Source organism: Pocillopora verrucosa, chromosome 5 (genome assembly GCF_036669915.1).
Source record: "Pocillopora verrucosa isolate sample1 chromosome 5, ASM3666991v2, whole genome shotgun sequence".
Classification (NCBI taxonomy): Eukaryota; Metazoa; Cnidaria; class Anthozoa; order Scleractinia; family Pocilloporidae; genus Pocillopora; species Pocillopora verrucosa.
Window position 1 is genome coordinate 8,318,399 of NC_089316.1, and position 70,990 is coordinate 8,389,388.

The following is a 70,990-nucleotide window of genomic DNA, read 5'->3' on the forward strand; positions in this document are numbered from 1 at the left end:
CGTCTTGTGATAGAGCTGGGCTGAATTTCTAAGTTTTGGCGTGACACGCTAATAAAATGGCGGCCGAAAGTGCTGTCGCGTGGGTTAAAGAGATGACCAATCCGTTAAGATTTCGCAATCTGAATAGTTCTCATATGACGATAAGTACTCATATACATTATTTTTATATAAAAAAAAAACTCGATGAGACATGTTTTTTTTGAGATTTTTGTGGTGGCGTGACAGTGAAAACCAGCAAAAGTTAAATGAATACATTTATTCGAGAAATCTTTTTAAATAAGCAATTCTTAAACTAAGCGACCTACAAAAATTTCGACGGTTATGCTGGGTTCAAGGCAAAATGATGACAATAAAGAAGTGAGTGATGCGTCATCCCCGTTTAGAAATTTGGGTTCCTGCGGTAAAACCCAGTTAGACGAGCTCCAATGGATCCACGCACGTGCCGCGAAGAAATTTTACCGTTTACACTGATGTACACTCAGCGATAAGGAGTTTGCTCAGGCATATCGGTTCTCGTTAAATGATTTGTATATGCTAGGGCTATTACAGCTGGCTCAAAGATGTTTGCAGGGTATTTCTCCGTTTTGAATCCAATAATAGTCCCAGAAGTATATGCCGGCATAAACAACGTACGTTAGAAAATGACCCAAGATGTACAGCTATTGAAAATGGACCTCTGCCGTAAACTTATCTGCTACCAATCAATAATGGGATACGCAAACACTGGGGAACTATAGAAAAATTATTGTTCCAGAAATAAACTGAGAAGTAATCTTATGTAAATTTCAATTTCTCTGTTTTTAAAGTCAACACCAATAGGTTAATTGTTTTAGGATCATTGTAAATAGCTTACGTTCTAGCTTTTCAAGCATTTAAATGAAACGAGAAATATTATTTTTGAAAAAATGTTTACGGGATGCTATTTTTGCCTTTTTCATCCGTATATGCTTCAACACGACCACAAAAGCTGTTACGTAATAGTGCAGCGCGCAATGTTAAAAGCGATCAAGAAAGGTAAGGTAGGTGAATTTAGCAATCAAGCCAAGTAGCTTAAGAATGAGGCGAACAAAATACCCTTAGCATGCTATTTGAGTTTTACTAAGTTTTAGAAAAAGATAAAAAGGAGAACTAAAGACAAAGGTCCTCGTAACACGAAAAGTGACTGAAAGATTCTGGCACGTGCGTGACAAAAAGCAATCCACTGGAAATTTACACTTAACGATGCAAACGAAACATCTACTATTTGCTCCCATAGGCGCTGTTAACCATTATTGCTGATCATTGTAGCTGTATCCAGTTATCTCAATATGTGCATTTCTGTTGAAGAGTAGAAAAAACAATCGAAAACTTACTGAAAACCAAGATCCCTGTTCGCTGGATAATTGGACATCGTTCGGTTTATCGGCATTTTGTAAATCCTCCAGTGCAGGCGATGAGTATCCCATACAAAAACCGAAGCTGAGAGGACCGAGGGCTGCGATGAAAGTTGCAAGAATTGTTCGGCCAACTCTGTCTTTCTCAGCGTGTTCATGGTACTGACAAGAACTCTGACGGTTGTATTTGATGAGAACGTCGGTCATTTCGAATAATTCGTTTTCGTTCAGCTGCTTGGTGTTTGTTAGACAAGAACCTTCCACCTGTTAAGGTTCGAAATTTAATAGGTGTGCGTACGAAGTGGATACCATCCGAGGTTAAATACTCCTAGGATAACGCGAACTGGACGACCTATTATGTAACTCGATTGCATAACAAGTCACTCTGTGTTTGCTTACATGAAGAAATTGGGAGATTGATGTTATGCTTAGTCACGACCCCCTACCGATAGCGTTCTCTATTGTGGGGTCAATAAACAGCCGATTTTCGGGAAATGAACTCATAAAAAGAACGCGAGCCTTGCTTTAAGTGGTGAAAATCAAGTATAATCTTTCACTAGTGTCCAAAACAGAGCCTTCCTCGCGGACAAAGCTTCTTTCCTGCGTGCGTTGCGTGACATCTTGGCCAAGAATCGACTGTCAATCCCTCATACACTTTATTTGTGACATGATGTCATTGTTTCTTTTTTTAAATATCCACCTTCACGAGTGCGACGAATTGTTTAATATTATTTTTTTCCCACCACCCCCTATGGAGAAAAGTGGGAGAAAGGTGCCCTTTCTGGAACGTTTTCCCATGCGAATCTATTTTATTGAGACCAAATCGGAAAAACAAAACCGTCAAACAGGAACTTGAGGAACTTTGTTCAGAACAGAATTTGAACCCGGAATTTTGGGTTTTCAGTCGTGTAGGAGCACAGGCAGCCCAAGCTCACGTCTCGAGAAAAAGCCAACGATTAATTCATGAACGCGTCACGCGTTGTGTGACTCGGTGCTAAGTTACGAGGGGAACCGTTGAAAATTTAAACACGTTATAAGGAATAGTATGGGGAACAAAATATAGTCGATTTACAACGATAAATATTTCGAAATGTGAATATTTTACACGTAAAATCAATAACACTTACTCACATCCTGTGTGTTCGTTGTAGTTTCTGGCGATTTCTGTCGTTTCAAGTTTGCTTTACCATCACTTATTTCTTTTCTAAAATATTCATATTTCGAAATATTTATCGTTGTAAATCGACCATATTTCGTTCCCCATACTATTCCTTATAGCATGTTAAAATTTTCAACGGTTCTTCTCGTAACTTAACACCGAGTCACATAACATGTGACGCGTTCATGAATAAATCGTTGGCTTTTTCTCAAGACGTGAGCTAGATTCTCTTTGAAATCTGATGTTCAACGATAGTGAATAAATTAAATTTTTCTGTCACGCAACATCTTACTTTGGCGGGTTGTTACCGAAAAGGAAGCGAAAAAAAAAAAAAAAAAAAGAAACAATCCGAGCATTTGAAGTATAGGCGAATTTCCATAGCTCGAACCTTCCAGGGAAATTAAGAAAGGTTCGAGTTATCCGTGTTTAAGTTCTTTGTAGTTGAAAACAAAGAACCGGAAATGAGGGAAGAACAGTGTTCACTGTTTTTTCCTATTTTCAAAGTTTATATTTTAATCCAATTTGATTAAAGAGAAGTCGAGTGGAAAAATAACACTAAGCCATTGCAGAAATATCACAACGTTACGTGAGTGATTTGAGTCACGTTTTGACAGACGTGGTTCGACTTTGTACGAGTCACCAGGCGTGGGTAAAAATATACAAGGAATGAAGGAAAGGGAAATGGAAATTGCTTCGAGTCAGAGGGAGGTTTGAGATATCGAGGGTTCGAATCGAGTGTAATACTGCAGCAAAAGTAAACGTATGGCGGAAATCTAGGGGAAACCGAGTTTGGTTGGAGTTAGCGCGAGGTTTGAGTTAGCGAGGGTTCGAGTCATGATCGGGAATCGACCGCAAGTCCAACAGTCTCTCTAGCTTATATCTCTCTTTATTCTCACTGCATGTCCTCTTGGCGGTATGTTTATGTTACAAGGAGGAATTATTTATTGCTGAGCCATTACTAGGAGCTCGTATGATATTGATGGGTGACAAAGGGGTAAGTTCTATATAGTACAACGATTGAGATCAAAGGTTAAAGAAAGACGTGACTCAACAAAAAGATTACTGCTTAGTTTGATCAGTGAGAGGTGGAAACCAACAGTGCAGTTGTGTGTGAAGTGTTGGAGATGAAGTTCTGAGTATGGCTGCGTCGAGCCATACAAGGAAATTTTAATTGACCCTACCGACAAGAAGGTAAAAATTCTTCTAGCCCCCGGTTCTCGATTTTCTCAGCGCTAGCTATTTGGTTTGTCGCGCAAGAAATTCTGCGCTACGTTAACTTCGTGATTCAAGCAGAAAGAAGTGGCAGGCATATAACGTAAAACACGCGCGTCTTTATTTGAAATCACATTCCTTCATTAGAATTCCTTGATCATTGTGCAAGAATATCTCACTTAAGAATAATGAATGACTTTGGCTCACCTGTGATAACTTAAGTCCGATACACCAGACTTTGTCAGTATAAGAAATGTTCAAATTCATAAATTTTACACAGTATAAATAGCCAACAATAGCAGTCTTCAACCCGCCAGAAATTTGCTTTTGGGATAGCTATAGACAATATGCGCTTCCTTAGGACTCTTAAAAATTTCAGTCGAATTCTTTACTAATTTTCAGGAAAATATGTAAGTTGTTGAAGCAAAATGTACACTCTTAACGACACAAGGGTTTACGAATACAGCACATTTCGGCCAGGTGTCGCAAACCCAAACCTCATTTGAACTTAAAGGTAATGACAAAGACCTCGTACAGGCGCTTTAAGCTCTCATCTCAATTTGATCGAAAATTAAATTATTGATTTATTCATGAAAGCGTTTTGCGTTGTAACAATTCAGAGAGCGACGTGCTTCGTTAGACGCAGTACAAGGAAAGAAATATCATCGACTGAGAACGCCATATATTATGAAATATGAACATTTCCATCTAAGACGAACAAAATTTCACTGGCTTGGACTTTCTCTGCCACCAATGTCAGGCAAAGTTTACCACAATCCAAAAGCACACTCCAAAGTGAATCTACCGTATTTATCTCAAGAGTAAAATGCAAATTGCTTGCATTACTCTAATTTCTAAGTCGACGATCTTTCATTCCTCGAACGTCTTCTGAAGCACTAAAATGTTCAACGTTTCCTCCGCTTAACTAACAGCGAGTTCATTTCCCGTTAAATAACATTATATACACTGACTTATACTAAATTTTTCCCGTTCAACGTATCAAAATGTATTTCATTTTTTCGATCGTTTCTTTTTTTTTTGCATTATGTTTCGAAGAAGTTGCAATGTCGACCTTTTCACTACCAGAAGTGACCGAAATGAAATTTCACGCCTAGTAAAATCATACATTTTTCAAACAGAAAGGTGATGACGAAAGAGATACATCAATTGAAGAATATTGTTTGATTTAACACTAATCGAAAATTTTAAGAAATATAAGCCAGACACAGTGGAGGACTAGAATTAATATCGAAGGAATGAAATAGTTTAGTATAGTAAGTAAAAGGGACATGAGTCCCCCCTCTAGCATAGCAAATGAAATCTCAAATTTATCACTCGGAAAAATTATCCCCGTGGGGGAGGGGCTACCCTGACGGCTTTCTCCCTTCTGCGATTCTCTGTTTTTTTAAACTAAAATTAGGGGGAGGGGGCCCGGGCCCCTCCCCTAGATCCGCCACTGCCTTAATTCTGGGCGGAAATGAAAACCTGAAGTCGCTTAATTACAGACGTTTATGTGACTGGGAATGGAGCGTGAAGCCTCATGTAGCTCCAATTTTTTTCCTAAAATTCTTTGCCGCTATTTTGAAAAGGATCTACTGAATGTCCATGTCCAAATCAAATTAATTTTAACTTTCAAGCAGCTGTCCGTTGCATAGGTTTTATGAAAAGTACCACGTTGATGCTTTGACAGTCAGTATTTTGGTTCTCACACGTAGCCTACAGTTTAGTTTCTGTTACGGAAATTTCGTCCAAATCTTTTCCTTCTTGCTCTTCGCCTTCAAAGTACATTTGAATCTCCTCAAGCGATTTTCCTTTCGTTTCCGGGACATAGAAGTAGACGAAAAGCACAGCGAGAAACGCGAGACTTCCAAAGAACCAGAACGTCCCCGCGATGGTGAGTCCGTCGATGAGCACGTCAAATGAAAGAGTGACAAGGAAGGAGCAAAACCAGTTGAAGAAAGTGGCAATACCACTGGCAACTCCTTTGGCTTTCACGGGGAATATCTCACTCATTATGAGCCAAGTACAGGGACCCCAAGCCATCGCAAATCCAACGATATACACGGCGATGCTTGTTACAGCCACCCACGAAATGTCAGGGCCACCATAGGCTATGTCGGTATCTGGTACGGAATTGATTGTAACGAAGAAGTAGAAACCCATACTGAAGCAGCTGACACACATTCCGACGCCACCGATTAAAAGCAAGAAGCGCCTACCACCGCGATCGATCAAGAGGATGGACACGACAGCAGCGACAAGTTGGATGATACCTATCAAGATCGATACCATGGTACTGTTGTCTTGGAAACCAGCGTTTTCGAAAATCGTGGCACAGTAGAACATGACTGCGTTGATCCCAGTACTTTGTTGGAAGAAGTGGAGGGTCATGCTGATCATAAAAGGCCGGAGAAAACTGGGTTTGGTGAATTCTTTGATTGACATCTTCTCCTTAATATCTGTTGGAATAAATTAGAATTAACTGCTGTCTTTAAACCAATATCAAAGCAACTCTACTGTTTGTAATATGCGATATCTTCACCAAGCATATAGAATTCGTCATGGCGGAAGGCTCTATCAACTTGGCAATTTTACCTTCTTGAATAAAATCTCTTTACTAACATTAATGAAATTAGTCTACTTTTAAGGGAGCAAGCTTTATCCACTCTGTTAAAATTTGAAATGCCTCTTACATGTACCAAGTACAGCACTAAAACATTCTCACTATGGGCAGTTTTCATAAGTAATCTTTCCCAGGAGACTTAATACCTCGGGTTTATAAAACAACTTTGAAGGGGTAAACTTGGATTGCGCCCATGAAGAGTTTTTTCATGCTTTCTCAAGATGAAATGAATTACAGTGTATTGGTAAAATGTACATCACGAAGATAACAAAGTAACCAGATAAAATAATTTTACGTACTCAAACTATCCTTGATTTCGACAATCTCGTTCTCAATCTCAGCATATTTTCCACGAAGCCATCTTAGAGTCTTATAAGCGCGCTCTTCCTTAAGGTGAGCCAGCAACCAGCGAGCTGTTTCTGGCATAAAGAACATCAAAACAAACATACAGGCAGGAGGTCCCACTCCTGCGATGGCGGACCAACGCCAGGAGAGGGCATGCCCGATTATGTAGGATGACAAGATACCAACGACAATTCCAATTTGGTTGAATGCACCAAATGCACCCCGAAGACGACCTGGGGAAGTCTCGGAAATGTAGTTCTAAGAAGGAAAATATGATGCCGTCAGATATCAATTAGACATAAAACATTGCTGCCAAAATGGATTGAAAATTTAACCCCTGAAGCGCCAAGGGTTTGAATGAGTGAACGAACAGATTTTGAGTCAGTTGAAGAATTGAAGAGATTGATGGATCTTACGGAATGAATGGATGAACGACTGAACTAATGAATAAATCATGATGAATTAATGACTAGGAGTATGATCGCATGAATGGATAAGTAATGGGATAGAGCGGAATTAAATCAGTCATATCCCTTCATAAGTAATAGAAACTCTCCAAGACTGTATACAGCTTAACTAGAGAGACAAAAATTCGTCAATGACTGTTTTCACGTTTGCACATATTTACTTACTGGTACTATGAGTGACGCCATGCCTACTCCAAGACCTGAAAGGAATCTTCCAGCATGAAGCAAAACTTCATTTGAGCCAAAACCTATCATCAGCCATCCAGCGCTGAAAGGGAGCGCGGTGATCATTAGCGCCAGCTTACGGCCAAAGAAATCGATTACCCATCCACCAAGGGGACCTCCTATCATGGCACCAATGTTCAAAATAGACTGGTGGTAAAAATAACACAAAAAATGAATGATATTTCAGTAATGATATCATTTACAAATAGTCTGCAAGGAAGGCTCTCGTGGCAACGAGCCACAAAGAAGGCATGCGAAAATTGGCGCGGCCAGGCAAGGAAAAAGAAAATAAAGAGAAAAATGGAAATTTCTCTGATCACCACAATCTACGTTTGTCGTTCGCTTGCTCTTTCCAGACTGAAAACAGGCAAATTCACCGAAAATCAGTTTTCAAGTGTTCAAGCCGGGAGAATTTGACAACGGTTTCAGACGATCATAAAACAAAGAACTTGAAAAAGTAACCAATCCAATTGAAAAAGAAATTTTGATTCAGTCCATTATTCACCCGATAATATTATAATTTCATGTAATATCTATTCAAAAACATGAATATGTTATCTAACTAACAAGTCACGAGCATAAGATCTCAAGCTGCAAAGTTGAACAAAAGAAAGAATTTCATATCTACGGCTGCAGCTCGGCCAACACCATTAAGTTTGTAAAGAGGCCAAAGAAAATGGTGATAAGTGAAAATCAAAAATTAAACAAACTTGATTGGCTTAGATGTACGTGAATGTAATTCGTGTTTTGAAAAAATTAAGGTAGCAGCGTGATCGAATGTACACGTATCTCTCTCTCCTTAGCAAGACGCATTGGTACATTTCAATAACGTTTATATCTGTACATTCTTTTAGCATACTGGCCTTACTGTTATTATGTAGCAGAATACTGCCATCCGTAAGACAAAACCAAGCTTAAAATCAAAAGTTCTTCATGTAGCTGCAATCCCTTTACACTCCTGAAGTTTCAATGTCTGTGGGCCATGTTTGGCGAGAAAACTTCATAAATTTGTCCAAATAAGTGTTCATTTTCTGTTCTTGTTTTGTTGTGGTCTTTCTAAATAACACGCTCATTTAAGAAATAAGAAATCAAAGGAATCAGAACCAAAATCCACAAAGGATGTTCCAAACTCATTTTTCCTCCTAATTTAAAATGGAATTTTACACCAAAACATCTAGAACAGTATTGAGAACAAATTCCTTATATATCAGTAGGAGTGTTTGGTGCAATTTGATCACCAATTTTAAAATCAACTCCGCCTCGAGCTAATGACCCCAATTTAGTCTGCGAAAACAAATTTTTGGATTTTAGATCGGTTTACTTTTGGTTTTACAATGATATCCTCGATTTTTTTTAAAAATACGTTTCTGGTTACGATCTTTTAAGAAACCAGAGCAAAGGACCAATGCAAATATATACATTTCCGTTTAAGGGAAATGTTCAATAACAAATATAACAGCCTCTTTGATGATTTTGCTTTGCCATCCTAGGAGTTAAGTGGTTAAATGAGAAGGCTCGCCCTTGCGGCAGAAAGTTAAGTGAGCACTGAAATACGGAGTTTTGCGGTCACGTTTTCTTTTTTTGAAATCTGTGTTCTGATATCTATTGGGGCAATTGTTTTAAGGATCATAAAATCAGTTTAGGAAAAGTCATGGAATGGTAAGGCGAATTATAGAAATTGAATTTCTCAAATGCGGAATAATAATACGTGTACTAAGTGATGATATAACCGCTTATATAGCAGACACATCACGACTGTCATGAGACCGAGAATAAGCGACCTTTTCACCAACATGTTCATTTTGAAATCAATACTAATTCTTTTTTCACACAGCAATCAGATAGGCGATTATTCAGCATTAAAGCTATGATAACTTTTCTTCTCTAAAGAGAGCTAAAGTTCTGATCAAACCGTTTGCTAAGATACAAGTGTTTTCTTTTCCTGTACCTCCCACAAAGTCAAAAATATCATATTAAAAAAAAAAGAAAATTATAATTCGTGCACTTTGCATCGTCCATGTAACCTACACAACAGAAAAAATTACTTAGAGCTTAGACATTCGACTAAAAAAGACCCCATTGAAAGGGGAATTCGAAAAAACGTCTCCAAGCGCTCACTTATATGAGTTGCCATTCCTGTCTGTATGCTGTTAACAGCGAAATTGAGACGAACACGACAAGGTCGCCTTATGCGGTTTAAAATAAATAAGATAACGAATCTAATATGGCATCTTACCCCAAACAATCTGATCCCGTTTTTGTCAAGTAGGACATCTGTACGATTCGGGTTCCCCAGTTGGGTAACTGCTGCGGACGAATAACCCATACAATATCCAAAACTAAAAGGACCAAACGCCGCGACTGAACAAGCGATCAACACGGCCCATAAGCGTTCCTTACTCTTCCTCTGAGGTGGTTTATCACTTAATTGGTTAATGATGTAGGCGCCTTTAGTCATTTTGTCGCGAGTTCAGGCTTAGTAACGACTATGTTTTCTTTTAACTTTCGCGAACAACCTGTATCGCCGAGAAGTTCGAAGTGATATACTGGACACCGAGAACCACTACCATCACTATACTACACGCCAATTCACGTGATGTCACCCTGACGTTGGAAAACATTGACCCGATGACCTCTGCGTAATAAAAGGATATGCCACACGTGTTATGATAGAGAATTTAATGTATAGGGGCACGTGAAATTTGGCTACTCCTGGTAACCGTTCTATTTAGCTCTTCAAATTTTCTGGTCAGTCCACACATTTTGAATTTTCATCTCACGTGTGACCTATTTGACCCACTTGATTCTTTTGAAAGCGGCAGCTCGCTACACGCGTCTGTGCATAAATTTGGTGTAATATGCACGCGATTAAATCAAATCTTTTTCATCTTGATAGAGAGAAGGAGGGTTTTGGGGAACTCCCACCTCAGCGCAGGACATGAAACTGTAAGAATTTCAGGTTATTTCATAAAATAACACCTTGTCTTTACAAAAAAAGAGAATCATATGAAGCGGCTGACTGTCCCACCCTCGCTCCTAAATACACTGATTGTATAGTTAAAGTACCCTCTAAAATGGAACCTAAACTAACGACACTTTTATTTAATATCTCTCTTGGTTTTTTTTTCGCTTTCGTTTTATTTACTTGTTTGTCTTTTTTTTTCCTTCTAAGATCAGCGGAATTTTGTTTATATGTATTTGTTTTTGTGTTCCCAATGCCCAACTGATCGATTCATATTTTGAAATGGTTTACTGGTTCACTGGTTTACATATTGTTCAATTCATATCAAGAGATGTAAACTAAAAAATAAAAAAGAAGAGTTTATTGTACCAAGGTGTGAACTATGGGTTTCTCAACGCTCTTGTTCATAAAATGACAATGTGCAGTGTGGACACATTTGCCGAAATCGAAAGTTTGCTTGCAAATCATTTGTCAGAGATGGCCAAGGGCTGGTGTGGAGCGATCGTGTAGGGTTTTGAAATAGTATTTATGTGGAATTTGAAATACATGAAGTATACATTTATAACCGTTTTTCAAGAAAACTTGTAATCAATTCATCTTTTCGGCGTTAGATTTCACTTGACTTTTGATGTAATCAAACCGCGAAAGTTTAGTCAACCACTTACTGCCCGTGTGCGAACTTCGGCTTCAGCATTTTGTCGTAAATAATTTCCTTCTGCCTTGAAGCGTTTCTACGCTCAAAATTAACTGCTTTGTTTTGTCATATAGTTGATTATTCATTAAGCAACTTGTTATTTTGAAGCGTTTGATTATTTCATGACGCAACGCCTTCTGTTACATTCTACTTTAGCGGTAGCGAAATAATGATTTGTTTGACAGTAGGATTTTATTTACGACAAAATGCCGAAGCTGAAGTTCGACTTCGAGAGCGGACGGTTGACTCAATGTTTGTTTACACTTAAAGTCACGTGACACCACACGTGAAATCTAACACCGAAAGGTTTATTGCTTGACCGACTCTGCCTCAGCAAGATATCGCCAGGATCACATGTGTTTTTCCTGTGCATAATTTTATGAATAAATTTTCAGAGTAAATTACCTCCAAAAAAATGGATATCGCCGATATCCATTCCGGGAGTAAAGAGTTGTTTGGCTGCAACATGTTTCTGTTTGTAATCGTCCGATAACAACAAAAGAAACCTGAGCTTTTAGGGAAGAAGCTCACAAACCGACTTACGTAACCACTTGGTTTCCGCAAAGAAACGTGATAAAATTCGTCGCTCATGTGTTCTTCAGTCACGGCTTTGTCCATGTGGTGGCAAGTTTGTTCTAAATTTCGTAATATGCAGTCAGTATTAAAACTTTTCCCCCTGAAGTTTTTTTCCTAGTCTTGTTTTTGCCTCTTTACAGTTTGCCGAATTGACCAGCTGTCAACGCTAGATTTCATTCTAGTCCACGACAATTTTAATGATCAAAAATAAACACTAAGAAACGTGAAATCTCTTCTTTCATCTCCCCGGTTTAAACTTTCCCCGCATAACAGCTTGCTTAACACATCATTCCGTTGCCTCCTCTCTCCCTCCCTCTGCTATTAATATTCTTTCTCCCTTTTGCCAGTCATGCCTCAGCATGACTCACGCCGCGATAAAAGACTATTACGCAAGCTTGCGCAATTGCGTTTCGAGTTCCTTTCGCGCGTTGGTCATTGAAAGAGTCTAGATAATCATTTTCAAACACAATTCATAATTTTATCTCTGCTAATGTCACCATGGATCTGAGTAAAAATTTCAGAACATGGATAAGTGGGTACATTAAAAGTGAAAAATAATATTCAGTCATTGAGATAGTGTGTCAATGATTGTCCCGTTCCGTTCGTACAATCTGAACTATTTATTCAGAAACTAGGGCTTTTCACGACGTCATTTTGGATAGTGCAGTGTCAAATTTGATTCTCCATGAGGCCTAAAACAAAAATAAGGCCATTGCTCGGTGGAATTTAAAATAGAGCAACATGCAAAAGATTGATAGGCAAGCTAACAGGTTTTTTTCTCGTCGCTTCATCCTGTGATGCTGGTAAATAACGCTGTGTCGAAATCAAATCAGGCAACGAGGTAGATACGATTATCATGCATTACAGATGAAATCACCGCTTATGGCTTTGGAGAGTTGTCTACTGTCAACACCATTCGATTAGGATCGCAAGGCCAAAGATTACCTTCTTTTCCTGTGTCCGAACTTTGTCGTAAATAATTTTCCTCTGTCGTGAAATTTTTTCGCGCTCAAATTTGACTTCTCTGTTTTATCATAAACGCCTGATAGGAAATTAGTGCCCACGAATCGATGTAGAATGTGGGCAAGCTTTGATTCCCACACGGAATTTCGTATCGTATCTTACTATCTAGCGATTTTTGTATGCTGAAGTATTCTGCGAAACCAAGTTCAACCTTCAAGAACAGTAGAATAGCATATCACAAAATTAGGACCGATCTCAACGTTATGAATGCAGCAGAACTTATGAAATGTCTACAGGCACGGGGGATTTGAAATTTCATTTGTGGTAATCGCCTCCGCAGTCAAAAAAATTGTTCTGCCAACTGATCCAAATTTTAAAGACGAAGTCAAAGACATCGACAATTCATGATATACTAATTCCCAATCCATACTTCCTGAGGACTGTGAACAATTTTGGTGCGTGTGCCAAACATGTCATGTGCCCTGAGGAGCAACAAATTTCTGGAGATTTTAACTTTCACATGAATGACCTTAGTGACAATGATACTAAAAAAAAATTCACTACTTGAAACGTTTAGTATTTATCATCACGTTTCTGGCCCCACTCGTATATCGGGCCATACCTAAAACACTTTGCTCATCTCTGATGATTTCATTATTCAGTGTCGTATTGGCTTTCCACGACCAGTTATATTACGCAAAAAAATTGACTCTCGTGGACTGAAAAAGATCAGCCGCGTTCTCCTTTGATATTGCCTCATCTATGCTTTGCACAACCGAACACTGGAACAACGTCGATGTACTCTCAGACTGCTTCGACTCGACCCTTATTGACATCTTGTATAAGCATGCCCCACTGAAAACAAGAACTTTAATCAACCGTTCAAACGTGCCGTGGTTTAAAGAAGCTATCAAATAACGTGCGAACCCCGTCGGCTTGAAAAGAAAGCCTACGTGTAGCCGCACCCCCTCCCCCCCCTGGTGTATTCTCGTGAAAAGCGCGAGATCTAATATGGCATTTTACTGTTTGGGCCCAGATGTTGTGGTCTCGTGCGAACAGCCTGAGGTCTGACATGATACTTTAAATGTTTAGAACCTGATGTTGTAGGCTCTTACCCGCGCGAAAAGCGTGAGGCCTGATATGGTTTATTTGACGTTCAGGACCTGATATTGTGGTCCCAAGTGATGACTGCGGAGTCTACACGGAATTTTTAATGTCGTAGACATGAGTTTGCAGTTTTGGGCAAAAAGCGTGAAGTCTGCTTTGGTAAATTTAAAGTTTTGAACATGAAATTGTAGTCTCGTACCCGCGCGTAGGGTCTGATATCGCGGTGATCGTTAATGACCGGATCTTACAGTCACGTTGCCTTGAGCTAAAAGCGTGAGGGTCTTATCAGTCTGGGATGGTTATCATATTTGATAGTCACGTGACGTCTCAACATGGCGACCATTTCGGCAATCGAAGATTTTCTTACCAATTTCGAAATATTGGCTGTTTATTCGTTATTACTCGTGTACTCAGGATGGTGGTCATCAAGGAGTGGTATAGACGAAATTTGGGCACAGAAGTAACAGGACAGTTGAAATGAAACGTTCGACTGAGGCTTGTTTTTCAACTTTGTCCTAAAGTTTAGGTTGGTAAATGAATTTTTTCGGAGTCAAAAAATTATGGAGCTGTTCTTCAACCTACTTTCCTCGATGCAACTGTTAATTACTGCGATGCAAACTGCAGTAAAAAAGTCCATGGGGTGGTCATGATTTACCGCTTAATCAGTCGCCAACCACCATTTTGTGTTTCGACGATGCTTTTAATTTCTTATCTCTGCACTATACTCACTTATAAGGAAGCCTTTTAATACAATGATGGTTCCCTTTCTTTTTTCTGTTATTGCCCGAAGAGAACCTCGTTAAACAACACCAAACTAGTTCTTTGTCAAACGAGATTCCCGCTGTCATCGAATGTTATGCTCCGTTTGAGGGTTGACCTTGGTTTTGCTTCTAGTGGCTTCATGCTGAGGATAAGCTCCAGCTGGATAGTCAACTTGGCTTGAGTACAGATTTAATTTTATCTTAATTTCCACAAGTAAGGAAATGGTCAGGAAAGAGGGTTCTTCAAGGTCAGGGAGAAGTCAGGGAGTTTCACTCGTAACTCAGGGAAAATTATGTTTTTCAATGAAATTAGATTTTTTTTTACCATTTCAAGCCCTCTAGTAAGTTTTCATAGACATGAAATGTAAATAAACTAAATTGGGTTTCATAACAAAAGTATGTTTTGGTTTTAGTGGTATATACTGTAGCATATCCACTGAACGACTCTTCCCTCATCTGTCAAATTTCAGACAATTGTAATTTAGAAAAAGCAGACAACAAATGTGCTTATATTGCATGTTTCATGAATGATTCCGTGGTGTGAGCAGAAAGCCAAGAAATAGTCATTCCATATTAGCAAAGTCACTCTGATACTGGTGCATGAGATTGCTAGTCAAGGATAGAGGTCTGAAAATTTAGGGAACTGAGATGGAGGCCCTAGATCGGGGGCCTGAGATGGGGGTCCGGCATAGGGGATCTGAAATGGGGGGTCCGAGAGGGGGTTCTGAGATGGCAGGAACGTTCCAAACCCTGCTGCAAAAAACGCCTTTACCCACACTGTTGTTCAAGCTCTTCCACCCCCGGACACCCCTCAAATCACAAACCAATCACAGAGTTAAAAAAAAAGTTGCGTGAGGCATTTTGTTTAAAGGCCGCACGCGGCGCCAATACTAGGGCGATCATCGGTAAAAGATCTTCGTACGGTTTATTCATGACTAAGATGTAGGATGTTGGCCGCAAATCTTAGCAAAACTCCCGAGAAAACACATGCCGACCGTTCAACCTAGGAAATACTTGTCAATTCTGCTCCGTGAAGAAAATGGCAATCAGGTAAATTTGGCGTCGCCTTTAGAGTCTATTTACGCTAAAGCCTGCCAAAGTATTAAGTTCTTGCACCATAATCAAGCTATGAAGACAACGATGGAGAACGGCGAAGACTACAACAAACATGAAGGACGAAAAAAATAAATCATTGATTATATGTCGCGGCAACATTTTCTCTCATGATGGCTACATGTAACCATATGCTTTCATACGCGCAGAAATTAAAGTCAACGTAATTGATTCTTTGTGGTTATCAAATATTTTGGTGTTTTCAATGCCATATGCGATTACCAAATTTATTATTTGGCGGAGACAAAATTTGACAAGATTTTTGGCAAGGCGGACAAAATGAAAGTTTAAGGACTCAAAAGCAAGACACTCCTTAAAATATACCTGAAAAAAATAAAAAATAAAACAATAACAAAACAATAACAAAAAAAACAAACAAAACAACGACAACAACAAAAAACAAACAAAACAACGACAACAACAAAAAACAAAACAAAACAACAAAAAAATACAAAACGACAAGAAAGCAAAACAAAACAACAAAACAAAACAAAACAAAACAAAACAAACAAACAAAAAAAAAGAAACCCAACCCAACAATTGCAACGATGACGCAGAACTGACGAGGCAATGATATCAAGAATAAAATACTAGGACTGGAATTACCCATCGATGTTAAAAATGCTTCGCCAACGTTCTTCATATAGCGACTCTTCCAAGATTGTTACTCAAAGTGTTACTAGTACTGCTGAGATCCACTCCCTCTTAGGTATGTAACGCAAGTGACATGATCGCTTGGTCACGTGCGAATGGAATCTTTTCCAATACCCTCTTTTAGCTGAAGTTCTTTTCATGGGTTTGAACTCCTCTGAGGTTTGGCCCATTATTCGAGAACAGAATGGAAATCGAGCCTAAAAAAACGGGGAAAGAGTTTGTATCTTTTTGTCTGTTTGTTTGTTTAGTTTTGTTCTCCTGGTTCTCAATGCCTTCCTTTTTTTGTCACGTTTGTGACAATTTAATCTTTGTTGTTTGTAATCGATGTCAGTCTTTTTCATCTTAAACTCGACTTTTTTCTACTATGATTTAGTTGTTACGTCTTATCTGTTTGTCTAACTGAACAAACCGTACTTTTATGATTTCATTTCCGGTAACGATCATCTGTATTAAAATCTTCAAACAGCGTCAAACAGCGAGCAGTACCCTCTTAAATCTCCTAACTGGATCATTGTTTGTTTCTCGACGTCTCCATGCATGCATTGAAGGTCCTTTTTCTAACTTTTCCACTGATGATAACATATAATTGTTCATTCATCTCACTCATTTAGCTACAGAGTATACGTTGAGAAACTATAATTAATTAAGGACAATGGCATATACCTTGTGATAAAGATCATTCGAGCAGAAAATTTTATCCTAAATTTTAAGCTTTTTTAATCGTTTTCGCGTCGTTGTTTTGGACAATTTCGAAAAAGAGCAAATTCCTTGAAGAACTAACCAAAGCGGCAAGCTCTTTTAAAATACAAAAAGCAGCAAGTGCAAAAAAGTCAGAAACCAAGCTCGGGCAGTGCTCCATGTCACATCCTGTGACGCTAGTGCATCATTCAAAATCAAGCGCATTAGGAGGTATATTATGCGTCACCAAGAGAAGCTAAATGCATTTAGCTTTGCTTGCCTTTTGATAACATAATTCGATGCATTACGAGCAGAAGGATTGTTATTGTGTTCATTCGTAAGTTAACCATCCTCTCGGCTCCGAGATGACAACGACCGTTCCCTTCCGCAGCCGCTACAAATGAGAAGAGGCATCATCAAGATCTACTTGTAATTAAATATAACCCAAAACAGTCATTCATATAGTGCTATTATGATAATGTTCGCTCAACCATTTAAACTGAAACGGATACAATGATGTAAGGTTATTTTACATCGGTCATTCTTCGAGGCGCCAATAGCAAACCGCCAAGTTAAATGTGAATTAGTTTTTCATTTCTCACCTTGTATCTACTTAGTATTTTCAGTAGATGAGAGCGGCGAAGACGAGATCAATGATCATGTTGACCAGAGTAGCCAAGAGTCAATGCCTTCTAATGTTTGGTCTTTCATTCAATTTGATGCTGACTTTAGGGTCACTTGGATTCACGTGCTATTCATCGCATCGATTAGATTCTCGTGTGACAACAGTTGAACAGAGTATTTTACTTACAAATCCCTCTGATCAGCTTCTCAGTGGAGTGACTGTTGAATCAACTTCTGCCGAAACACAATCAGGTGGCTCACGAAGTAAAGAGACTGTCCGCGATAAAAGAGCTGCTGATAAAGGATCTAGGTGCCGCAAATGTAGACGCGACTGCCCTAACTCGAGTGGTGTAAGTTGTTTTTTTGTTTGCTCGTTTATCAAATATCATCTTTACAAATGCACAGAGATATTTTGAGGAGCATTTAAATGACTGGAACATAAAAAGCTCATTGCTGGATGTAAAAACCTAAGTTGACTGAAAGAGTAGAAATACAAAAGAACAATTAAGTCAGGGAATTTTTTGATGACAGCCCTATCGCGAATTATCTATAACTAAGGGATACGCCAGGTTTAATCTGCTTCAACGAGAGCGGAACACTTTCTCACGAAGTTACTTCCTTGATGTAGCACACTCTCTCAAGGGCGTCAGTGTTGTGACACTCACAAGTAACGCATTCTCCAATTGACCGATACTTTGAATGAGTGCCATCAAGAAAGTAGTAGATGAGGCAGTGAGGATAATTTTATCTAGTTCACCTTTATGAGCGCATTTTTTTAATCCACGACATCTTTTTTAGCGGTGACTTTGCTCGAACAAAGACTCCGTCGCCTAAAGAATTGATTATCATGCTAGAAGCAACCATTCATAATTTTATGAGAAATAATGCTACTTAATTTTTCTCAAAAAAATCTGCACTTTGCAAGCGCATCCGGCAAAAGAAAACTGAAACGTATGCAGGAGAAAGCCCTACAGACTGTCTTCCTCGACAAAACATCCACGTATGAGCAGCTATTGGTTAAGGCAAACCTACCATCTCTAAACAACAGAAGACTACAGGATATACTAATACTGATGTATAAAGTAAAACATAGTATGGCACCTAGCTACCTTTGTGACCTGTTTAGGCTGAGTAATAAGAAGTATAATTTCAGAAACTCCGACTTTGACTCGCCAAGTTTTAAAACAGTTAGGTTTGGAAAACATTCGATTAGGTACTTGGGACCGCATCTATGGGCGAAATTATCTAAGAAAACTAGAGAATCGTCATCTTTAGCTATTTTTAAAAGAAACATTCGCAAGATGGACATAACAATTTTAGAATCTAGTGGCTGTAATTCGTGTATTCTATGTAACAGCCAATATTTTATTCACATTTTACTATATAGTTAAAGTACCTGTACGACACATTATTTTTTTTGTATTTTAATATTTATCCTTCCTTTTTAAATTAACTTCTAGATATAGCGTCCCCAATTAGCGTCATTATGACGCTAGATGTATTTGACACTCAAATGAAGACACTTACTTACTTACTTACTTACTTACTTAAAGAAACAGAACTTGACTATGGAAGGAGGCCAGAAGCAGACAGTTTGTGTGGAGGGTAAGTTTCGTTTAACTACATTTAACGCTTGTTTCAATCAGCGTTTAAAAGCTACTTCTTTTAAGTTTTAGCATTAGTTGTATTTTTACTCACGGGGCTGCTGTGGGACAAAAACTCTTGACTTTTGTCACCGGAAATACGGCGCTAATATATCAGTGCATCTTTAGGGTCGTTACGTCAAATTTTATCGAAGAGGTTTCTGACAGCCATTAAGCCAATTTGGCAGGCAAGGGACAAAACTAACAAAAGGATAAGATGGAAAGCAAGAATTAACCTGACAGATTCATTATTCTCAGCAAATGGAAATTGTCAGCATATCGCGATGGCTTTCTTATAATGTCACTGACATTAAATGCTCCTCGTATTTCTCTAGTTTCATGAGTGCCATATAGCACCTGAAAAGGAAAATAGAGCATTATGAGAAAAAGTGGAAAAATAGGTCATCTGAAGGAGAGTATTGCAAAGAGGATAAAAAAAAACAAAGTTTTCATGATTTTCTTTCTTTTAATGACAACCATATCATTTATTGGCCGTCTGTTACTGTGTGCTCCTTTCATCGGATCTTGTAGCACCTCGAGGCCCACCAGGACCACCAGGAACTCCCGGCCTACCAGGTTCCCAAGGTTCCCCCGGGAAAAATGGAAAACGGGGACGAAGAGGAACAAAAGGCCCGCCGGGTCCCCAGGGAAAACGGGGTGTCCGAGGTTTGCCTGGGCCCCCTGGAAAGTCGGCACAACTTAAAACAAATCGTAACGGAGGAAATCAGTTAGGTAATAAAATGTACTTCTTAACCTATATCAGAACGGAAGGACTTGAAATATTAATTTTCTTTAGCACTTTTAAGCTAAAACCTGTCCAAATACAAAAGTTCTTGACACAATAACACGAACATTAGCTTTACGAAGTTTATAAGTCTTAATTGGTCTATCTTCATGTCAGGCCGCACAGTCCATTTCCGTGATAAGAACCAGTAAACTGTTACTCGTACTTCTCTAAATTTTCAAACTTAATGCAATAGTAGAAGAAAGTCACTTTTTTTTTTCAGAAAAACCATACTTTGTTAAAAAGCCTCCCACCTCTGTGACGGTTAAAGAGAAAGAAACGGTCACATTGCCTTGTGAAGCAAATGGCTTTCCTCAACCGGTAATCACGTGGTATAAAGATGAACGCTTAATAGAAGAAGACAGAAAGCATTTCGGGAAGAACGATCTGATATTGAAAGAAAGCGAGTTCAAGGATCGCGGTTTTTTCACCTGTAAAGCTGAGAATCTTTTAGGAATTGCTGAGGTATCAACTAATGTCACTGTTAAAGGTAAGAATGTGTAATCAATGAATCTCTTTCGTGAATTTTTATAACTCTAATTTCGTTTGGTTATTGGAAACCCAACCTATTCGATACCTTTGTGTCATTTAACTTCTCTATCTCCTTTTCGTTATAAAACATTGTACGCGAAAATGAATGATGCATTCTCATAAAACGATTTTAAATTTAGGGCAGAGTTTATCAATTACTGACATTATAACTTATTGATCCACCTCTCCTAAGTAAAAAAGTCAACATGAATCTCACTTTGAACGTATATCGAAGTTTCTCTCTTTGATTAATTTGTCATTTCTGTTGATTTTCAGTTCCTACCAAATTTGTCACCAGACCAAAGAAATCTGTGGTTGCCTACAAAACATGGGACACTGTTCTCAAATGTGACATTTTTGGCTACCCCTCCCCTGTGATAACATGGACAAGATCTCTGAGACAGCTTCCGATCAACAGACATGTCATTGACGGTAATCAACTTACGATTAAAAACACTACCAGCGACGATGATGGTGCTTATGTTTGTCAAGGAAGTAATCAGTTCGGAAATGTCATGGCTGTAATATGGATAATCGTGAGAGATGTTGGTAAGTGAATCAAGTCATTGTAGTCTCCTCAAAAACTGGTCAAAGAATCAACTAAAAAAATAACAACATAAAAAAGGGGGTTGTGATCACATCTAAAGGTACGTAAGTTTGCTAAATTTTTGTTTAAAAAGTTTGCTTTCTCTTACCCATTTCTTTTAGTGAATCCTCATATTGTATCCAGACCTGCCAATGAGATTCAAGTGCAAAAACTTGGTGATACTGTGAGGCTGAACTGTTCTGCTGGTGGCTCACCGCTTCCTAAGATCATGTGGCTTAAGGATGGTCGAATAGTTCATTCTCTAGCTGTACATGGAGGCATTTTCTTGACCAAGAGTGAACTCACCATTAATCACTTCAAGCCAACAGATGCTGGGATGTACACATGTCTATTTTACAATAGGAAAAATGCCACAGCAGATGCCAAAACAAATCTTAGTATGTTTTTGTTGTGTTACTGATGTAGAGTCTGAGTGTTTTGAATAATCAAATGTTAGGTTTCCATGATTTTTCTAAAAATTAAATTTTAGATTCGCTGCATTTATTAGCTACGTCATTGTCTTTTTCTTCTGTTTAATAATAGCAGGATATAACTTGAATAAGCAGAGCAATCTGTTAAGTAGAGAGTTTAACACGGCATTCAATAATACACTCTGTTTTCTAATCTTCGATTCCTTTATCTAGCGACAACAAGAGGCTAGAAAAACTGTAATATAAAGAAAATTTGTGCAAATGTATTTCTTTAACTAAATGGGTATAGAGTTGTGTTTCATTATCGTTCAATTGTGGCATTTCAATGTCTTTTATATTTGTTGCCTGGATTTTTATGTTAAGCTCTTGTCAACTGTGGTGATCCTGGTTCTCCATCAAATGGATACAAACATGGCTCACGATATTGGACTGGTGAATCTGTGTCGTTCATTTGTGATCCACAATATCACTTGACTGGTCCAGCTACTAGGACGTGTTTACCCTCTGGTAAATGGAGTGGAACACAGCCTTCATGTAAGGAAAAAAAATGATACTTGAGAATCAATTTGTTTAATAACGGCTTCGAACAAATGGGGACCAAACTAAGTCTAAAAGTTAAGGGTGTGCAGCAACGTCTAATATCCATCATTGGAAAAAAAAGAGATTTTAACAGTAGATTCCCAAGGGTTACAACTCTGATTGTGAAATGATTTCTTACTTAAGGTCGCCGAATGTGCCCGGCCTTGGAAAATCCAGAGCACGGTTTCATTCATGGAAATCATTTTTGGGAAGGAGAGAATGTATATTTCAGCTGCAAGCCTGGTTATTTGCTGAATGGATCATCAGATCGTCACTGCTCATTGAATGGTACTTGGACTGAAGAAAAACCTAGGTGCATCGTACCTGGTAAATATAATAAAGCTTGATGGTTTCAATATGTTTTGTTTGCAGTTGTGCGGCTTATCCTCCGAGTGAGATTTATGGTAAGTAACTAGAGGGGTAACTAAATAGTTGCTAGCAGAATATGACCAAAGATACAAAAATCAATCATCAAACAGACAGATGACCATATAAAAGAAGCCATTTCAATCAAAACACTAAAAATTCCATGTTGCAATTATTATACGTAAAGAGTTAAATCTTTTGAGAAGCTTGCTTACACATACTATTCAGGAAAATGTATATAATTTTTTATCACATAAACTGCGGTGTTATACAAGGATTTCCGGCCCTGAGAAAAGCCGTAACAACACACGTGAAAAAATATCGTATTTTTTCATGTGTGTTGATATAGCCAATCAGCTGCTTATACGTCACTCGCCCTTGGCGCCACTCGGTCAGGTTGATAAATGAACGGCAGAGCCTTTACGATTCGGAGGTTTCTCGAATTATGGCGGCTAAAACACTTAAAAATCCGTATCGCTGGCAGACAATGAGGTTCAAACTTTCCTAGAAGGGGAAGAAAACCAATATACTAAAAGGAAAACCGAAAGTTGCGTATTCAGTGGCTTTGGTGTTAGCATTTCTCTCGTCTGAGAATGAAAATCGACAACTGGAAGATTTGCTACTAGCCGATTTTGGCCGTTTACCTGACTTCTTCTGTCAGTAAGGACAAATTCAATAAATGAGAATTTTTTAAATTGAAAATTACGACCATTGTTGTTTTTGTAATCATTATTCAACAAATTTTTCCATCTTAAGAGTCAGCGCCAACGCACTATACGATTATTATTCGAGGATTGCCGATTCATTTATTTTCATTCATTGATGAAGTCGGCTTTTCTTCCCAAAAAGGGCTATTGTGTTTATATGATAAACAAAATAATAAATGGTTCAACTCGACACATCTCACTCGTTCGCTGCGCTCACTCGTGAGCTATCGTGTCAAAGAGAAGAGAAATTCCATATCTACGCACGCCCATGTATTATTCCCCATATATGATATAATATTTAATTATGATATTTTAATATTGATTATAATTTTAAAATAATTTTTTATTCTTATTCAAGCTTAATCGGGCTAACTGGCGAAAGTTCGACTATGATGAAAACGTTAAATCGAGGATGTTAAAGGATAACTTTATTCTTTCCTTATTTTAAAGAAATTACCATGCAATCAGGCATCCTTCAGAGCAGTGGGTTCTTCCACTACAATATTCTCAGGAGATATTTGGAGCAGGCGGTTGGTATTAATCCGTCTTGGAAGCTGTGTTACCGCGCCTCCCTTCACGGTTGGGGAGCAAGTACGTTTCACGGTCTCTGTGATGGAAAGACACAGACTGTTACTTTGATAAAGAGAAGTGCATTCGTGTTTGGAGGATATACAGATATTGCTTGGGGTGAGAACATACTATACGAATAAAAGGCTTGCGTTCATTTTTGACGTTTCATGCACTCTAAGAAGATAATTATAGCCCCGCCTTTACCTTCTCTAAAAGAGTGCTCAAGCAAAACCAAATTTTAAACTTGTTCATTAAACGCTGGATTTTGTTCTCGGATAAGAAAGGAGAATGAATGTGTGCAGCAGCCTGTAAGTTAACGGTACCATCTGATCGAGAGGGAATGTAGGCTGTGTAGTAGGCGCTCGGTGGGCGCGCACAGTTGAAGTAGGCGCCAGAAATTACATGCAATAATACATGCAAAACGTATTGAAAAAGCTAGAATTTCTAACAGAACAATAAGTTATTGGAATGAATGACTAATTAACGTTGCGGCATCATGAAGACGGATGTTGGAAGTAATACGATTTGCAAAGGTTTATTCGTGGTTGGACGATAAACAGACATACCTTGGGATAAGAATTTATTACCAACAGATCTCATTTGATGGAACGGCGGTTTCTGTAGCAATTAAAACGAAAATCTCAATTTGTACAACTTTACACTCAGCAGGTAAAAAAATTACTCTCCGCATCATCTATGCCTGGTTTACAGCTTCGGAAAGATTTCTTAGCTGCTGCATCATTACACATCACTCAACCATCAATTATAATATTAAGGCCGGAGGACAATCCTTTTAAGAATTTGGGGTGCGGGCATTTATTTTGCACAATCATATCTTAATCGTTTTTTTTTTTGTTATTTTTTTCCCATTGCCCCATTCGGTTGATCTACATTTTCTGCACCAGTTACAGCATGACACCATATGCGTCTAGTACGTGTGCGAAGGGTGAATAGACGAGTTCTGTTTCTCCACGGTGCTATCTCTGTAAAACGGCCGAACATGTCATGTGCCCTGAGGAGCAACTCAAAAAAAAATTTCCGTGAATTTTAACTTTCGCGTGGATGACCTCCGTGACAATGATACTAAGAAATTTGTGGATCTACTTGAAACGTTTAGTCTTTTCAAACGTTTCTGTCTGGCCCCACTCATATATCGGGCCATACCTACAACCACTTTGCTCATCTCTGACCATTCTGGCCATTTGGGGGAGTGGGGGAGGGTGAGGGGGGGGGGGAAGCAACAGGTTGAGATTCCACCCAGCACCCATCGATGTTTGACTTGTCTTCTTTTCTTTTGTCATTTACACCACCTGTCACTTTCAATTAATTATTATTAATTCACGTTTCTATTGTTTGCAATATCATATTTCCTGGCTGCTTCTTTTAATGCTTTCAAGTTTTCCTTACTATTTAGAAACTAGTGATAACCTCAGTTCCAGTTTCATTGGTTCATATTACCTCTATACCAGTGTGCTAATATACTTTTAGTTTTACTCCTTTATGATTCTTTGTCTACCCGTTAAACAGATTCCAGTAGTGGTTGGTCATTCACTTCAAATGCGTTCATATTTTCGCTCATCAATAAAGAAGGACTGGCACCTTTCAAAAGCATGGTGAAAGGGCCATCACACGCAATTTACAGAGGCTCAGGTTATGGTCCGTTATTTGGTACGGGGCACGACATCCGGATTGCCGATAATGCAAATAGCAACACTTATTCAAAGGCATCCCTTGGGGGCTCCTACTCAGTACCAAGTGGAGTAAAGGACAGGTATACAATCCTGGCTGGAACTATCAATTTCTCACCTGATGAAGTGGAGGTGTTTTATCTCAACTGAATCACATGACATGTAGACCAGTCAAGTAGACTAGTAAGATTCGGAAACAAGTAAATGGGACATGAGATAGGGTGCGCTTACTATGCGGTACCGCACTACGATTTGATTCTTCCGCTTCATATCATCATTTGATTCTCATTAGGCAACAAATTGCTTTTTCGACTCACAATTTTTATAAGGCCAAAAATGACATAATCAAAGAGTGGAATATAGGTAATGATGTCATAATTTAGAGAAAATGTAAATGTCAAATTTTATAATACAGGACAACCAGCTTACTACGTTCTGCTGAGAGAGGACCATTGAAAAGATGTCGGCTTGCTAGAGGGATGGCTAAAAATTTCACGTATAAGGAGCAATTAGCGTGTTTGATTATATATACGTCGTTCTTTAAATTTGAAATAATTATTTTCGTTGTTAGCAATTGCGAATAAGAATCTTTCAACGTTCCATTTTATCAGTGAAAAGAATTACTTCCCATAAATAAAACTGAAGGACTGCAAGCTATTTGTGTCAATTTTATCTTAATGAAAGTTTACGCACCAAAAACGAACACAAAGCTTGATGCTGTTCTCATTAATACTCCCTACTGTGACTGCTACAACTAAGCTTATTGCGTACACCACAGAAAGAAATATTTTTTTCGCCACATGTATTGAAAAAATATTCAAGAATATGTTATCAAGTAACCTGCTCGAAAAAACGTTGGAGGACTGTAACGCATGTGACATGAATGTCACAACAACAACAACAACAACCGCAACAAAAATGACACAGCAAAAAAACAAAAAACAAAAAACAAAACAAAAAAATAAAACCTAACAGAAAATCAAAACAAAACAAAACAAAAAACGGCAAAAACAAAAGCAATAGTGACTAAAACAAAGTAAGAAATGACTCATCTCAACTCATTTAGCCTCAGGGTATACGTCGAGAAACTATAATAAATTAAGGACCATTGCATATACCATTATAATAATGAAATGTTTGTAGTGGGTGATAACGATCATTCGAAATCAAAGCCTGTTAATCGTTAGTCGCATCGTTTTGGATAATTTCGAAAAAAAAAAAAATTCCTTGGAGAACCAATAAAAGTGCTATGCGCTTTTGAAATGCAAAAAGCAGCAAGTGTATAGAAGTCTGAAAACCAAGCTGTTACGTGCAGTACTCCGTGTCACATCCACTGATGCTGGTGCATCACACAAAAGCGAGTGCGTAAGCAGATACACTATGCGTCACCCGGTGAGGCTCAATGCATTTAGATTTGCTTACCTCTTGATAACATAATTCGATGCGGAACGAGCAGAAGGATTATCACTGTGTTCATTCGTAAGTTTACCACCTTCACGACTCCGAGCTGACGCCACCGTCCCTTTTCGCAGCCGCTACAAATGAGAAGAGGCATCATCAAGATCTTCTTGTAATCAGATTTAGCCCGAAACAGTCATTCACATAGTGCTATTATGATAGTTTTCGATTAAACCGTTTAAACTGAAACGGATACAATAATGTAAGCGAGTTATTTTACAATAGTCATTCTTCCAGGCGCCAATAGCAAACCACCAAGTTATATGTGAATTAGTGTTTTTATTTATCGCCTTGGATCTATTAAAAATTTTCAGTAGATGAGAGCGGCGAAGATGAGATCGGTGAACATGGAGTCCAAAGCAGCCAAGAGTCAATGCTTTCTAACGTTTGGTCTTTCATTCAATTTGATGCTGACTTTAGGGTCACTTGGATTCACGTGTTATTCATTGCATCGATTAGATTCTCGTGTGACAAAAGTTGAACAGAATGTTTTACTTACAAATCCCTCTGATCAGCTTCTCAGTCGAGTGATTGTTGAACTAACTTCTGCCGAAACACATCTAGATGGCTCACGAATTAGACAGACTGTCCGCGATAAAAGAGCTGCAGATAAAGGATCCAGGTGCCGCAAATGTGGACGCGACTGCCCTCGAGTGGTGTAAGTTTTTTTTTTGTCTTGCTCGTTTATCAAATATCATCTTCACAGATGCACAGGGATCTTTTGAGGAGAATTTGAATGACTGGAACATAAAAAGCTCATTAGAGGATGTGAAAACCTAAGTTAACTGAAAGAGTAGGAATACAAAAGAACAATTAAGTCAGGGAAATCTTTGATGACAGCCTTATCGCGAATTATCTATAATTAAGGAATACACTAGGTTTAATCTGCTTGAACGAGAGCGGAACACTTTCTCACGAAGTTACTTCCTTGATGTAACTCACTTTCTCAAGGGCGTCAGTGTTGTGACACTCATAAGTAACGCAGTCTCTGATTGAACGATACCAGGAGCCCATCACTTGGATCCTTCAACTGCTCTGTATTTTTGTCACGGCGTTTTCACAGACAGGTCTATTTTTACCGCGAACTAGGACTCTCCACGAGAGCACATCGACCAATGAAGATTAGCGCCTGGTTAATTTCTAACTTTACACGCTAATATATCGAAAAAAAAACAGCAGAGAGATGCAAGGCTTCTTGCGATAGTTCGAGTGCAGATTCATGTAAAAAAAGGCGTCCCAAGCTCACGTCTCGATAAAAAGTATATCGACAAACAGTAGAATAATTCATGAAAGCGCTACATGTTGTGTGACTCGGTGTTAACTTACGGAAGGAACCGTTGACAATTTGAACATGTTATATGGAATAGCATGGGGAACGAAATATGGTCGATTTACAACGATAAATATTTCGAAATATGAAAATTTTACACGTTAAATCAATAGAATTTATGCACAACTTTTGTGTCCGATGGGTTTCCGGCGTTCTCTGCCGTTTTAAGCTTTGCTTTTACTCCTGTTACAAAACGGTCGAAATCGAAGTGCGCAGCGTTAACTTCGTCTTATAACAGGAATAACAGTAAGCTTGGGACGCTTGAAAATACCTCAGGAAGCAGCAGTTCTGAGGATAGTTCTAGTGAAGGTGAATCTGACTCTTGACTGTTCAATGATCAAAGCGACAATAGGCACCGTAAATTTTGCCGCATGCGGCAATTATCGACCACACTTCACAAAATAACCAAGATTTGACAAGATCGAACCCAATTCGAAAGAGTAGCATTATCTTGCGGTCTGGAAAAACGCTTATCATTTTGTTGCACCCACTTCTGTTCAATCCTGTGTCGCAAAATTTCCTTTACGGACTGTGTGGATGACGATTCTTGAGATGAAGACAACTCGCACACAACTTGCTCACAAAATTTCTTGTTTCCGCGCTCTCCATCATCGCTGGCATTTTGCCTCTTCATCGTCTTGAGTTTGGACTCTTTTCATGAAATTTTCTTTAGAGGGGCCAGAATCAGAAGACGAATGACCTCTGATACACACGAAACTTAAAAATAAATAAATACAAATAAGAATACCACGATGATCCGCACTCCTGCCAATTTTTTTCATAAGTGTGAAAAATTTGCAAAGGATAGTGGGATATATAAAGAAAAGAGGGATTGTAATACTGGAATACAGCAAAAGAAAGCCGGAATTTGCGTAGTCTTGATATGGAGACGTCCCCGCATAGGGCGGCCATCTTTTTTCTTCGCGTTTCATGGATCCTATTACCCAGGTGAGCTCGAGTAGCCTATTTCCCGCGAAATGATAGTCTAAAAATGAACCGTTCCGTGAAAACGTCGTGACATAGGCTCAGTATGGGAGTTGAAGGCTCCCAGTGATGGGCTCCTGCCGATACTTTGAATGAGTGCCATCAAGAAAGAACTAGATGAGGCGGTGAGGATAATTTTATCTAATTCACTTTTATAAGCGCATTTTTTTAATCCACCGCATCTTTTTTAGCGGTGACTTTGGCTGAACGAAGACTCAGTCGCCTAAAGAATTTATTATCATGCTAAAAGCAGCCATTAAAAATTTTATGAGAAATAATGCAAGTTAATTTTTTCTTTTTTTCTTAAAGAAACAGAACTTGACAATGGAAGGAGGCCAGGAGAAGACAGTTTGTGTAGAGGGTAAGTTTCTTTTTACTACATTTAACGCTTATTTCAAACAACGTTTAAAGGCCACTTCTTTTAAGTTTTAGCATTGGTTGTATTTCTATTCAAAGGGCTGCTGTGTTACAAAAACTCTTGACTTTTAGTCACCGGAAATATGGCGCTAATATAACAATGCATCTGTAGTGTCGTTACGTCAAATGTTATCGAAGAGGTTTCTGACAGCCATTAAGCCAGTTTGGCATGCAAGGGACAAAACCAACAAAAGGATAAGATGGAAAGTAAGAATTAACTTGAAAGAATAATTAATTCTCAGCAAATGGAAATTATAAGCATATCGCGATGGCTTTCTTATCATGTCACTGACATTAAATGCTCCTCGTATTTCTCTAGTTTCATTAGTGCCATATAGCACCTGAAAAGGAAAATAGAGCATTAGGAGAAAATACGGGAAAAGAGGTCATCTGAAGGAGAGTATTGTGAAAAAGGTGAAAAAAAAAATAACCAAGGTGTCATGTTTCTTTCTTTTAATAAGATCCATATCATTTATTAGCCGTCTGTTACTGTGTGTTCCTTTCATCGGATCTTGTAGGACCTCGAGGCCCACCAGGACTACCAGGAACTCCCGGCTTACCAGGTTCCCAGGGCTCCCCCGGGCAAAATGGAAAACGGGGACGAAGAGGAACAAGAGGCCCGTCAGGTCGCCAAGGAAACCGGGATGTCCAAGGTTTGCCTAAACACCCTGGAAAGTTAGCGCAACCTAAAACAAATCGTAACGGTGGAATTCAGTTAGGCAATAAAATGTGACTTCTTAACTTATTTTAGAACGGGAGGACTTAAATTTTTTTTTATTTTCTTTAACAGTTTGGAGCTAAAACGTGTTCAAATCTTGCATGGAACAATAACATGAACGTTGGCTTCACAGCCCATTTCTGCAAAAAGAACAAGTAAACCGGTACTCGCACTACTCTCTTAATTACGTTACTCTTTTTACCACTCTAAAACTTTCAAACTTTATGCAATTGCGGGAGAAAGTTTTTTTTTTTCCCAGAAAAACCATACTTTGTGAAAAAGCCTCCCACTTCTGTGACGGTTAAAGAGAAAGAAATGGTCACATTGCCTTGTGAGGCAAATGGCTTTCCTCAACCGGTAATTACTTGGTATAAAGATGAACGCTTAATGGAAGAAGAGAGAAAACATTTCGGGAAGAAAGATCTGATATTAAAAGAAAGTCAGTTCAAGTATCGCGGTTTGTTCACCTGTAAAGCTGAGAATCTTTTAGGAATAGCTGAGGCATCAGCCAATGTCACTGTTAAAGGTAAGAATGTGTAATCAATGAATCTCTTCTGCGAATCTTTTGAGCTCTAATTTCGTTTGGTTATTGGAAACCCGACCTATTCGACACCTTTGTGTCATTTAACTTCTCTATCATCTTTTCGTTACAGAAAATTGTGCATAAAAATGAACGATACATTCTCAAAAATCGATTTTAAATTTTGAACATAGTTTATCAGTTACTGATGTTATTATTAATTGATCCACCTCTTCAAAGTCAAAAAGTCAATATGAATCTCACTTTTAACGGATATCGAAGTTTCACTCTCTGATTCATTTGTTATTACTGTCCATTTTCAGTTCCTACCAAATTTATTAATAGACCAAAGAAATCTGTGGTCACTTACAAAACATGGGACACCGTTCTCAAATGTAACATTTTTGGACAAAATTACTGAGACAGCTTCCAATCAACAGACATGTTATTGACAGTAATCAACTTACGATTAAAACACCACCAGCGACGATGATGGTGCGTATGTTTGTCAAGGAACTAATCAGTTAGGAAATGTCATGGCCGTAATAAGGATATTCGTGAGAGATGTTGGTAAGTGAGTCAGATGATTGTAGTCTCCACGACAACCGGTTAAAGAATCAACTAAAAAACAACGACAACAAAAACAGGTGGTTGTGATTACATCTAAAGGTAAGAAAGTTTGCTATATTTTCGTTAAAAAAGTTTGCTTTCTTTTACTTATTTCTTTAAGTGAATCCTTATATTGTATCCAGACCTGCCAATGAGATTCAAGTGCAAAAACTTGGTGATACTGTGAGGCTGAACTGTTCTGCTGGTGGCTTACCGCTTCCTAAGATCATATGGCTTGTTGTACATGGCGGCATTGACTTGACCAAGAGTGAACTCACCATTAATCACTTCAAGCCAACAGACGTTGGGATGTACACGTGTCTATTTTACAATGAGAAAAATGGTATATTTGTTGCCTGCATTTTTTTGATGAGCTCTTGTCAACTGTGGCGATCCTGGTACTCCATCAAATGGTTACAAACATGGCTCACGATATTGGACTGGTGAATCTGTGTCGTTCATTTGTGATCCACAATATCACTTGACTGGTCCAGCTACTAGGACGTGTTTACCCTCTGGTAACTGGAGTGGAACACAGCCTTCATGTAAGGAATCCTATAAACGGATGTTAGCAAAAGTGATACTCGAGAATAATTTGTATGATAATGGCTTCGATCAAATCTTTACCAAAATGAGTTAGTCTTAATGTTAAGGCTAAGCAGCAGTGTCTAATATCCATCATTAACCAAAAGATATTTTAAGAGTAAATCCCCAGAGGTTACAAATCTGATTCTGAAATGATTTTCATTGAAGGTCGCCGAATGTGCCCCGCCTTGGAAAATCCAGAGCACGGTCTCATTCATGGAAATCATTTTTGGGAAGGAGAGAATGTGTATTTCAGTTGCAAACCTGGTTTTTCGCTGACTGGATCTTCAGATCGTCACTTCTCGTTGAATGGTACTTGGACTGAAGAAAACCTAAGTGCATCGTACTTGGTAAATATAATAAAAGTGATGCTTTCAAAATATTTCGTTTGCAGTTCTGCTTCTTATCTTCCAAGTGAGATTTATGGTAAGTAACTAGAGGGGTAACTAAATAGAGGCTTACAGAATATGACCAAAGATACGAAAAACAATCAACGAACAGACAGATGACCATAAAAAAGAGGCCATGTGAATCAAAACACTAAGAAACCCATGTTGCAAAAGCATTTGTGAATAACATTTATCAATTGTTACTAAGTTATTATAAGTAGAAGGGTTAAATCTTTTGAGAAGCTTGCGTACATATACTATCCAGGAAAACATATAATTTTGTATAATATAATATTTAATTACGATAATTTAATATTGATTATAATTTTAAAATAATTGTTTTCATTCTCTTTCAAGGTTAATCGGGCTAACGGGCGAAAGTTCAACTGTGGTGATAACGTTAAATCGAGGATGTTAAAGAATAATTTTATTCCTTCCTTATTTTAAAGAAACGACTATGAAATCAAGCATCCCCCAGAGGATTGGGTTCTTCCGCTATAACAATCTCAGGAAATTTTTGGAGCAAGCGGTTGGTATTAATCCTTCTTGGACCCTGTGTTACCGCGCCTCCCTTCACGACTGGGGAGCAAGTACGTTTCACAGTCTCTGTGATGGGAAGACACACACTGTTACGTTGATCAGGAAAGGTGCATTCGTGTTTGGAGGATATACAGATATTGTATGGGGTGAGGAAATACTATAAGAATAAAATACTTGCGTTCATTTTTGATGTTTCACGCATACTAAGAAGATAGTTATAGCCCGGTCTTCTCTATAAGGGTGCTGGAGGAAAACCAAATTTTTAACTTTATAGACAAACGCTGTATTTTGCTCTCGAATAAGAAAGGAAAATAGAACTTATGCATGTGTTACATTACCTAGTAAAAATAGGAATGTCAAAATTGCTTTTGGTGTTTGTTTCTTTTTGGCTGTCAGGTGTGAAAAATCTTCGGGCAATGAATACTTGCCTGTAAATTAACTGTACCATCTGATCGAGAAGGAATGTAGGCTGTGCTGTAGGCGCTCGGTAGGCACGCACAGTTTAAATGGGCGCCAGAAATTACACATGCAAAACGAATTGAAAAAGCTAGAATTTCTAAGAGGACAAAAAGTTATTGTAATGAATGACAAATTAAACCATGCGGCATCATGAAGACGGATGTTGTAAGTAATGCGAGAAGTCTATATTTTGAATTTGAAAGACTAAAAATTTTATCATACAAAGGAACTTTTAACGGTCTCTTCGGCATTGAGGAAAACTAAGATGTGATACAAATAATTTCCCCATTACATCCCTTCCAATCCCCTCTTTAAGTTCTTGAATCCGTTTTCTTCTATTCGCATGTAATCGACAGATGTTGTGATTTATTCTGTCCACTTATTACCTGTTCTATCGCCTTAGCTGTCACCCATTTCTCTTCTCTGTTAACTGTCTCCTCATAGTCATTTTCAACCCATTTACTTCTATCGACTTAATACTTTTAAATTGCTCCTCTCAAAACTTGGTAGAAATTTCAAAAGAATGATAAGCATTGTTGGGTAACCAAATTTGCTTAGAGTTAGCGGTACACTGCAAGCTCCGCCAATAACTAGGAGTTTGATAACTCTTTTGCAATTTCACCTATTGTTATTATAATTCGCAAAGGTTTATACGTGGTTGGACGATATACAGAAATAGCATGGAGTGAGAATTTATCATGAACAGATCTCGTTAGATTGAACGGCAGTTTCTGTAACAATTAAAACGAAAATCTCAATTTGTACAAGTTAACACTCAGCAAGAAAAAATTTCTCTCCGCATGACCCCTGCCCGATTTGTAGTTTCTGTAAGATTTCTCAGCTGCTGCAGCATTGCACATTACTCAACCAACAATTAAATAATTAAGGCCGGAGGTTACTGATGGCAGATTTGAAATCTGGCTGAAACTGCTGATAAGGAAGCTCATGAAGCTATGCAAATTAAACTACCTTGAAACACGTTTGAAATTAGATTTTGTCAAAGAAATCAAAAGCTAGTGTAAAGAGATTGAAATGATTTGCAAATACTTGCTTTATAACTTATTTTACATCTATATTTACAACCGAATGGTTGTTGCAAGCCTTGTGGTTTTTCATAAAAGCATGGACTTATATCTTAAGTCGAATACCAGATGTAGCGGGAAATATATGCATAGTTGGGGCCGACAATAGACGGCAGACGATTTAGTTTACTTCACTGGAAATGTCTCAGTTTATGGATTAACCAGTAACCAAATTTTGAAGATTATCGTTTCCTTTTATGCATGGTAATTTGGTGTTAACAACTGAGTTGAAAACGTAAATTAGCCACCATGAAGGGTAAAAAGCTGACGTTTCGAGCGTTAGCCCTTCGCCAGAGCGATTGGGGGAATTGTGGGTTGTGTGTTGGTTTATATGCAGAAAGTGGAGCTGCGCCATTAGTGGGAATATGGTGAGAAGAAAACAGGAATAAATTAGTTGAATGAAAAGCGCTCGTTGATTCTGTGGGGATTAAGGGTGACAATTTGGAATATAAATTTTTGTTCTAGTGTTTTACGGCTTTCCGAACTGCCTAGGAGCTGCCATACGCTGTTTAGAATGATTAGGAAGATTAAAGTGTCGAGCGACTGGTTTGGATGCGTCCTTGTCATTTCTTTCCACGTTGCGAAGGTGTTCTCAGAATCGGTCACCTAGTCATCTTCCTGTTTCGCTGATGTATAACTTATCGCAGAAAGTGCAAGTTATGCAGTAAATAACATTGGCGGAGGTACACGTAAAGTGATCAGTGATCTTAATAGATCTCTTGGGTCCCGATATTTTATCTACGTTATGAATGAAAGAACAAGTTTTGCATCGTGAGCGAGCGCATTTGAAAGTTTCAGATTGGTCATTGGTTTGAAATGAACTCCTGACTAAAAATTTGCCTATGTTTTTGTCATGTTTGAATGAAACAAGTGGGGGTTGCGAAAATATAGTGCCAGTCTCTGAATCGTTTTGGAGTAATTTAAAATTTTTAAGAATGATAGACTTAACTGCGTGGTTGTGAGGGTGAAATGTACGAGTAAATGGAATGTGGTTAGTGTTATCCTTCTCAGTCGTTTGTAGTGCTGACTGTCGATCAATTTGTTGGGCACCAATCGCTCTGACGAAGGGCTAACGCTCAAAACGTCAGCTTTTTTACCCTTTACGGTGGCTAATTTACGTTTTCAACTCAGTTTTTAACACTAAATTACCTGCTATGCTCTCCTACCAACGCAGCACCACAGTTTCTTTAGAAACTTATCCCTTTATTCCTTTTATACATATCCACTCAGTCGCTTATTATGTTACATTCATCCAATATTGAGGAACGGGTGTTCGTTAGTAGAGGCTTCAATTCTTAAGTGCGCGCGAGGTTATTGAGGAGTGGGCCTTAGACAGCTAGGCCGCCATGATTTGCGGTATAATGGCGCTATTAGCTATACTTTAAAGTTAACTGTCACATTATTCAGAGATAAAAAACAACATTTCCGATCACATGCACCTTATATGGAAAGTAGATATTTATTATGAAATTATGAGTTTAATGACTATTAATAATTTCCGAATGAAAATTAGCGTACAACTTCGTTTGCGTAAGCTCTTAAATAGTACTTCAACTACCTTATGTGAGAATTAAACACTCGTCAAAACTGAATCCGTGATCTAGATTCTTACCATCATGATATTCCTTTTATACTCTCCACGAATTAATTAATTGAATTTTTATCTCTCCACCGTCACTAATACCTCTCTTTAAATATCAGTCATTAAGTTTCACGCGTCTCTATAATTAATTTCAGTGTGCAGAATCTATGGTTCCACTTTAATAAGTTCTTAAACTTTCTTGTTCATTCATGTTGTGTACATTATTCTTACTACTCAGAAACGAGTGGTAGAGCTCATAAATGTTCTAGTCCTCTCCTTTAGCGACTCTAAGTTTTATTTTTCATTCAGCTTCCAGTGGTGGATACAATTCAACCTCCAGGGCATTTATATTTTCCCTAGTCAACAAAGAAAGACTGCCACCGTTCAAAAGCATGGTGAAAAGATGGCCATATGCAATCTACAGGTACTCAAGGAATGGTCCAAAATTTGGTGGAGGGCATAACATCTACATCAGCAGCAACACCAACAGTAACACTAATTCATACACCGACTTGGGTGAGAACAGTTATTACCCATTACACAGTGGAGTAAAAAACTCATACACAATCCTGGCTGGAACTCGGAATTTCTCACCTGATGAGGTGGAGGTGTTTTATCTTGGCTGAGTTACAGGACATAAAGACCAGTCAATCATTACACTCAACACGCTGGTTGCTTAGAACTCATATACTTAGTACTGATCTAGTTATCTTTTGCACTTATCAATATCACCGCAAGGACTTGGCTCGTGGCTAATCTTTTGTTTAGGACGAAAATATATAAACAAAATCTAGAAATATAACACATTTCAAGGAAAGAGGTGACCTGGGTATACACTCAATAAAGCTACAATCAAAATACACTAAGCATACCCCTAGATGCCGGCAAATGTGTCTCCTAGAGTACTAGTTACATACAATTTCCTGCTGGATGGAAAACATCAGTTGTCACCTGGAGCTCAATAGATCATATAATAGTTCGCACTTTATTATAGAAATAGAAAAATAATTAAAAACTAGAAAAACGTTTTTTTGTCGTGTTTGCATTAAGTATTAGCGCAGACTATACAAATTTAAATCCAAAAATGAAAGCAACTTGTGTTTGTCAAGGTAATTAAATAAAAGGATTTTTTTAAACATAATTTGTCTTTAGTCATTTGTTTTCTTTTGAATTTGTTTGTTCTGTTTAGTGGTGTTGTTTGTTCCTATGAAACACTTAAAACAGACTTAGTCAGTAGCATACCCTCCAAAACAAAGTGGTTAACACCGTACAGACTATTGCTATTAAAACGCATTTATTGCTTGCATAATCAGTATCATTTTAGTTTCTTACGAAAACTGAAAGAGGTAATCTTTGAAGGTTATAAAAGCAGCATTTAAACAAAAGTACTTCAGAACTTGTTACAGATTTGTCACAAAATTAAAAAGGTGCAATCTTTAATATTTAGCTCCGCTGCAATTTTGGCCGAAAGGAAGGACATCTCTGGACTTGTCAAAAATTCCACTCTTCAAAAGTCCAGGATGCTTTGTAAGAGTAGTAGTCGATTTTACAATAAAGAACGTGAGGCAAAACAGGGCCAAAAACCATCCAACCTTAGTGTCAAATAATCATAAATGGAGGGGGGCATTGGGTTTTTATAGAAACCGTAAAACCGCAGAAAATAATCCAAAACCGCAAAAAATTGGATCAAAACCGAAAACCGCATGCAAAACCGTCAAAACTGAGGAATTTTCGCATTCCAGTTCACAAAAAAACCCCCAATCTATCCAATATAGTGGAGACAAGTGGAGCATACAGAAGTTTCGCGGCCATTCAAAGTCAGTGGTCGCGCATAATCGCCGCTCAGAACGAAGAGAAACCGGAACCCAAATAGGAAGAAACCGAAAACCATATCGGATACCAAATCCGAAAACTCATTAGTGTTTTTTACGAATGTTTTAAAACGGAAACCCGTAAACCCCAAACACTAAACCGACTTTCCCAGTTGTTGCAATTTTTCTTTGTCTTTTATATTTAGCTTACTGGTCTTTACATTTACTCTCGTGCTTGAGGTATGACACTCAGTTGAAAATGGTCCATGTGAAATAAATGTGTTTACCAAAAATTGTACAATAATAGTTAAATAATGAGACTAAATACATGATATCGGTCTATTTACACCGCTAAAAAAGCTGAGTTACCAACTTACCCAGCTCATATTTCTTTCTCCGGGAAAGACCACCGACGATTTTCCGATATTCTAGAACGTTTTTGAGATGTCCAAAAATTAGCCTGTGCTTTGCCCTATTTCTTCTGTGTTAGGGTCGTTTCTTGTAAATCATCGTACTTTTACCTGGTATTCATTTGTGTCCCAGAAATAAATATCATGTGGAATGGAAGAGTAGGTAGATATCACCCATTGGCCTCGAGAGTTTCCTTATTTGTTTCTGAATAACGAAATACTTGCATAAAATTGTACATACAGCTCTTAAATATTCCACAAGTTCAATTTTGATATCAAATCTGGCATTTCTGTTAAAAATTGCCGCTGATTTACTTGATCAGTGTATAATGTTGTTTACAGCTTGGATTAACCTATAGGCAACCATAAAGACCTGTTTTCTACTCATAGCAGCTCTAAATACTTGTCTTGTTGCGTGGTTATTTTTTATGCAAGCATTAAGCCTAGAAAAACAAAACAACTTTTACGAGTTACATGCAGTTTTTGTACCAAATAGCTGCAAAAATCATTTGACGTACCTCATCTTGAGAGAGTAAAGTGTCCACGCTAAGTGCAATTAGCTGTATTAGGACACTTTGTGATCATTGAATTAAAGCTTTTAATTTATATTTGGAATCAATCTGGAATATAAGCCATCCACTTTGACAGGTCCTACTCGATTCGGAAACATTTGACACACGGTTACCACCAGTCTAGGCCATTGAATTTTACTTATTGTACCTCTGGTAATTGGTTCAACGCTTTCAAATACTACACATCTACCTACGGACCCGATAATGAATCCTCTTATTACGCAAAGTACATTTCAGTCCGTACCACAGTATCGCGAAGGACAACTTGGTGGCCTGAAAAGTTTGTAAATATAGTAAGATCCACAGTTTTTCACTGAAGTTAGCAATGCGTCTTGGCAACTACTACCTTTACCACTAAAGCAGACCCTCCTGAAAACTTCACCATCTTCCATCGTAGGATGAGGATCATGCAACCAGCCAGAGTAGACTGTACCACATCGGAATGCTGGCACCCGCGTTGTCGGCATTTTTGTTCCCGCAGCTCTCACAAAACGATACCATCCCTTAGGAAGTTCATTGTCACACAACACTGGAGGCCTCATCGGTGTTTTGTAACTGCTCCTCCTTTCTGCATCACTCAGGTTTTGATAGTTATAACATGGGTCGACTACAAAGTTAAGTGGAAAATCAATGGTAAAATATTTTTCTTAACATTTTGTAACTCGATCGGCTTAACAACAAGCAGATGGTACCTGGTTTAGCAAAATACATCTATGCATAACGTAAAATGAAATGAAGTATTGGCGTTGGACAATAATGATGCAAAAAGGACCTAAAATTAAATATTAGAATCATGTTATGCATTAAGCGTCGGCTGTTTGAACCTCAACTGCATACTATCATACAGGTTTTAGAGATTTTTTTTTCTATCTTCAGCTTCCACACTGCGATATCAGCCCTCCGGGATTAGGGCGTCACACAATTACTTCCCAGGAGTGTGTGATATTATTAAAAGTCTCTTTCGATAAGCAACATCCAAGAATTAAAATAACAATGTGAATCGGCTTTCAGAAGTAATATACATTTGATCACAATGCTATTGTTATTAAAACATGCATTATTAAGAGTTGATTTTTATGAGGGAGAGTAGAATAATACCCCCTCGGTGCGATTGACTGGTCATAGGTCAACTCTATAAAATATACTCTTATCTCCAACCTGAGCTACAAAACATGAATTTCATCGCCTTTACAAAACAAACGTACTTTCACAGTTAAAACCATCCCCAATATATGTAGGATTGCAAGAACAGTTGTATGAGCCCTGAGTATTAATGCAAGATGCATTAAGGTGGCAGTTGTTCATTTTAACGGCATCAGCCTCACTGCATTCGTCAATGTCTAAGATAGAAAATACTCAGTAAAGAAAGATGTAACAAATACGGAACAAAGCGAGGTCAGAGGAAAATATGAAATCCCCATTTGGAGTCAAAGATCTGGTATTACTTTCAAACTTTGGGGTTTTCCCCTTTTTTCGTATTTGAAATCTTGTTGGTGAGAACCACCCACATTCCAGATTATTATTAAATTTTTGATTATCGAGCGATCATTCATCTCTTTGTCACATAAGACATACCAGGAACACACGTTTATCAAAGGTTATAGTAGTTCCCCTCCCATAAATTAAAGGGAACTTAAGAAATACGTTAAGTACCTGCGCAACTGCGTCCATTCCCAATATATCCAAGGTAACAAGTAACAGCATACGATCCCTTGGTGTTTGTGCAGTTAGAATTTACGTGGCAAGAGTGATTCCCTCTACATTTGACAATACTGATCTAAGAAACTTTTTGCCGCTTAAATGCGCTTAAAGACTCTCAGCTTCTTAGTAGTGTAACTGCCCGAAATATATTATGAAAAAAAAGAATAAAGGTTTTTGATTTCTAAAATAGAAACGGCGGCGCTATCCACGGGAATGACCATGGCTTACTTGTGAAAATGATTCCGTTTGATGCTAGAGCTAATCTAACGAGGCGTGCAAATGCAGGCCTATTTCTTTGTCGGAGGGAAGTAACGATCGGAAATGCGCTAAAGTTAGTATGCTAATCTAATGTTTTACCTTGGCATGACTCTACGTTCCCAGTATATCCCTCCTTGCAGGTACAAAAGTGAGAGCCTTTGGTATTGGTGCAGTTTGCATTCTCATCGCAAGCATGGTCTCCACTGCTGCATTCATCGATATCTAGAAGTACACGTGATGTAAAAAAAAAAGGGCAATTAAATTAAAAGAAAACATCAAGTAGGAAGAAGAACAATTGGGCTCAAATATGACTGAATTGATCGTATTGATGTCACAAACCTCTTTATCATCGCTTCACTCAAAAATATCTGCATAACTTAGCGTTAAACTTGTTTTATGGTTATGTCAAGTGCTTGACATAACCTTAATATATTGCTGCATTCATCAATTGCGTCAAGACTATAAATTGTACTTTACTGCAGCACTCACCATTATGAGGAGACCTCGCAATAAGGTGAGCTAAAACAGGTAATGGAAAACACATTTATGGTAATCTTGGATAATGAAAATTAAATGTACCTGAACATGAATGTCCATCGCCGGTGTATCCCGCTTTACATGTGCATTTGTAAGAACCGTACGTGTTAGTGCAGTTTGCATTCAAGTCGCACTCATTGATGTTATATTTACATTCATCCATATCTAAAAATTTAAAATGAAGGAAATGGCTAAGGTAAAACGAGGTGAGAAGGGTATCCACGCTAAAACTGATACTAACCAAACAAATGGTGGTGATGGAAATAGAATTTATATTAATGTAGTTTTGTGGTAAAAATAACTCGTAAAGAAAATGATAAGACCTACCCCCGCTAGCCATATCACAGTAAATCAATATTGCCTTCCCAGCGCCTGTTGGATCCAGCCAGTACTTGCCGCTGATGGTGTTTTTACCTTCACTCACCTTTATTTCGAGACAGGACATCGCCGGTAATTCAGGAATAGAACCCAAAGGAGCTGCAGTGAAAGTACATGTTTTGTTTTTTTCCTCTTTTTTTATTTCTTAATCGTAAGTGGGAGGGAACAAGTTTGGCTGAGTGTGGAGATAATCTAGAGAAAAAACAAAAACAGCGAGGTACATGGACTTTTGATTTCTTACCTCTGCCGTTCAATCGCCTGATGTAAAACCACGAGGGCGCTGAAAGAAAATTCTCTGGTCTCGCCTCCTTGGTGCGGTTATTTAGTTCACATATTTGGTATTTTCTATTGTAGTTATAGCTTTGGCATGTAATCTCTTGTCCACATTTGACATCGCAGAGGTGAGGAGCTGCCACTGACCATCTTTTGAAGACAGAGCGCTTGAGAGCCATTCCTTGTATGTTTACTTCCGTCCTACATTGTTGATTAGCTGTGATAGACTTTATGGTAGAGGCGAAGAGGAGGAATATCCAATACATGCTTCTCTGCTTGTACAGAGTCTGCAAATATTAAAAATGGAACCCCACGAGCAGATGTAATATTCTCAGAAAAAGGAAACTGAGTTTTAATTTCTCTCAAAAATTTGGCTGGGTACCAGATGAAGACAAAGCAATCACAATAAATACCCTTCAATATGTTACCTGAAAATTAGCGAAAACACACCATCATTAATAGTGCGAATATACAGTTTACATGATAGTTCAAAGAAGAATATTAAGGACAACTTATGTTGCGTTAGATCATTTTAGTCTTAAGAGCGGTTTTTGATAAACTCGCTACTGACGAAAATAGACAAAGAAATATTAGGGCGAAGATGGCTTTGTCAAATTGGCTGACTCAGTTTAGATACTGTCGTTTTATCCACATTTGGAGGTGTTTTTCCAGGCTTTGTTTTACTACTTATTTCAGTGACAGAAAGTGGAAATCGATCCAAACATAAGGTTCGCCCTGAAACAAATAATCACCCCTTAATTGTTCAAAACCTTATGTACCATTTAAAGGAATTCCTCGTCCGAATTAAAAAATGCAAAATTTTTGACCATCTCGAAATGTAAGCGACGGCGGCTGAATGGTTTGGCTGTTTTTTCGGTAAATGGAGAAATGTACAGCGTACCAGTGCTATCATATTTATTATCGTGTAAAGAAATAATCATGCAGAGGTTTAGATAGTATAAACAAAGCAGTAGGAAAACTAAATATCAAAACTGGTTGTGAGGTCTATTTAAAAGCGTGCAGCTTTGTCGTTAACAATTCGGCAAACCCTAATTTGAGAGTCGAGTAGAACTTATCTTATAAATTTCTTGGATAAGGAAATATTTTGAGGAGATGCGGGTAAATGCAGGTTTTCAAGGAATAGACATGTTCCTGGCGGTGTACCAACGGTGTTCGTCTCTTACCCCTCAAGATGCAAAATTCCTAAGAGCCTCACTTCTACTGCATCAATGATGCTCTATTTCATCCTTTTATCTGACTACTTTTGCGGTTTATATATATATATGAAACACTACGTTTTCAAATGACGTAAATTTCAACTTAAAAGTCTAAATTTGTTTAGAATATTCTCCAAGTCTTTCCTATACCCAGTGTTTTACCGAAGAAACTCAACCTTATACGTAAAATAGATTATCAACGATAAAACTATGAAGAAAGATCGTCTTTGGCTACGGAAATTTGTCATTTCTCGCGGCTTTTTGAACAGCTTCTTCACCGCAGGTGTTTTTCTCATACTTGTCGGAAAAAATTACAACGTGTTTTTATGATAATGTCTCCCGAGCTATTAGTTAAGATGAGAAAATTTATTTACTTTACGCCAGTAGATGTTTGCCAACATGATTTTTGAAACTCCACGTTCACTTCGTTTGATGATGACAGAAATGACAGGTACTAGAGGGTATTAATGGCTTTTATGTGGATACAAACCTTTTATAATAATAGAGGCTCGTTTTAACTTTTTTCCGGGTAACTCTTTCATCCGTGGAAGATGCCCAAAATTTTCAAATTGCCCTTAACATAGCTAGAACGCTGATAAAGTGAGACTTGCGACTGAAGGATGGCACAGCAACTTGAAGAAAAAGTATTAATTTAATTTAATAAATAGTGGAAGAATTCTCCTTTTTGGTTCAAATTGTGACGGTTTTTATCTCCACGAGCGGGTGGTTTAATTTCTGAAATTTCTAACTTCTCAGACACACTCTAATGCGAGTTCCTGTATAACAACAATACCAACGGCGCCCATAGCACACGAGTGAAGCGTGGCCCTTTTAAATTTTAGAAAAACCTTGCAGACAAACTTTAGCGCTTTTGCATTGAAGAGCTTTCCTTGACAGTGTTTTTTAATCTTATTTAGTATCTAAGAATAAGGGCCATGTTCAGAAAAAGAATTGTGAAATAATTTTGAAAATATTTGTCTTTATGTCACATGAGACATGCCATTAAAGCACGTTTTTCAAACGTTATAGTAGTTTTCCTCCTAAAGTTTAAGGGAACTAAAGAAAAACGTTATCTATCAGCTCTTGTTTATTCAAATTTTCGTGAAACAAATATGTATTCACTTGTGTGCTGGAGTTTTTCCCTATTATTTAACTGAACAGTTTAGTAACGTAAACAGTAAACATTAGCCACGGTCTATGTTGTGGCAGTTTTTGAGGTAAAATGAGAAGTATTTGGCGTTGTAGACACTTGCATCTTAATTGTTACGTAAGGAAATAATCATGAGGAGGTTCTGATAGAATACCCATAATAACATAGAAATTAAACTATCAAAACTGGCAGTTTGGTCTATTTAAAATCATCTTTAGTTATTTTGCCGCCAACAATATACCACGCTGTAATTCAAGAGTTGAGAAAATTTATCTTGTTCTAAAATGCAGAAATTTAGGAGATGCAAGTAAATGTAGATTTAAAAGGAACAGAAATTTTGCTAGCAGTGTATTAACTACGGTCGTCTCTTACCTCTCAAGATGCAAAGTCCTTGAGCGCCTTACTGCTACCGAGTCAATGAACAGATGCTCTTTTTTATCAAAGTATTGTTGCCATGACTACGATAAAATGGCAAGCAAAAATTTCGAAAAAGATGCGTAACGGATGTTAACGCGATGAAAGCGTAATCAAATATTAAATAATGTATAGAAACTTTACAACTACGTACGCTTCAGCCTGACACTAATTAGCCGCTGTCAGTGCAGTATTCGTATAGGTAATCACATGATTTCGAGTGCAATTTGGAATAAATAAGCACGAGTAAATTTTTTTAAAGACTAACAAAATTGCACGAGCCCTACGGGGTCGTGCAATTTGTGGTCTTTGAAAAGATTAACAAGCGCTTGTTTATTCCAAATTGCACGAGAAAAATCATGTGATTACGTGTTAATAATATACATATATATATATAATATATATATATAAAATACGAGATGGTTTATCATAATTAAACATAAGCAACGCGCGCGCGTCAAGTGCAAAAATCATTTATTCAAACCTTGCGTTCGGTCAAAACAACCGCGCACGATCAAAATAATAATAAATTATGCAATGATATCTTCACATCTTTAAGGTGCAGAAAAGTTCAAATTCCGGCTAAACAGTTCAAGGAATTTGTCAGTCTGTGTCCTAATCACTTTCGATGAAATGGAATCGTCGTTTCCGAGGTTTAACCATGTTTGTTTTTAATTTCTGCGTGTGATCGCTCGAGCAAAGTGTTAAGCTGGGTCGGCTCGTAATTTTCGATTTCCTCGACAATTCCCTTCTCTAAACACCACTTTTTCCAAACCGACAACCAAAAAGCAGTGTTTTTTATAGTGTTTTCGTTGTTTAAGCTGTTTTTCAGCTGCAGTGGCGAAAGAAAGCCTACTTAAAACACCGGCCATCGTTTCGCTCGAAAATTTTCAAATTTTCAAATTTTGTTGCGACATCCAAGGCTCGCATTTCATTGGCTATCTGTGAGTTTCTTTGATTATTGACCAATCAGAATGTCTGATTTGCTTCTTTCTTTGCACTGAATTAACCCTCTTCTGCACTGAATTAACTCTCTTCTGCACTGAATTACCTGAAAACTGCATTTATCTTAACCAATCAGAACTAAGTAATTTTTCCATGTATATTATTAATATGGTAATAATGCAGAAAAATTGAAAATTTATTGTTCCATTCAAAATTTTCTTGAATCCCGTTTAAGATTCATTAATCGTTATGTTATTGAATTTATGCCGTCTTGTTTTAAACACCGTTAGATATACGAGGAGAAGTGTTTTGAAAATTACGTCGGTAGCACCATGATATATATTGAAAGCTAATAAACGATCGACCATCTTATCAATTAAAAATGATTATTGCTTGCTTCCTCCCTTTGCGTTGCTCGAAATTGTTAACATCGCTTAACTGTGATATGAACAAAAATATAATTTTAAATAAATTAAGTAGGAATTGTGTGGTCCTAAACTCTACTCCTGGAAACTCTTGTTCGAATTGTTATTGTACCTATGTTTATACGAGAATGGTCTAATTTCTTAAATTTAAGGCCTGTAAGCAAAATTTAGTGCTTGTGCATGAAAGAGCCTTTCTTGGCAGCCTTTTTCATCTTATTAAGTTTCTAAGCTCTTTTCAAGAAACAATTTAAAGTTATTTAGAAAACAGTTGTTGGAACATGAGGTTTGTCTCAGTCGAGGGACTCGATTTTAAAGCGAATTCATTTATCATCGCTGTCAACGTCCTCTCTACAATTTAAGATGCTTGCAGGTGATTCTCTTTCACCTGTTGGCCCGTCGCCCTGGCATATTCTTTCAAGCATCTTAGTTAAGTTTGAAGGAAGAGATTATTTTACGTTTAGGCGAGTTATCAATTGTGTCGTAATATTTTTTTGGATTTTATGTGTAAATTTCCAAGCTATGTCATGTTGACGCACGTGCCAGTGATTATTGCTTATCTATTTGTAATTAGAATGATAAATATAGTTACGTGTACTCGAAATGCTGAGTATCGTGGTAAAGCTTGCGTCGTTTAGTTTACAAAGCATTTTGTGTATTATGCTCTACATCTCGCATCAGTTTAAACTACAATAGTACAACAGGGATAGGTTTCTCAAGAAACTGTGGAGCTGCGTCGGTGGAAGAGTATAACAGGGTAATTCAGTATTATCAACTGAGTTGATAACGTATATTGGCCATCGTAAAGAGTTAAAAGGTGACATTTCGAGCGATAGCCCTTCGTTAGAGCGATTGGGCGTTGTGTGTGGGTTTATATGCAGAAAATGGAGCTGCGTTACTGGTGGAAATATGATAACGAGGAAACAAGAATACTAATTACCCAGTTTATCTTATACTTTGCTTGTTATTGCTGAAGTGTTCAAGGAATCTGAAGCGATTTAAACCGAACAATGATTATAATAAGTGCAGGAAGTCGTATGCAGCTGACTACCATGGCAATACTACTTGCACTGAAAAGGATTTGAGTGTCAAATATGATATATCGCTTAATTTCCCTTTTCTCTTCTTTATGATCTATTTATTTTTCATTTTCTTTGTCATCATTGTTGTTGTTATTTTTGCTTGGCTATTTATGTTCATTCGAATGGCCGTAGCATTTGCCGTCGTGTTCGCGTTATGACACTCAGCTGAAAATGATCCATTCAAGATAAATCTAGGGATTGCAGGATTGTTGTTAAATAACGAGACTATACAAACGATATGGATCCCCGTATATTTGCATCACTCAAAAGGCTTAGCTACAAGGTGAATTAACTCATATCATATTTCTTTGCAAAGACCACTAACGACTTTTCTTTATTATGATTCATTAGTGGTAATAAACTCGCCTGTGCTTTGCCCCATTTACCTCGTGTTCAGGTCTCCTTTTGTAAATGAGAGACAAGTTAACATCAAATTAGTCGAAGACTAGTCACCTCAAAATTTTTAAATAACGGGCAGTAGCCATGTGGGGTTATATTTCCTTGGCCTTATTTGTTCTTGATAATTAATGTTGCAGCATACAGCTCTTCTATATAATTCTACCAGAAGGAAAAAAGTTGGAAAATTCTGCTATGTGAAACTATGATAAAAAAAATCTTATTGCGTTATGAAATCTAGCATTCCTATAAAAAGTTGCGGAAGATTTACTGGATCGGTGTAACAATTTATGCTTGAACATATACAAGCTCTAAATAATTGTTTTTGACTTGCAGCTACTCTAAATACATGTACTCGGCTTGTTGCGTGTGTTATATTGTATGCAAGCGTCATGCTTGAAAAAGAGGACAGCTTTTATAACATTCGTGCAATTTTGTTGTTTTCGAAACAAACACCTGCTACATATTTTCTTTCTTTCTAACATGCTTCATCAGAAGAGAATGAAGTGGACGCGCGTCAAGCTCCATTAGGCCATTTTATGATTATTACTCCCGATTCGGAATCAGTCCAGGGCTTAAGGCATCCATTTAGACAAATTTATATCAATTCAGAGACATTAATTTTGACAAATGGTTTCGACAGGTTCAAAAAAATCAAATCATTCTTACGTGTACTGAGAGTCTGGAAATTGGTTTAATCCTCTAATATACTACGACCCATTTACCTGGTCATACTTGCGAGTCACTTGCGAAAGCCTGCCATCAGATTTTGGCAGTCATACCCATTTATTTGTTCCCATGTTGGAAATGTAGAATAACACATGTTAGTTGTTTACTGAACCACACTAATTAAAAGTGTCTATGGTCGATGATGACAGCAAAAGAAGACTGACGATTTCGAGTTACTTTTGAAGATCCTTTGGCCGAGTCTGGTCCATGATAGAGGCTACCATCAGAGTTATCACTCTAATTAAATAATCAAACGAGAAAAATACTCAAAACGATGAGCTTGAAATGTTACGTCCCGTCTTACAGATTTAACATTTCGTTGAAGATCCTTCGACAACTCTCCTCGATGACGAAATTATCATTCTGACTAATTAATAAAATAAAGTACCTGCCACCAACGTGTAAATCTACCGATAGTATTGACGATTAGGATAGCAGGTTAGCTATGTAACATATTAAATACCTTATGCAAAAGTCATATGGATCGATACATGTATCGTTTTACTACGTGAAAACTATTTACTTCACAGTCAGTCTGTTAGACGGTAACACATGAAAAAAAATTCGCGGCTTAAATTTTTGTTGATATAGTCAGATCAAAAATTTTTCACATATTTTTCCAGAGTGGCTCGTGTCCGGTGTTGTGGGCATGCTCTGAAACGGCGGAGGTCTCGGTACGGGCGAGTCAGATGTCTCGATAGTGCTCCTTAATTCTGTCTTGCATGAGTCTTCCACATTCCGTAATAAACCAACTAGAAGCTGTTTAAAGAAAAACATCAGTTGACGGTTTCCTTTCAGCCCTCAGAGCAGGCGTAAGTTTTGGAGTTTTCTAGTCATACGGGTGCAAGCGCGAGGCTAGCGCGAAGTGCGAGTCATGCGCAAGGGGGAGGAGCGCAAATAACCATATGGAGTCGAAATTTTGCCTGCCATACCAGGCTCCACATATGAGACCCCAAAATACGATATCAAGCCCCTTCCTTCAATATCAGCCCCCGACATACTATATGAGACCTCGATCATTTTAGGTTCTTAAAGCCATTTGATGTGTAATTCGACCGGAGCTTCTTACAAATAAACGTAATTATTGATATTTCTATGAGCAATTTGCAAATACATGTTTCATTCAGAATAATCGTTAGGCAAAGAAAGGATCGTTGAAGACTGATATGTGTTTTGAGTCTAGATCAGTTATCTTCTAAGCGCATTGTGATATGCAACGTTTTAGTTTTGCGCGAAAAACATGGGGTGAGATATGGAATTTTTAATGCTCGCGACCTGCTGTTGTAATCTCGTAAAAAACGCGGGGTTTGATATGGCATTCTACTGTCTAGGCCTTTGAAAGAGATTGTAAAGAGATTGAAATCATTCTAAAATATTTGCTTACATCTTATTGTATATCTATATTTGATGGTCGTTGAAAGCTTTCGTACTACTGCGTAAAAGCAATGACATATCCGTGTCTAAAACCAGATGAAGCGGGGAATGCATGCATAACTGGGGCAAACAGGACTTGGAGTTCTCGTTTTCTTGGAATTAAATTAAGTACTCAATATTCACAATAACAGACGATTAAATTTACTTTAATGGAAATGTCTCAGTATATGAATGAACCAGTTACCAAATTTCGAAGATTATCGTTTGCTTTTACACTTATCCACTCAGTCACTCACTGTGTCACGCTCGTCCAATATTGTGGAGAGGCTGTTCGTTTAAGAGGCTTTAATTCTAAAGTACAGGGGAGGTTACTGAGGAGTGGGCCTGAAACAGCCCGCCATGATTTTGCGGTATAATGACAATCATAAATAATATTTACATAGGCTCTTTATTTCCTTTAAGCTATGCTGTTTAAGTTGATTTCGTAAAATTATGAGTTAAATGTCAATTTTAAAAATAAGTTTTTTAATGAAAATTAGCATGTAACTCCGTTTGCATATGTTTTTAAATGCTTTTCCAATAATGAAATGTAAGAATTTAACGCTTATCATAACTGTATCTACGATCAAAATGTTTATTCAGTCACTGGCATCCATTTCCCCTTTACATGAATTGATGATTGACTTTCTTTCTCCCCAACGTCACTCACAACCTTAATACTTCTCTTAAAATATCAGTCACTTACAATTCACGCAACAGTGTTTATAATCTTTGGCTCCATTTTATTGCGTACCTATACTTTTCGGTTCATTCATTTTGCGTACGTTTTTCGTGCTGTCTAGGTACGAGTAGAAGCGTTTATATTTTCCCTCATCAATAAAGAAGGACTGGTACCATTCATGAAACAGCTATCATACGCAATTTACAGGGTCTCGAATTATGGTCCAATATTTGGTGGATGTCATGACATCATAATCGACAATAATGCCAGCAGCAACACTAAAAATTTGGGAACGGTAACTACTACTCAATACTAATTAGGTAAAGGAAAAATACAAAATCCTGACTAGGACTCAGCATTTCTCACCGGATAAGGTGGAGTTGTTTTCATCTCAACTGAATCGTGTGACATAAAGAGAAGTCAATCATTACACTTAACGAAGTGGTCACTTAGGACTCGTATACTCAGTATTGGTCTAGCTAGCTTTGCACTTATCAGTATTAACCTACGGATTTGGCTCATGACTAGTCTGGCCGTAAATTTTGTTAAGGATGAAAATATATAAATACAATATAGAAATATAACATCTTTCAAGGAGAGATTACATATATATATATATATATATATATATATGGGCTTTTTCTGGATATCGGTCAAGTTCTTTTTTCGCTTCTAAGTAAGTTACTTTATGTATTTAGGCATGGTTTTTAAAATAATCTTTGTCGGCAGGATCACAAAGAGTGGACTAATTTATTTGCCTTTATAGGTACCAGCACCCACTGCGCGATTTATAAAAAGTTAAATTTAAATTTTCAATCTTTTGCTTCGTATTCAATCTGTAGCACAGTAGTGTGCATTACAAGCATATAGCAATCCAAAATCGTAGATAAAGTAGGATCCACAGTTCTTTACAGAAATCGTGTTTGAGGATTTGCAACCAGTAAAGCGATCACTAAAGCAGACAGTCCTTTTAACTTTACCATCTTCTACTGTAGGATCACCATCTAACCAGCCTGGCCAGTCTGTACCACATCTGAATGCTGGCACAAGCGTTGTTGGCATTCTTGTTCCTGCAGCTCCGACAAAACGATAACCATCCCTCATGGAGTTGGCTGTCACACAACGCTGTTCCATACGGCGGTGTTTGGTGTTTTGTGTTTCGATTGGCTTCACTCAGGTTTGAGTAATGATGGCAGGGATCGGCTTCAAATAAAAATGATGATTTTAAGAGGATTATAATCAGTAGAATCAGCGGTAAAATATAAAGTTGTCGCGTTGAACAATGATGGTGCAGCTCCCACAGAAAGATGCCATCCCTCAATTGGTTGACCGTCAAACAACGCTGGTCTAGTTAGCAGTGTATAGTAACGACGTCTTCTATTTGCATCGCTCAGTTCTTTATACATATTACACGGATCGTTACAAAGTTAAATGGACATTGTAAATAGGTAGTTAAATAAATGGTAAACTGTTTTCTTAACATTTTGTATGTCGATCACGTCAAAAACAAGCAGTTGGTAGTTGTTTTTTTTTGTTGACAAAATTACATCTATGCATTAAATAAAATGTGAAGAAGTATTCGCGTTGGACAATAATGATGCAAAAAGGACCTAAAATTAAATAATAGCATCATAAGAAGTTATGCATCCTGTTGATTTAATAGCCCATCAAAGCTTTAGCTGTTTGAACTACGCGGGTTTAAGGCCTTTTTTGATTCCCAACATCCACGGAGTGATACTACCCCTAGGGGATTTGGGCGTCACACAATTACTGCACAGGGGTGTGCGATATTTTTAAAAGTCTCATTCGATTGGCAACATCCAGGAATTGAAATAATAGTGCGAATCGGCTTCCATAAATAAAATGCATTTGATCACAATTGCTATTGTTCCAACTTCGCAAGAATCTTTTAAAGTTAGAGATTTCATAGAGCTTTATGAGTCTCAGGGAGAGTAAAATAACTACATTATGGGAAACTTCGTGAACTAGAACCTCCTCGGTGTGATTGGTGGATCGTAGGTCAAGTTTACGAAATTTACTGTTACATTCAACCTGAGCTACAAAATATAAATTTCATCGCCTTTAAAAAAACCAAACGTACCTTAACAGTTAAAACCATCCCCAATATATGTAGGATTGCAAGAACAGTTGTATGAACCTTGAGTATTAATGCAAGATGCATTCAGGTGGCAGTTGTTCATTTTAACGGCACCAGCCTCACTGCATTTGTCAATGTCTAAGAAAGATGTAACAAATATAGAACAAAGCGAGGCCAGAGGAAAATATGAAATCCCCGTTTGGAGTCATAGATCTGGCATTACTTTCAAACTTTGGGGTTTCCCCTTTTTTCGTATTTGAAATCTTGTCGGCGAGAACCACCCACATTCCAGATTATTGTTAAATTTTTGATTATCGAGTGATCATTCATTTCTTTGTCACATAAGAATGCCGGGAACACACGTTTATCAAAGGTTATAGTAGTTCCCCTCCCATAAATTAAAGGGAACTTAAGAAATTCGTTAAGTACTTGCACAACTGCGTCCATTCCCAATATATCCTAGGTGACAAGTACAAGCATTCGATCCCTTGGTGTTTGTGCAGTTAAAATTTACGTGGCAAGAGTGATTTCCTCTACATTTGTCAATACTGATCTAAGAAACTTTTTGCCGCTAAAATGCGCTCAAGGACCACCAGCTTCTTAGTAGTGTAACTGCCCCAAAAAAAAAATGAAAAAATAGAATAAAGGTTTTTGATTTATAAAATAGAAACTGGATATGGCGGTGCTACCCACGGGAATGAGCATGGCTTACTTGTGAAAAATGACTCCGTTTGATGCTAGAGCTAATCTAACGAGGCGTGCACATGCAGGCCTATTTCTTTGTCGGAGGGAAGTAGCGATCGGAAATGCGCTGAAGTTCGTATGCTTATCTAATGTTGTACCTTGGCATGATTTTCCGGCCCCAGCATATCCCTTCTTACAGGTAAAAAAGTGAGAGCCTTTGGTATCGGTGCAGTTTGCATCCTCATCACAAGCATAGTCTCCACTGCTGCATTCATCGATATCTAGAAGTACACGTGATATAAAAGATGCAATTAAATAGAAAGAAAACATTAAATACAAAGAAGAAAAATTGGGCTCAAATATGATTCAGTTGATCGTATTGATGTCGCAAACCTCTTTATCGTCGCTTCACTCAAAGACATCTGCATAACTTAGCGTTATACTTGTTTTATGGTTATGTCAAGTGCTTGACATAACCTTAATATATTGCTGCATTCATAAATTACGTCGACTATAAATTGTACTTTACTGCTGCACTCACCATTATGAGGAGACCTCGCATTAAGGTCAGCTAAAACAGGTAATGGAAAACATATTTATGGTCATCTTGGATAATGAAAATTAAATGTACCTGAACATGAATGTCCATCGCCAGTGTATCCCGATTACATGTGCATTTGTAAGAACCGTACGTGTTAGTGCAGTTTGTATTCAAATCGCACTCATTGATGTTATATTTACATTCATCCTTATCTAAAAATTTAAAATGAAGGCCATGGCTAAGATAAAACGAGATGAGAAGGGTATCCACGCTAAAACTGATACTAACCAAACAAATGGTGGTGATGGAAATAAAATTTATATTAATGTAGTTTTGTGGTAAAAATAACTTGTAAAGAAGATTAAGACCTACCCCCGCTAGCCATATCACAGTCAATCAATATTGCCCTCCCAGTGCCTGTTGGATCCAGCCAGTACTTGCCGCTGATTGTGCTGTTACCTTCACTTGCCTTTATTTCGAGACAGGACATCGCCGGTAATTCAGGAATAGAACCCAAAGGAGCTGCAGTGAAAATACGTGTTTTGTTCATCAAAGCGTTAGCTGTTTGAACCTCAACTGCATATTACCATCCGGGCTTTTAGGGATTTTTTTTATCCCCACCTTCCACAGAGTGATATCACGGGATTAGGACGTCACGCAATTACTTTCCAGGAGTGCGTGATATTTTTAAAACTCTCTTTCCATAACCAACATTCAAGAATTCAAATAACAATGCGAATTGGCTTCTATATACCTAGAACTGATACTAACCAAAAAAATCATAGTGATAAAAACGTAAAATAAGTCGAATAGAAAGTTATAAGACCTACCCCCGCTACCCTTCCCAGTGCCCGTTGGATCCAGCCCAGAACAAAAATCAGCGAGACACATAGACTTCTGATTTCTTACCTCTGCTGTTCAATCGCCTGATGTAAAACCACCCGGGCGCGGAAAGGAAATTCTCTGGCCTCGCCTCCTTAGTGCGGTTATTTAGTTCACATATTTGATATTTTCTATTGTAGTTATAGCTTTGGTACGCGATCTCTCGTCCACATTTGACATCGCAGAGGTGAGGAGCCGCCATTGACCATCTTTTGAAGACAGAGCGCTTGAGAGCCATTCCTTGTATATTTACTTCTGTCCTGCATTGTTCATTAGCTGTGTTAGACTTTATGGCAGAGACGTAGAGGAGGAATCTTACTTGGCGGAATATCCAATAAATGCTGCGTTACTTGTACAGAGGCTGCAAATATAAAAAAAACGGAACGCCACAAGCAGATGTTATATTCTCAGAAAAGAAAACAGAGTTTTAATTTCCCCATACAAATCTGGCTGCGTACCAGATGAAGTCATAATAATCACACTATATGGACTTCAATATGTTGCCTCAAATTAACCATCATTAATCGTGTCAGTACACAGTTTACATAATGCTTTAAAGGAGAATATTAAGCGCACCTTTGTTTTGCGTTATATCACGTTAGTTTTAAAAGCAGTTTTCACCTTTTGTGCAATTATGATTTTAATATGCTCATCTAGTGTTACTGACAAACCTATGTAGTTATAGGAAGCAGAAATACTTTGAGGAAATGCAGGCAAATGTAAATTCTTTAGGAATAGAAACTGTCCTTGCAGTGTAACAACTACGTTGGTCTCTTTCCTCTCAAGATGCAAAGTTCTTAATCACCTAACTGCTACCGAGGTAATGATGCTCTGATTTATCCTTTTATCACAGTATTGTTGCTAGGGGTAAGGTATTAACGATTGCCTTCAAGCCAAAATGATAGTTAACTCTAAGAAGAACTTCCTTGTTCCTGGTTGGGCTCCTTGTTGTGGGGGGTAAACTGAGAGGATAATACTAAGAAACATTTCAACAAAATACGTACCAGACGTTAAGTAACATAATCGTTCCCTTTGCAAAATCGCTAGAAAATGGCAACGATAATAAAGTATTTCTGTAGATAGACATGTATTTATAAAAATTAAATAAACACCACTCATTTGTTATCACGATTTCAAATCATTCAAATGATTTGACTAAACGGTCTAAATTAGCATTTAGCCATTTGTTAATAAGATGTTCCTTAACTATTTCCACAATCCGGTGTTATACCAAGAAAACTCAACAGTGTACCGAAAATGTATTATCAACGATAAGACTAAGATTATTTTTGGCTGCAAAAATTTTTTTAGCCTCGAGGAACGTTGTATTATTTTAGTAAGAAAACTCCCTCAGTCCTCGAGGAACACTAAGAGAAATTATTGATGATTTTACTGGCATTACGCCAGTTGGTGTTTTCGCTTATTCTTAACACAATAAATAATTAATAGAAATCCTCGCCCACCTCATTTTAAGTAAACAGACATGACCAGCATCAGGAGGTATTAATAAATTTCATTGGAACACAAAATGTGATAATAATAGAGGCCCGTTTCTACTGAATATTTTTCTGGGTCACTTTTTCACCCGTGAGAGAAGCCTTTACTGCTTGTGCACAAATAAGTTTTAAGAGAAATATACATCTTACTAATGCCATAATATTAAGTATCTCATAAAGAAATAATCATGCAGAGGTTTACATAGAGTAAACAGAGCAGTAAGAAAAGTAGATATTAAAACTGGTTGTGTGGTCTATTTGAAAGCAGCATTACCGTCAAAAATTCCCTGAATCCTGATTCCAGAGTTAAGAAAACCCCATGTGGCTTTAGGAAGCAGAAATACGTTGAGGAGATGCAGGCAAACTGTGGATTCTTAATTTAAGGAATAGAAATTGGCTTCAAGCCATAATAATAGTTAACACGTAAATAGAACTTCCTTGTTCTTGTTTGGGCTCCTTGGGTTCCTTGTTGTGGGAGGTGAGCAGAGAGGATAATATTAAGAAAAATATTCAACAAAATACGTACCAGGTGTTATGCAACATTATTCTTCCCTTCGCAAAACCGCTGGAAAATGACATAAATTTCGACTAAACAGTCTAAATTAGCCATTTTTTAATAATATATTCCTTAAGTCTCTCCACGATCCAATGTTAAACCAAGGATGTATTATCAACGATAGGATTAAGATCATATTTGGCCACGGACAATTATATTTTAGCCTTGAGGAACGTTGTATAGTTTTTGACTCGAAACTTCCTCAGTCATCGAAGAAGACATTACCTATTATTAATGATTTTCATGGTATCCATTTTTCAAAGTAAACAAACGTAAATTGATAAATTTTATGGCTTTACGTCAGTAAGTGTTTTCAGTATGATTTTTGCGCATTATTGACCAAATAAACAATGTATATAAATCCTTGCCCACTTCGTTTTAAGTTGACAGGCATGACAGGCACTAAAAGGTATTGATGACTTTTATTTGAACACAAAACGTTGGTAATAATAGAAGCCCGTTATTAATTTTTCTGGGTCACTCTTTCATCCGCGACGAAGTTTAGAATTTTCAAATTGCTCGTAATATAGTTAAACCTTCACAAAGTCTCACTTACTACTGAAATTTGGCACAACAATTGTAAAAAAAAATATTATTTGAGTTGAATAAATATACAGAGGAAGAATTCCCATTGTGATTCAAATCTCTAGTTACTGAATGCACCCAAGTTTTAATGGTTTTTATATCCATGTGCTAGTGGTTTAATTTTTCAATTTTCTAACCTCTTACACAAACGTTTACTGCTTATGCACGAACGAGCTTCGCTTGACAGTCGTTTTCCTCTTGTTTGGTTTCTAAGACTGAGTAAAATGTAAGAATGTATATCTTTATACTTCTCTGCCTGACATAAACTAATAGCCGAAAGAGAAGTTGACGTAAGTTAATGAAGAGGCAAATTTTGAAGTTTTTTCTTATGCCATAAGAAATTTTTTTGAAAAGTGCATTAGTTCCTTATCATTGCAGGTGGTTTGCAAATTATTTATGTTAATTCAGTGAAAACAAATCTGCGGTTTCTCCGAAGGTTCGCCTCTACGGCGGTATACCCCGTTTTAAAATTAGACACATGACAGATACTAAAAGACCTCCCCCTTCCCACTCCCCCTCCTCAATCCTCCCCCCCCTTGTTTCTTAGCATGTTATTACAAACCCCGAAGCACTAACAAAGGCAGAGATCAAAGCATATGCCCTTATGTGTGTTTAATTGACAACTAACTATGAGATTACTTGTGAATACTTGCGAATTAATCAAAAAAAAGGTTACAGTATTATTTAAATTGTGACATCGGAAATAAAGATTAAATTTACTTGTAGTTCAGCTTTCAGTTGAGTGTCGAAAATGCCGATCCACCCTGTAGTTTCCTATAGCTGTTCTTCGCTTTAAGATCTTTTTGTTCGTTATTTTTGTTATTGTTATTTTTACTTTGTTATGTTTAGTCGACAGGCCGTAACATTTACTTTCGTGTTCCCGTTAAGACACTCAACTGAGACTGGTCCATGTACATGTAAGGATAAATAAATGTGTTTATTGGGAATTTACACCATTTTTGTTAAATAATAAGACGATGCCCGTCTATTTACACCACTCAAGAAGCTGAGCCACAAAGTAATCCAGCTCATATCACTTTTCTTTGTCGAGACCACCAACGATTTTTCGATATTTTGATACGTTTTTAAAAAACTCGCCAATGTGTTGACCCATTTCCTGTGTTTTCGGGTCTTTCCTTGTAAACGCGAGACAAATGAACATCAAATGAATCGAAGACTAGTCAGTCATAGAATAGTGAAATATCAGGCGGTGGCAGTGGTTTTTCAGGCGGGGTTTACTCTCCTTGTCCTCATTCGCTCTTGATAATGGATTTGTTGTATATCTTTATATATACGGCTTATTCCTACTACTTTACCAGGACAAAAAAGTTGAGACTTTCACCGTGTGAAACTGACATTAACAAACTCCAATTTTAATATCAAATCCAAATCATCTGGACGGAAGCTGCATTTTCATGGTGATCGTTAATTCCGATTTGAAATCCGTCTAGAATTTAAAGGATCCATTTTGACACACGGTTTCGAGAGGTTTAAGCCGGCAAATCATTCTTACTGTGAGTCTGGAGGTAAGTTAAAACTCTTCTAAATACTTAGGCACGATTACAACGTCAAACTTAGGAATCATTTGCCAAGGCTATCAGATTTTGACCGTCATACCCATTTATTCGTTATACTTTGGGCCTTTCCCTACTAGCGGACGAAACTAGAATTGTCCCTACAAAATCAAGGGACAAATTTTGTCGTGACAATCTTTTTCCGTCAGTTGCATCCGCATGAAAGGTTTAAAAGCCTTCAAATTCCGTCAGCGCCTGATCTGTTCACGAGACCGACAAGCATAGTTGGTAAAGGATTCCACCTCCAATTTCAAGGATTTATCCTCAGTCGTTTTTAGAATTTTAGAATCCCCGCGTTTTTTCAGCAAAAGACAATTTTTGCCTTACTAGTAGACTGATTTCAGTTCAATTACGCGCTTTTCGTAGCTCATACGACCAATGATTGACAAGTTTATCACGTTTTTGTTTATTAAGTCGATTTTGTCGAATTTTAACTAAGATTTGTCCGCTTCAGCCAAAATTTTTCAAATCACGACAAACTACACGCACTTGTAAAATTTGTCGCTAATGCGGAAAGGCCCTAATTTAACTACGTCATATGTTAAATACCTTATACAAAGATATAAAGATCTATTTATGTATCTTCTTATTACGCGAAGTACATTTGCTTTACATTCAATCTGTAGCACAGTAACGCATAAAACAATCTGGTGGCCTGAAAAGTTTGTAGATAAAGTAAGATCCACAGTTTATCACAGAAATATTCTTTATGGCTTTACAATCAGAATTAATATCATTAAAGCAGACCTTCCTGTTCACTTTACCATCTTCCACTGTAGGATGAACACCATCCAACCAGCCTGGCCAGTTTGTACCACATCTGAATGCTGGCACACGTGTTGTTGGCATTTTAGTTCCTGCAGCTCCCACAAAGCGATACCATTCCTCAGGGAGTTGGTCGTCACACACCTCTTGGTACTGGGGTGTTTTGTAACTGCTCTTTCTACTGGCATCACTCAAGCTTTGATAATGATAGCATGGGTTGGCTGAAAAAGTTCAATATAAATTTTTAAAAAATGTTGAACAATCAAAGGCAAATATTTTTTCTTTAACATCTTTTAGAGAATCAGCTCAACAAACAGCAGACGATATTTGCATTTTGCGAAAAAAAAAACTATGCATTAAGTGGAATGGGAATGGGAATAAGAAGTAGTCTGGAGAACAATCATGATGAACAAAGGAATTAACATAAAATGATACCATCATAAAGAATTATGTTTCTTCTTGCCTCAATAGCCTATCTACGTGTGAGACTTTTTGCACTTGCTGAACTTGATGTTAACATGCGCGTTTGAGAAATTTTATAACCCCAGCTCCCGAACACCCATACCACCCTAAAAGGGATTTGTTGTCAATAACTGTTCCTCTACGTGTGTGATGCCTCTGTCTGCTACAATCAACAAATTTAGTTTTTGTAATGACAGCGCGTCAAATAACTACATGTTGTTATTGTTATAATTTCTCTCAAATAAGGGATTTACTCAAGCTTTAGGAACTGTAGGGAGAGAATCATGTTTGCATTATGGGAAACGTCTTGTAAGAGTTTTTTAAAAAATATTTTAAACATAATTAAGAGATCATTTATTTTTGGGTTTGCGTTACTATGAAGGAGAATTTCGCCCGCTTTTCATGTTTCGGAAGAAAGTTAGCTGTAAACAATTTATTTTTAAATTAAAGCTGAGCTACAAAATAAAACTTACATTACCTCAAAGAAACCGAACGTACCTTTACATTTGAAACCATTTCCAGTGTAGGTAGGATTGCACTGACAGTTGTATGAGCCCTTAGTATTAATGCAAGAGGCATTCGGATGACATTTGTTCAACTTAACGGCATGAGCTTCACTGCATTCGTCAATGTCTAAGAGAGAGGTTATTATTTGAAATGTCAAATAAAAAAATGTGTCATTATCGCGATGATATTATGGGTTATTGTTTGTTGCCGATATAGGACATGCCAAGGAAAGACGACGGTCTCGTTTACGTTTAAAGGAACCAAAGGAAAACATCACATACCTGTGCAGCTGAGTCCATTTCCAGTATATCCAGGGTGACAAGTACAAACATACGATCCTTCGGTGTTTGTGCAGATCGCATTCACGTCGCAAGGTTGGTTTCTTTTACATTCGTTCATATCTGGAAAACCATAAATAAAGTTTACATTTTATCGTTTTGCCTCCATGCATACAAACGGGCGCATGACATGCAAAAATATTAAGAATTGTATTGTTTGACGCTTGTAGGGACAATAGGATGTGGCTAACAAACGCAGAATTGACATCCGAAAATTAACTGTTTGAAAGGCTCATCTTTTGTACCTTAACATGATTGTCTGTTTCTCGTTTATCCTTCCTTACCGGTATAATTATGAGAATTAGTGAGAATAAATAACTGTTGTAGGTGTTTTTCATAACAATTATTACAGAGGAGAGTTGCCACACAATTCACGATTGAATGAGCGATGTGGGGATTCAGGTACAAAGACCATAGCTGACTATTCCTGCGTTGTCCCTAAACCTATTCCTATATACCTTGGCACGATTTTCCATCACCAATGTATCCTTCCTTACAGATGCAGTTGTGAGAGCCATTCGTGTTTTCACAGTTTGCATTCACATCACACGAATGGCTTCCATTGTTACATTCATCGATATCTTGAAAGAATAAGCAGTGCAATGAAGAGTTACAACGTTAAAGCTGATGACCATGATGATGGTGATGATTGATGGTAATCATAATAATGTTAAATGTGGCGATGAAGATGATAACGGTGATGTTGTGAGATGATAATGTGATAGAAATGATTTCAAAGAAAAAAATGCTTAGTTTGCGTCACATACATGTCATAAACCTGCAGATTATCGTTGCACTGAGAAATATCGGCACAGCATATTTTTACATGAGGTAATTTAGTGTTAACAACTGGGTTGAAAACGTAAATTAGCCACCGTAAAGAGTAAAAAAGCTGACGTTTCGAGCGTTAGCCCTTCGTCAGAGCGATTTGACGAAGGGCTAACGCTCGAAACGTCAGCTTTTTTACTCTTAACGGTGGCTAATTTACGTTTTCAACCCAGTTGTTAACACTAAATTATCTGCTATATTCTCCCACCGAAGCAGCACCACAGTTTCTTTAGAAACTTACCCCTTTATATATTTTTACATGAGTCTGTTTGGCAGATTTACCTCCCCCGATGTAATTGCTAGAAGTAAATAATCTAAATGAATCGCTGCATTCGTCAATACATCAGTAATATCATTACTACTTCATTTCTGTAATCATTATTTTGAGACGATTAACAGAAAAAATAGCTAAAACAGCTACTGGAAGCAACATAAATCGGGTCATCTTTGAAGATGAAGGTATAAGTACCTGAACAAGAGTGTCCATCACCAGTGTATCCAGCTTTACATTTGCATTTGTAAGAACCGTCCGTGTTAGTGCAGTTTGCATTCACATCGCAGTCACTGATGTCAGATTTACATTCATCCATATCTAGAAATTGCAAAAGAAGAGAAAATATAAGAAAGTAATCCAGACAAGAACTGATACTGACTAAACAAACAACAATGCTAATAATATCAAAAAAAAAAAATATATATATATATATATATATATATATTGTTACGCTGACGTCATAGTCTTTATCGTAGTACAGTATGGGAAACTTGATTAGTAAACAATTCGTTGAGTTGGTGAACGCACGTGTTTGGATCTTCTCCTGAGAACTAGAGCCACGAATGTCAGTATGTAAAATCATTTTGTATCGTTTTGCTTTTCAATATCTTGTTACGTTTCTAAATAAGCAAATCGAATCAGTTAGCGTTTTGTAATTTGTTTGCAGTCGACCTTTTGCTTTATATGGAACACAAGTAAATAAAGTAAATAAGTGCGACAACTGGCAAGCGTTTGTTGAGTATATCCAAAGCATTGGCAAACATAACTTCGTAACTTAACTCGAAGAGAACTGATAAGACCTACCCCCGCTAGCCATGTCACAGTCAATCAAAACGGCCTTCCCAGTACCAGTCGGATCCAGCCAAAAGTTACCGCTTATACTGTCGTTTCCTTCACTCGCCTTTATTTCGAGACAGGACAGCGCCGGTAATTCAGGTATAGAACCCAAGGGAGCTGCAGAAAAATACGTTCTCAGTTTTTCTTTTCTCATTATCAATTCTTGTAAATGGGAAGGAACGCGATTAGCTTAGGATGGAGAAAATCTAAAGAAACGAAAAACCACATGGGCACAAAGACTTGTGATTTCTTACCTCTGCCGTTCAATCGTCGAATGTAAAACCACGTGGGCGCTAAAAGGAAATTCTCTGGTCTCGCCTCCTTGGTGCGGTTATTTAGTTCACATGTTTGGTATTTTTTATTGTAGTTATAGCTTTGGCAGGTGATCTCTTGTCCGCATTTGACATCGCAGAGGTGAGGAGCTGCCACTGACCATCGTTTGAAGACAGAGCGCTTGAGAGCCATTCCGTGTATGTTTACTTCTGTCTTGCATTGTATCTTTTCCTCTGTCCAGTATTGATCATTAGCTGTTACAAACGCCATGGCAGAAGCGAAGAGGAAGAATCTTAAATTGCGTAACATCCAATACATACTTCTTTGCTTGTACTGAATCTGCAAATGTAAAGGATAGAACCCTAAAGGTACATGTTATGTTCCTGCGTAATGACAGTCTATTTTGAAGGGGAAAAAAGTAATTGCTCTCAACCAAGTTGGCTAAATACCAGATGAAAAGATAATAATCATATCACATGCACATTAATGTGTCATCCGAAAGTTAGCAAAAACACTCCATATTGATATTGTGTGTATACAATTTACGTGATGCTTGATAGGATTTCAATTAAAATGGCAAGGAAGAATTTTTAAGCGCACTTTTAGCTGCGGTAGATTATCTGAGTTTTGAAGATAAACGCATTTTTAAATTTTGTGGAATTATGATTTTAATATGCTGGTCTGGTGTTACTGACATAGATAGGCAGCAGAGAAGATGGCTTTATCAAACTGGCTAACTACGAATTTAGATACTAAAAGGGTAAGATAAATTCAAACAGTAAGGCCCGACCTCCAACAAACTATCCTCTTCTACTTGTTGGAAAATGAATTTATATTTAAAGGAAATCCTATTCCGATTGCAAAAAATTCAAAGTTTTTGGCCAACTTGAAACATTAGCCAAGGCGGCTGTATGTATTGACAGTTTATGAGGTAAACAGAGACATGTGCGGCGTACCAGAAACAAATATGTAGAGGTTTAGATAGTAGACCCGAAGTAGTAAGGAAACTATTTATTAAAACTAATGATATGGTGTATTTCAAAGCAGCGTTATTTAGTTTGCCGACAACAATTTACCAAACTCTAACTCAAGAGTTGAGCAAACCTTATCCTATGTAATTCTAAACTACAGAAATATAGGAGATGCGGGTAAAGAAAGATTCTTGTTGAATAGAAATTTTCCTGGAAGTGTTGTTTCTTACCTTCTTAGGATGCTTATAAGCGCCTAACTGCTACGGAATTATGCTTAAAATGCTCTCTTTCATCACAGTATGGTAGCTATGGTTACGATACTTAAAGTTGGCTCCAAGTCAAAATAAAAGTAAATAATAAAAACATTTTATTTTTCTCCACTTTAGGTTCCTCGCTCAGGGAGTTAAACGGAAGGGATAATGGTGAGAAAAAAATTCAACAAAATGAGTATCCGACTTTCGAGCAATATCGCTGGACAATGGCAGCGATGACAAGCTATTTTTTTTCTTTAAAAGAAAGAAAAAAAAAACCTCGTGATTCGTTTTCCTTTAAAGTTCCAAATCATTAAAATCGCGTGCATAACAACTAATCGGTCTAAATTAGCTTTTAGAGGTATTTTAATTAGATATTCCTCAAATTTTCTCATAATTCAGTGTTTACCTAAGGAAACTAAATAGACCGTTTGCTAAATAAAGATTATTAATGGTAAAAGCTCTAAAGAAAGAACGTCTTTGGCTACGGAAAAATCAGTTTAGCCTGAGAAACGCTATTTCAGAATCTTTCATTTAATTTTCTATACCCGATTTCATTTTTTTTTTCTGGTAACTTCCTCTGTTCTCGTGAGAATCTTCGAACAAACATTAATTTTTTTCCAATGTAAACAAGACTTAATCATGTGCGAACAACATAAAGACTTAGATGTACGGAACTTGGCAGCAAAAAATATGACTTCAAATTCAAATTTTTATAACTAAAAGCTGTACGAACATAAAAGTGTAAGCTTGACACTAATTAGTCACCAACAGTACATTTTTTGGTTGGTAATGACGCTACAAACATGTGAGATTATTTTGCCATCCAAAACTAATTGAAAGGTTTTGAAATATTTTTAATCATTGCATTATTGAATTTGCACCTTCTTGTTTTAAACACCGTTAGATTAACACGCAATAGTGTTTTGCAAATAATGTCGTCTCTAACCTATTTTCGCTGTTCTCACGAAGGCTTCATCGTCGGAGTTAATTTTCTCATACTTACAGGGAAAAACACGTGCTTTTATGAAAATATTATCCGAACTACAAGTGTAAGATGAGAATTGAAACCAGCCGTTTAGCATCCCGCCATCCCACCATCCCGCCATCCCGCCATCCCGCCACAAAGAACATGTGAACACTTGTAACAAATACAGTCAAAACTGAACGTACTACGGAGTTATTTAAGTCTGTCAACCCCAATTTACACAGGAGCCTTAATTAAGCCCGTTTCTGAAGCAAATCAATAATCTCTTATATCTCTGAAGTCGGTGACTCTTAACTAGAGGTAAATTATGATTCCGCCTATATCCATTCTATCTCTAGCTGCAGAGGTAAGACGTTGGAATGGCGGAATTTTTTTTTTTAATTTTGTAAAGATGTAGGCGTATTAATTGACGTGGTTGATATTTACCAAGAATACAATCGAGGAACCTACAGAGATATGTAATTTCAAGGATTTGGTTTTTATTTTTAGGTGTTCCGGAGGGTCTGAGATGAAACCGATTTCATCTTATCCTCATAATCCTTTAAATCGCATGAGTGACCAAGACAGAACTTCTCCTTTCAATATCGATACTACATCACGCAAGTGAGTGATACGGACAGAGAAAACATCAATTACGTATATGTGATTGTCCAATACCAAATTCTCGGAACTAACATCTTAAGAACTATATAGAAGTCAGTAAGGTTAATCACTAATCAGTTCTGGGTAATAAAAGGGTTAATATCACAATGGTCTTTCCCTTTCCCTTCATTGCTCAAACCCCCCCCCCTCCCTCCCTGCCCCCCCTTTTTGGTTGCATTTTAGTGATAATCCCCAAGCAGAAACAGACACAGACGAAACAGACACCAATATATGTTTTTTACATGTTATTTCATTCAATAATGTATAAAATGACAGGTAATCTACAGCATTGCAGTGGCGAGTACTATCTTACATAGTAATAATTAAAGGTTACGATATCAAGTAAATAGCAACAACGTAAACATCACCATATTTAACTTACTGTTTTTAGCGGAGTGTCGAAAGTGTTTTTTTTCCATATTTCTGATTCTTAGTTTTCAATTTTCTGGTCATTGTAAGCTATTCATTGCTAAAAAATTTAACCAGGTTCGATTGATAGATCTGTTTTCTCTGCACTTGGCTCTGGGTTTATGCATTTGGCTAAACGTTCCTTGCTATTGAAATATCTAGGTTCTTTATATTAAAATGCCCTTTCATTTAGTCTAGTCTTAACGTCATTCATTAGGAAACGGTCCACGTGCAATAAATATTTTCACCGTGAGCTGTATAATTACCAATCATTCCATGAGAAGATATGAGATGGTACATAGCCAATGTGGTGCTTAGCGCCGAGTTAGCTATAATCGTTGTGGTATCCAACGAACGCAGTGAAACAATTATTTTATGGAATTTCATTTAATCCGGGCGTTTTTTAACTTGTCGCAACTTGTTTCCATAAAAGGCGACTTGAAATATGAGCTAATAACCTGAGTTGATTGAACCAATCAGAACAATGTAGAAATCCGATATCCGAAGTTAAATTTTAATAGCCTATTAAAATTTAACTTCGGATATCGGATTTTTACATTGTTCCAAAGTAGCCATATACGGTCATTGTTAATCGTTAAACAAAGCCTTCTTAACTTTAAGCTGATCCGCTTTTCTTGATACGAGCATAATACATATATATGTATATATATATATATTGTATATATATATATATATATATATATATATATTATGTGATCAAATACATGATGTCTCTTTTATTTACATCAAATACGCAATGACCGAGCTATATCACTTTTTCTTTCAGTAGATCCCCTACAATATTTTCTCTCTGTATTCTTCTATGTTTCTTCAGTTATTGGGTGGGTTCAAGGTTTCTTTCGGAATTGAGATGCTTATGAATACCAAATAAATCGCTAAGTACCCTGAGAAGTCGAAAATATCAACCAATGGCCTTCTAGGGTTTCTTTCGTGAACCCTACTGGGCTTTGGCAACGGAACAATAACAGTTTTTATTTCATTTCTACACCTCGTCTATTAAGCTCAACTATATCCTGCTTTAGTCTTTATTTTATGATCGCGTGTTATGCTCAACTGCTTTTCCATTCCTTAAAAACATCCCTCACCCATCTTTCGTATCGACAAACAAAGACATCCAATCGGGAGTATTGTTCTAAGACTATATACATGTTTTTTCTAAGAATGATTAATATCACATTCATTCTTTATTTTCTAGATAGGTAGTCCTCGGTGACACTAGAAATGAGAAATTTTATTTACCGTCAACAAATGAAAGAATATAGCAGTGTATATAGTGTAACGTTTCAATGATTATGATAAAAAGTAAACTATTTTAATTCTTTTGAAATACATGTGTCCACAGATCGATTTATGAATCATCTGTTTTGTCATGGCTTTATTTGCCCCATATTCAGTCTGTACCACAATAACGCAAGTAACAATCAGGTGGCAGCTGTTGAAGCTTGTAGATAAAGTATGATCGACAGTTTTTAACAGAAATTTCATTTGAGAATTTGCAACCGCCAAATATTTTACTAAAGCAAACCGTTCTGTACACCTCACCATCTTCCACGGTGGGATGAGTACCATTCAACCAACCTGAGAATCTCGTTCCACATCTGTATAGTGGAACACGCGTTGTTGGCATTTTAGTTCCTGCAGCTCCCACAAAACGATACCATCCCTCAAGGAGCTCATTGTCACATAACGCTTGAGAAGGGATTGTTACGTTGACTGTATTTCTACTGGCATCACTCAGGTTATAGTAATGATAACATGGTTTAGCTGTAGAGATAAATGATAATTACAAACGGGTTACCATCCCTCAGGGAGTTCGTCATCATGCAACACTGGATAATTGGGTTTTGATAATTACTCTTTCTATCGGTATCACTAATTTTATTTATTTATTTATTTTTTTAGTTTCATTTTAGCAGGATCCGCAAAAGGTAAAAAATAAATTAAAGCTGTTAGAGGAATGAAATTATTATGGCCAATGGTTATTTTATAAGTCTCACACTTAACCAGTCGAAACACCGAACAGCAGCATCTACAAGAGCAGATATGCATTACGTAAGCGGTAAAATGTACTTGTGTAGGACATTTTCGGTCGACGACGCTAAAAAAGTGATTTAGGAAATCATGGTTCTGTTCTGCAAGTATTTACCTATTCCGCCTTCTGCCTCTCAATTGTTATTTATACTTTTCCTTCATTATCATGATTGTATCCATGCCTATTCTTATATTTATTTTATATGGGCACGCTGGTAGAACATGTAAGGCAAACTACTTTTCTTTCTAATGTGAAAAATTAAGTAAGAAAAGCAGTAAGTGTAGCTGAGAATACCCTTTGTTTTTGTATAGTTCGCAATTATGTCGCAAGCACACGGATTACATTGCTGCACTCACCCATACCTGTATACGTAAGCAACAGTAATGTCAGAAACAAAAAATATATCAGAAAAAAAATATATCGAGTTCAACTAGGTGAAAGATCCCATAGATATGGTCACATTCTGTAAATTTCTGTGGGAATAAGAATCAAGTTGAAAGTTTTTTTACCTGAGCATGAGTGTCCATCCCCAGTAAATCCTTCTTTGCAGGTGCAATTATAAGACCCAACAGTATTTGAGCAGTACGCATTGTCGTCACAGACGTTGTTGCTACCTCTGCACTCATCGATATCTAATTGGAAAGAAATCGAGAGAAAAATAACAAGGAGAGATTCCTTGAGCAGACAGGAAAGGGATACGGGATAAAAAACTCAGCGTAAATTGATTTTGCTTTTGCTAAACTCACTTACCTTCCAATTTCATATCGCAGTAAAGCAACTCTGCTTTCCCAGTGCCAGTTGGATCCAACCAGTACATTTTACTAATTGTGTCTTTACCCTCGCTTAACTTTATCTCATGGCAAGATAACGCTGGCAATTCAGCAATGGAGCCTAAGGGGACTGCGATAAAGATTAAATTACATTTTCAGTGGCTATAAAAGTCACAGAAAAAATAAAGGGTAAAGACTCACTCGGAAAAGATAGAGTTGGAGAAATATATTGGAGCTGTGAGCTATGATCAATATTGATCAAGATAATATATATTATTCTTTGGAAATTGATTCAATATGGAAGGTGAATTTTGCTCTAACGACTGGAATATGAATATGATTGGAATATAAGTGTTTGAATACTTTTTAAATAGAGCATTGAAACACGTTTGCCCTCGTAGAGTTGAGGGTTTTCACAAGGAATCACTGAGAAAAATCTGCTCGTACAATGAATTACATTTGATACTTACTTCTGCCAATGAAGCGTCCCATGTAAAAGCGTAAATCGTCTGACTGGAAATTCTCGGGCCTTGCTTCCTTGGTTCGAGCGCTCAATTCACAGGACTTTTCACCAATCACAAAGTTGAAGCTTTGACATTTCGTTTCTCCCCTGCAGGTGATATCGCACTCATAAGGGGCTGTTACTGTGACCTTTTTGTAGACGAAGCCCTTGAGAGCCATGCCAAGCACGCTTACTTCTGTCTTGCATAGATCTTTAGCAGTAGCGAGGTCCATAGCATTCAAAGAGATCAGCAGGCTTAATAAGCAAGAAAACCACATCATTTCCTCGGATTCTGTGCTGAAACTTCAAGGTATGGACAAATCAGTTAAATGCGCTTATAGTTTTATTTGTAGACCGTGGATTAAATGCAAATCAAGCCAAGTAAGCAAACAAACACTGAATAGACAGACCAACAAACAAATAAACCGGATTGGACCGCCTACTCGCAATTTAGAAATCAAAACTCATCGGACCTCCTTCAAAATGCCCGCTCAAACGTTTCTGTGGCAAGAGATTGCCTTTTAATGATGCTCCTCGTTTTCCGAACTTGAAAAGCGAATGAAGTCTGTATTATTGCAAATTTTTTGATGCTATTGTATTTTTATATCTTCTTGTTCCAAATAAAGTTTCTTGAACACTCTTGAGAGAATTCTCCAACGATCTTTAATTTCGACTTTACGACTTATTGAAGAAAATTAGACGAACGAGGCAAGCATCAAAGTTGCTCTGAGTTGCGACCATTGACAATGGCTGCCGGCGGGAAAATGTTGCTCGAACGCCTGAGCTGATGCCCGCTTGCAGCAAAAAAATTAGCTAACCTCTGCTCAAAATAAGCGCTCTCAAACTTTCAGCATGGTGTGATGACCGTATTTAAGAACCACATATTGCGTGATCCAGTTCTTAGTCGCTTCCTTACTTGATGTAGAGCCTTTTTGAGTTGAAATTTGATTTTAAGGTAACTTCTTGATTTTTTTATATTTCTCTATGGAACTGTAACCCAGGATTGCAAACTTTAAAATATTGATGCATTGGGGAATTCCTTTTTTAATCAGGTTGGAGAGTGGAGGTTGCTAGAACTTCAATATAAAATTTCCATTTTAAAAGAGATGCCCTGTGGTCACCAAATACGAACAAAAAAATTTTCGTCTCTAAGGAAATTAAGTCATGAAGATCTCAATTCTTAAGACAGAAAAAAAATAGGACGCTCCTACTGCAATTTAA

General features: G+C 37.5%; 7 protein-coding genes and 1 pseudogene across 9 annotated transcripts in view; 2 read left to right on the forward strand and 6 right to left on the reverse strand.

Moving 5' to 3' along the window:
• Positions 1–1,713, reverse strand: part of LOC131794626 (uncharacterized) — a 14,201-nt gene extending 12,488 nt beyond the window's left edge. The window contains exon 1 of the mRNA XM_059112153.2: positions 1,353–1,713. Coding sequence (XP_058968136.2) covers positions 1,353–1,580 — 228 coding nt within the window. The 5' untranslated portion in view covers positions 1,581–1,713. The remainder of the gene's footprint in view (positions 1–1,352) is intronic.
• Positions 1,714–4,303: 2,590 nt separating this feature from the next.
• Positions 4,304–9,982, reverse strand: LOC131794641 (solute carrier family 2, facilitated glucose transporter member 8-like). Its single transcript, XM_059112173.2, has 4 exons — positions 9,641–9,982; positions 7,345–7,551; positions 6,667–6,970; positions 4,304–6,203 (listed from the first exon to the last, which is right to left on the reverse strand). The coding sequence occupies exons 1-4, from the start codon at positions 9,860–9,862 to the stop codon at positions 5,461–5,463; spliced, it is 1,476 nt and encodes a 491-aa protein (XP_058968156.2). The 5' UTR covers positions 9,863–9,982; the 3' UTR covers positions 4,304–5,460.
• Positions 9,983–17,571: 7,589 nt separating this feature from the next.
• Positions 17,572–26,030, forward strand: LOC131794627 (uncharacterized). Its single transcript, XM_066166803.1, has 10 exons — positions 17,572–17,886; positions 19,090–19,141; positions 19,711–19,911; positions 20,187–20,453; positions 20,771–21,043; positions 21,203–21,478; positions 21,875–22,045; positions 22,235–22,417; positions 23,614–23,850; positions 25,261–26,030. Exons 1-10 carry the CDS (start codon positions 17,572–17,574, stop codon positions 25,569–25,571), a joined length of 2,286 nt encoding a protein of 761 aa, XP_066022900.1. The 3' UTR covers positions 25,572–26,030.
• Positions 26,031–29,139: 3,109 nt separating this feature from the next.
• LOC131794628 (uncharacterized) lies at positions 29,140–37,072 on the forward strand (annotated as a pseudogene).
• A 966-nt stretch (positions 37,073–38,038) lies between these two features.
• Positions 38,039–44,812, reverse strand: LOC131790158 (uromodulin-like). Of its 3 annotated transcripts, XM_066166767.1 has the most exons (7): positions 44,774–44,812; positions 42,003–42,321; positions 41,711–41,860; positions 41,426–41,548; positions 40,946–41,068; positions 40,093–40,227; positions 38,039–39,494 (listed from the first exon to the last, which is right to left on the reverse strand). In XM_066166767.1, the coding sequence occupies exons 2-7, from the start codon at positions 42,298–42,300 to the stop codon at positions 39,121–39,123; spliced, it is 1,203 nt and encodes a 400-aa protein (XP_066022864.1). In that variant the 5' UTR covers positions 42,301–42,321; positions 44,774–44,812; the 3' UTR covers positions 38,039–39,120. The 3 variants fall into 3 exon arrangements, with proteins under 3 accessions (XP_066022864.1, XP_066022862.1, XP_066022863.1); XM_066166765.1 differs by having other exon boundaries at positions 41,426–41,860; XM_066166766.1 differs by lacking the exon at positions 44,774–44,812 and adding an exon at positions 43,219–43,266 and having other exon boundaries at positions 41,426–41,860; positions 42,003–42,462.
• Positions 44,813–51,315: 6,503 nt separating this feature from the next.
• Positions 51,316–51,618, reverse strand: LOC131794632 (pancreatic secretory granule membrane major glycoprotein GP2-like). The gene has a single exon (XM_066166324.1). It carries the CDS (start codon positions 51,616–51,618, stop codon positions 51,316–51,318), a length of 303 nt encoding a protein of 100 aa, XP_066022421.1.
• Positions 51,619–59,515: 7,897 nt separating this feature from the next.
• Positions 59,516–63,454, reverse strand: LOC131773670 (uromodulin-like). Its single transcript, XM_066166325.1, has 4 exons — positions 63,166–63,454; positions 62,879–63,028; positions 62,270–62,392; positions 59,516–59,886 (listed from the first exon to the last, which is right to left on the reverse strand). The coding sequence occupies exons 1-4, from the start codon at positions 63,452–63,454 to the stop codon at positions 59,516–59,518; spliced, it is 933 nt and encodes a 310-aa protein (XP_066022422.1).
• A 4,401-nt stretch (positions 63,455–67,855) lies between these two features.
• LOC131771948 (uromodulin-like) lies at positions 67,856–70,050 on the reverse strand. The gene is made up of 4 exons (XM_059087820.2): positions 69,738–70,050; positions 69,248–69,397; positions 69,007–69,129; positions 67,856–68,229 (listed from the first exon to the last, which is right to left on the reverse strand). Exons 1-4 carry the CDS (start codon positions 70,048–70,050, stop codon positions 67,856–67,858), a joined length of 960 nt encoding a protein of 319 aa, XP_058943803.2.
• Between the last annotated feature and the right edge of the window lie 940 nt (positions 70,051–70,990).

Coding starts and splice junctions, on each gene's coding strand:
- LOC131794632 (XM_066166324.1), bottom strand. CDS start 51,618: ATGGAACAGCGTTGTGTGACAGCCAACTCCATGAGGGATGGTTATCGT.
- LOC131794627 (XM_066166803.1), top strand. CDS start 17,572: ATGTTGACCAGAGTAGCCAAGAGTCAATGCCTTCTAATGTTTGGTCTT. Junction 17,887..19,089: donor ACTGCCCTAACTCGAGTGGT/GTAAGTTGTTTT, acceptor ACTTACTTAAAG/AAACAGAACTTGACTATGGA. Junction 19,142..19,710: donor GCAGACAGTTTGTGTGGAGG/GTAAGTTTCGTT, acceptor CGGATCTTGTAG/CACCTCGAGGCCCACCAGGA.
- LOC131771948 (XM_059087820.2), bottom strand. CDS start 70,050: ATGATGTGGTTTTCTTGCTTATTAAGCCTGCTGATCTCTTTGAATGCT. Junction 69,398..69,737: donor GGGACGCTTCATTGGCAGAA/GTAAGTATCAAA, acceptor TCTTTATCGCAG/TCCCCTTAGGCTCCATTGCT. Junction 69,130..69,247: donor CTGCGATATGAAATTGGAAG/GTAAGTGAGTTT, acceptor CTTTCCAATTAG/ATATCGATGAGTGCAGAGGT.
- LOC131790158 (XM_066166765.1), bottom strand. CDS start 42,300: ATGTATTGGATATTCCTCCTCTTCGCCTCTACCATAAAGTCTATCACA. Junction 41,069..41,425: donor CGATGGACATTCATGTTCAG/GTACATTTAATT, acceptor GTGTACTTCTAG/ATATCGATGAATGCAGCAGT. Junction 39,495..40,092: donor GGATGGTTTTAACTGTGAAA/GTACGTTTGTTT, acceptor TTAACTTTGTAG/TCGACCCATGTTATAACTAT.
- LOC131773670 (XM_066166325.1), bottom strand. CDS start 63,454: ATGGCGTTTGTAACAGCTAATGATCAATACTGGACAGAGGAAAAGATA. Junction 63,029..63,165: donor TCGACGATTGAACGGCAGAG/GTAAGAAATCAC, acceptor ATTTTTCTGCAG/CTCCCTTGGGTTCTATACCT. Junction 62,393..62,878: donor CTGTGACATGGCTAGCGGGG/GTAGGTCTTATC, acceptor TGCAATTTCTAG/ATATGGATGAATGTAAATCT.
- LOC131794641 (XM_059112173.2), bottom strand. CDS start 9,862: ATGACTAAAGGCGCCTACATCATTAACCAATTAAGTGATAAACCACCT. Junction 6,971..7,344: donor TGGCGTCACTCATAGTACCA/GTAAGTAAATAT, acceptor TTTCCTTCTTAG/AACTACATTTCCGAGACTTC. Junction 6,204..6,666: donor CGAAATCAAGGATAGTTTGA/GTACGTAAAATT, acceptor TTATTCCAACAG/ATATTAAGGAGAAGATGTCA.